General features: G+C 49.2%; 3 protein-coding genes across 3 annotated transcripts; all 3 read left to right on the plus strand.

Annotated features, from left to right (window-relative positions):
- The first annotated feature begins 10,694 nt into the window (after positions 1-10,694).
- LOC100284553 (peroxisomal biogenesis factor 11 family protein) lies at positions 10,695-11,789 on the plus strand. Its single transcript, NM_001157448.2, has one exon. The coding sequence runs from the start codon at positions 10,838-10,840 to the stop codon at positions 11,564-11,566; it is 729 nt and encodes a 242-aa protein (NP_001150920.1). The 5' UTR covers positions 10,695-10,837; the 3' UTR covers positions 11,567-11,789.
- A 7,844-nt stretch (positions 11,790-19,633) lies between these two features.
- Positions 19,634-25,255, plus strand: LOC118473574 (uncharacterized). Its single transcript, XM_035963455.1, has one exon. The coding sequence runs from the start codon at positions 19,766-19,768 to the stop codon at positions 20,699-20,701; it is 936 nt and encodes a 311-aa protein (XP_035819348.1). The 5' UTR covers positions 19,634-19,765; the 3' UTR covers positions 20,702-25,255.
- Positions 25,256-27,452: 2,197 nt separating this feature from the next.
- LOC100277630 (uncharacterized) lies at positions 27,453-28,668 on the plus strand. The gene is made up of 2 exons (NM_001151142.3): positions 27,453-27,944; positions 28,366-28,668. Coding segments are annotated over exons 1-2 (345 nt in total). The 5' UTR covers positions 27,453-27,600; the 3' UTR covers positions 28,367-28,668.
- Positions 28,669-71,587: the final 42,919 nt, after the last annotated feature.

Genomic DNA, 71,587 nt, shown 5'->3' on the forward strand with positions numbered 1-71,587 from the left:
TTGTAGGATTTGGACGAAATGGTGTTGCAAATTCCTCTGTCAGGATTGGTGTGTGCTGTTTCAGTAGCTGAAACTGGGTATTTCAGTTCTTTTGCTCTGTTTGGTGCACCATAACTTTTGATCAGTGTGTTTTCAATCTTATCGTGTTATACAAAAGTGATAGGTATATATTTAGAGAGTAACTTTTGCTAAGCAAGGTTGATCTGTTGCTGTGTAGAATTGGGAGAAAATGTTCTTCCAAGATGAGCTGTCAGGCAAATTGTGCACTAAACATTATTCAGTTAGTGCTGCTGAAATTCAGTGTTTCATCATATTTTGAAGCACTGTAATTCTTGATCTATGCACTTGTGGTCTTGGGCTGATGCAACAGTCTTGTAGAGCTATGTTTAGAGTGTAACTTTTGCTAAGTAAGTTTGGCTTCTTGCAATGGGGAATGGTGAGTTAACAGGGACTGAACTGGGGGGGTGCAATGAAGCAGTTGTGGCTGATTCAGTGATCCAGTGTTGAAATTGGCAATCTGAAGAAGAATCTTCAGACCCTGCTGAACTCTACATATGTGATTAAGTTGGCATATGAATAAGTGTTAGTAAGGATATATAAAGAGATGGGCTTGTTACTGGGAAGAAATTGGAGAAAATTTGTGCTCCATGTTGGGCTGGCAGGCAATTGGATGATGGGTGTATTTCAGCTAGCTAAATCTAGGATCAGCTTGGGACTGAAGACGAGATATCCTCTCTCTGTTGTACCCCATGTGTGTTCAGTTGGAGATAAGGATGGAGAACGTGATTGAGGGTCTAAAAGCCTCAGCTCCTGCTGTAAATATCCAAGTTTTGGACTGTTTTGTGGGCAGTGAGCAATGAAGCCTTAACTGCTAGCTCTTTGCTAGAGTGAACCGGACAAGGTGGATATTTGTGTTGAGTTTGTGAGCTGGCCTAGTGCTTGTGCTTGTTGGCCACGTGTGCTCACCCATGTGGTGCTGGCACCCTTGGGACCCTTCTTCATCAAGTTATGGCTGAGCTCGATGCCTCTGTCCTCTTATCCTGTGTGCTGCAGAGCTTGGTTCAGTGGAGCTTTCCCTTGCCCTAGAGTTCTAGCTAGTGTTTCTCACGAGATCGATGTAGTTCCTGTGTTCAAACCAGTGTTAGCTCCTCTTCTTAGTCACCAGGTTGATCTGCCTTGGTGCTGCGCACGCCAACCCTATTGTCTGGTGACCACACCCACTCAAACCCCCACCTCGCCGTGGCCAAAGCGTTCCAGGGAGTTGCATGTCCGTATGGTCTTCGTTCTGTGGTCTTCAAAAGTCAGTGAAGCTCTCAATACTCGCTGTTCGAACTCTACTGTTGTGTGTGGTAGTGAACGGGGACGCGCCGTCATGGATTAGCACTGGGGACAGCCTCTACGCTGACCGTCCAACCCGTGTCATCCCTGCTCGATTTCACGAGAGCACCGTAATCATGGTAGGTCTCTGATGCTCCCCGCGTCGTTTGTGTGAGCTCTACCGTGCAGTTGCCACGGGATCGAGCTCGCGGGTCCGTGCTTCCCATCGCCGCCGTCGGTAGCCTAGGTTCTCGGGTCCCCGTGGTCGATTAAGCCCATGTCTGAGTCGGGGTTCGTGATGGTGCCATCGCCGTCGTTTGCGTCAAGCCACCTTGGCCGATTCGGCGCTAGTTCGCTGGAGCACCGCGTGGCGGTGTTGTAGGCGAGTCTTTGTAAAAAACCGAAGCTGAGGGGTTTATGTGCGTTTGTCAGTGAGAGTGGCCAACAGTGGATAGGGCCTTTGCTTGAATGTTGTTGGCGGCAGGGTTCCTAGCACAAAAGCGTGCACACATAGCATGGGCTGCCCGTCATGGGCCAGCTTGCCCTGTTACGCAGGCTGTCTGGGCTAATTTGGGGGGCAGGACTATTCAGCCTTTTGCCTTTTCTTTTACCGAAAAAGTTGTAAATTAATTCAGAAATCAAAGAAAAATGGTAAAATCGTAGAACCACCTTTAGTAGGTGTCTAAAATCAAGGGCTCTCTGGTAGATACATTCTTGGAATTTTTCTAGCAAATAGATATTTTTAAAGGAATAAAAGGTGCCTTAAAATGCTTAACTGAAATTTTAGTAATAACAATAGAGCACTAAAAATTATGAGGAAAAATTATGTAAGCTTATGTTGAGCATGTGAACCCTTGGATAAAATTTGGAGCTGTTTGGACAAGATTTGCTTAGCAAATTAATTATTGCTCAATAAAGGAAAAGAGTTTTACCTCTCGGTAGTTAAAGCACCTGATGTCTTAGTAAAGGATGAAATTGTTTAGCAAGTTGTGAATGGTTAGATGAGTTCTAAGGATAAGTAGCTCCCTGGTAGTTATGGCTTTAGCTTGTATGTTACGTCTAGGAGTAATATGTGTTGTCTCCTTTGCAAGTTGCATATTCCTAGTTTAAGCAAACATCCATATTCATATCATTTCATGTAGAACACCAAGAACAAGAATTGGTCCTTGTGAAGATGGAACCTACTCCAGTGTTATTGATCCAGTGGTGGACTCCATCTAACTGCCTATCGTGATAGAAGATCTCAGATCTCCTCCTGTAATAAGGCAAGCCTCGGTGCATTTTGCCCCTTCCTTGTGTTTTAAATGCTTTATCACCTAAAATGATGCATTAGGTGATAGGAGTTGTGTGATGAACAATTGATGCATTACCATTCCTTGGAAGTTGAATACTATACCTTGATCCCTGATTTAAAAAAAGAACTGATAATGCTTAACCCTGCTTAGAAACTGAAAAATCCTTTGTTTTCAAAAAGAATGATGTGGAACATTGGTTATGGGCTTTTTGATTCAAAAATCAAAACAAACTAAGGTGATGAATCCTCTACGACCGGAGTGGACTCGTCACTCGAAAAGAGTATCCCTGTCGGGTACCAAAAATGGGGAAATGGTTAATAAATCTAGACCAGGCGCTGAGCAGACAGAGTCACACGTCTGTGTCGATTAAGGACCGTACCGTTGACTGGCCTGTTGTGTTTGAGACTTTGCAACTAGCCACATACCCTGGTATGGGACAGGGTAAGCTTGAACCCTGCTATTCCATACGTGAAGAGACAATCGCGCACTGGGAGTGAAGAGATGGCGGGAGTAGCATGTACCCTCCTGGCATAGTAGCACGCCTGGTAGGGTAATGTGCTCTCGGGTGGCGCGGACCTGTTCACGTAGTGGAGGACTCCGTGGGAACAGTTGACATATGCAAGGGTTAAGTGCTACATATGTCGTGTGGTTAGAGATCCCCAGCTGGGTATAATCGGTTCGAATCGTCATTGCTCCTCGGTTATGGAGACTCATCCCGGTGACCATCATCGTAGTTAGCAAGTGAAATATGAGAACGAATAAAAATGCAGCTAGTATAGGCCAAGTGCTTGAACTAGACTAGGCAAATATAGATTCAGGTAATAACCTAACTAGTGAAATAAAATTTGGCTTAAGGATCAACTGGTAGCAAGCTTTTCTGCAAAAGGAGTCTTTGATCATTGATAAACCTTACCTTGATTCCCAATCAACTAGCATACCCTTGAGAGTCTTTTCTTTAGTCGGGTAAGTCTTGCTGAGTAATTGCGTACTCAGGGTTTTATCCCCTGTTGTTTTTGCAGGAGAAGTTTTATTCCCTTATCTTTTGGTTAGTTACTTCATGTGAAGGCCTTGAAGCTTAGAATGTTTATGTGTATCTCTTATGGAAAGGCTTCACCCTTCCAATTATTATAATAAGTTATGCACTTTGGGTACTATCAGGACTTGTAATAATTATCATTCTTTTTATGTTGTAAAACTTGAGCTTTGGAAATGTAAAATATGTTTTGTAAAGTCTTCCGCTCTATCTCCGAAGTGTGTGTATCGAGTGTGATTACTGTTATATGCATGAATGTGGGAGATTCTTGGGATGATGAGTTCGAGTTGGTGAACTCGATAGCCTTGTTAAGTTACCCGATACACGTGCACAACCATCTGAGGCCGTTAATGACAAAGGTTGGTGCATGTAGGCCTGATAACTTGGGATGGCTGTCACAGAGCCCAAAAAACCCGTACAAATGAGGGAGTCTATAAACGAGGGAGTTTTAAGGGCTATTAAAAAAGTTGGGAGCGTTTTAGTGGAACTGTTGGAGACACGTTATTATATTTTTCCAAAAAAAATTAATTTAGAAGAGACCTCTGGAAGCTTTTGGAGATGCTCTTACAAGTGTTGTTAGAGGATACATACAAAAGATGAGAATGTAGCTGATGGTAAAAAAATAGGCTCTCTAGACTCTTAGCCCGGTGCTAATCCAGGAGCTCATCTCCTACCTGAGTTTCATTTTTGTGCTTATGACGGTTGTTTCCTTGTTTCTGAAGATTCGGCCACACCTTTCGTTCCAAATTTCCTAAGAGATCATAAGGGCTAGGGATCACATTGCTTTAACGACTTAACGTCATGCGTCGTGTTCGTGATGCATGCCCACCATTTTATAGGTGTCGAAGTTCGCAACTATCTCGTTAGATGTAGATTCTCCTGATTTGTTCAAGATGCGATTTGAGCCCGTATATACGCACTCTGCCAACATGATGAAAGTATATCCTATCACTTTTATAGCATAACCGGAACAATTTAAAAAACTAGACTAGGCATGATGCTGGATATAATCAAAATGGATCGGGTTTATTTTCTACAATATGTACTTGAAAAACCTGAACAAATTTGGAGATGCATAGGTCCTTGTTTTGAATCGACAAAGAGCTAACACCGTGTTTCATTAAGGACTGGCTTCATCCGGCGCGACTGGCGATGAAAATAGACGAAAAAAAATTCCTTTTCTATTTCTACTTTTAGGGCTAGTTTAGAAACCACATTTTCCCAAGAGTTTTTCGTTTCCTAAGAGAAATCAGTTTATTTTCCATTGAAAAATTAAAAATCTTATAAAAAAAATGCGGTTACCAAGCTAGCTCTTACATTTGACACCATACACTAAACGGGAGTGGGAACAAAAGTAGAATAAATGAGTGTACCAAAATGTGATGATATGGATGGAAGTTCAGCGGGAACGAAAAATTTAACATGGACCATCATGATTTAGTTTATATCTAAACACAATAAGAAAACCACATAAACAGCTAGCCACTTACATATATAATTATGCACACAATATTAATATTATAATAGCCAACAACACGCAAGAACAACCTATAGGGTTGCACACTGCCCACATCTGCATGCAAGTTCATGTGCTTGCTGCAATCCTGCAATAGTCAGGTCTGTACCTAAGATTTTTTTGTCGTGGAGCAAAACACAGACTGATATGTTTTTTTCTCGCGCTTTCCATAACAAGAACCCTTTTGAAAACGTGATGATAAAACCGATCTCTCTATTTTATGAGGAACAAGCATAGCCAAACTAATTAATTAAACTAGTACATATCTAGTAAAATGAATATACTATTTAATTAATGAAGTTTAGTTTACTGTAATCGCTAGTGACGACAGTAAAAATGCTAGTGCTTTGATTGGCTAATACATATATGATGTTGTTGGAATCATCAACTGATGATCAAGTCATCGCCTCCATATGTAAGATTTAAATTCTTACGTGCAGTATTTTCAGTTTGCTATTAGATATTGGTGCTACAGGCTCACTATAGAGGTGATTACTGAGACGTGCTGAATACATGATCTGTTTAGATCGGTGATATGTACCTTATACCTCGTAGTATATCATAAAGTGTAGCAGCGACGTGGTTGTTAGTGTGTATAATTATCCAACACAACAAGAGTTTGAGCCCCCAAATTTTTGGGGTCCTATACAGTCGGCCCACTTGCGCTTGTTGGCCATATACAGGCCTGGCAATAGTTGTAGATTTACATATTGTAGACATGCAAGTTTGTAGTTGAGGAGACCGGACCCCATGGCTTTGGCGCGATGGTGGCATTGTCACGGTGCAATGTCTTTATGACTCGTCTAGTTGTTGGATGGTTCGTGCTACCATTGATGATGACCATGGAGGCATGAGCGCGGACACGACAATGGTGTGACTTGGGGAGAGTGGGAGGCGGCGTCCGAGTTGACACTGTGCTCCTCTTCCTCCGGAACGGATTGATGACCATATTGGTGGTGCAACAACACACCTTTTAGGTTCGGCAAGGGATTAAGCGATGAACTCACCATGAGTTCAGGACCTCAACGGAGACTAGATGAACTATGGGTTCAGGAGGGCACAACGTGGGAGAGTGAGGTACACCAGATTTAGAGAGGTTCGGGTCTCGCCGGAGCGTAATACCTACGTCCTCTAGGTTGCTTGACTATCTCGTTCGAAAGCGGAAAAATGGCTGTGCTAAGTGCACAAGAAGTGAGCCCATGGAAAGTGTTGGGGACTTGTTCTCAAATGCTATAAATTGAGAATAAGGCAACACAAAAACAGGTTATTTGTTAATGCCCTTCATCCTTCGGAACATTATTTCCCTAAGGATATAATGATCTTCGGACGAAGGTCATGAAGAACATACCTTCATCATTTCAACATATATATAAACATATCAAGGGCGGATGAGGCATGTAAAACATAAGGGATAATGTGAACAAACATATAACTTCATCATACACATTTCTTATTATATAATCATAAATGAATGATGACAATACTGAATTACATTCGTACCTTCGGTTTGACAGAAAATGAAAGTACAAGCGTGACGCAAAAATGAGCACAAGTCAGCGTGAACAGTACGAGGGTACTGTTCATCTATTTATAGGCACAATTATGCCCTTTACATTTACTATTGGCTTATAGAAAAATTTATGAGGACTGAACTGTCTTTTCCCTTTTAAGTCGGTTCCCTTTTCTGCGATTTAGCCGAAGCTCCCTTTCGCACAGCTTTAGAGCGACGACAACCTTCATCACGATCAAGCTCCTTATCGTGTACGCTTTTATCATGAATCCGAAGATACCTGTCCATAAACCATACTTGGAAGACATTGTTAAATTATGTTTTTGAGAACCTTTGGAGGACGAAGCCCCCCAACAGAAAGTGTCCCCTTTAAAGGGGTCCCTCTCCCTTTTATAGCCCAAGGGAGAGGGGTTACAGGTTATGTGGGATAGGATTGGTAGCTAGACCCTGCCTACTGTTACAATAGGAGGTGTAAAAATCCATCCCTAGTCCTATGACATCATTGTCGGGCGGACGTCGTCATTGGTTGTGTCCATGCATGCACCCGCAATGGCGCACTATTGCCACACCTATGGTGTCCGGACCTAACAACCATCGTGGTGTAAAATGTGGGCACGGTCATGCCTGTCCTGTCGCACAAGCACAACCATTCTCTGTCTCTACCAAACCCTTGACCAGCTACATCATGGGCGTCTTGGACATGTCATGTGCCCAAAGTCCTTTAGGGGTGCCAAGGTCCTAGGAGCACGGGGTGTCACAGTGCCCTCATACTCAGCGAGGCTGGTGGACGAAGGAGGCCTTCCTAGTGGTCGCTGGCTCTGGTGGGAGCCCTAGGACATGTGTTGCTTTTGGACCTCGTCGGGGACGAAGGCCACCTGTGGGTTGTGGCACGTGTCGCAACTAGATCTCGTCAATAGATCGACTAGGGTTCCCGTAGGGTGGGAGCTTGGTTGAGTCGTACATGGCTGGGGGGCTACGGTCCACATGTAATGGGTCTCTAGGCACACATTTTTCTTCTTGTAGTTGAGTCTTCTTGATATGATCCACCATGACGGCAGGATTCTCAGCCCGTAGTCCGTGGTTTGTCGTTTATATTGTAGTGCGGGATACCTATATGCATGGGTGCTAACACTACTAGTCTTGATGATCTACTGGTCTGTTATGAGAGTGTTTATTTTTGTAAACCTTCAATTTTCTGGTTTTTGGTTGATTTTGGAGCCTGATCCCTATCCAACATTATAATAGTGCCATCTTAAATATGTTTTTTATTTGTAATGGTAAGTTTGATTTTTATTTTAAACAGGCCTATTCATCTCCTCTAGACCACATCAAGGTCCTTTCATAGGGCATGGGTCCCAATGATGGACATGACTGCAGGACGTGGGGCGATGATGACCCGCACGATCCATGACTTTAGGATTTTGATGTTGAGGAACTGGTGCATGCCTTTAGGACTTTAATTTTAAGGAACTCAATGATGTGTTGCGCTTCTACCTTAGAGATACCATGGTGTTGGACGCGGAGGTCAGAGGCTACGGAAGGTGGGTCTGAACAAGCTCATGTAGATAGCGTTAGTGGATCACTATATCAAGTACCATGTACAATAATTTGAGAGGGCCTTTAGAGAGAGGTTCCATGCTCGCACATTGGTTGCTAAGAGGCACAATGACTCCACCACTACCATCTTGCATGCGCAATGTATGGTATTCGAACGAGTTAGTTTGATTTGTGCTAACAGAAAGGTAGATTTATTTTGTACATAGCCTTTTTTCTAATTCATTTGTATTTTGCTGGTATTTATAAATTTCTCCAAGACTGCTAGAGAACTTGTAGACCGAATGCAGAAGAATGATAGTGATTATTATCTTGAGGTAATTACACATTTGAAGGAACATTATGTTGTTTGTACTTTTGCTTGGTGTTCGTACTCATGGGTAGCAAAGCATAGTAGTATTCATCTGAACTCATTCTCTTTAGTTATTTCCAATATTCGACAGTCAGCCTTTAAATCCTTGTATTTTCTCAGTTTGTTGCCAAAATTTCTTGGTGGTTCATGTACATGTAGTGACAAGGGTGTTTGTTTTGGATTGAATCGAAGGGCAAAAAAATGACATCTACATATTAAAGGTGTCATTTACTGTTTTGCATTTACCTAAGAATAGTTCAGCTAGATGTTGTCATTGTTTTTCTATTTACTAATAAATATATATTATTTGTAGCTGATCCACAATTTGGAAGCGATGCATGCGGGAAACCAAACCTGTTTCTGAGGCAGGAAGAAATAAGCAGCTCTTCTTTCCGGTTGGAACGGATGAAACTAAGATTTTGAAATTACAACCTTCATGTGTAATATTACAAGAAACTAATTGTTTTTCTGATGTTTATGATTTTGGTCCTTCATTTCTGTTCAGAAAGTTTATCCATTTGCCTTAGTTCTTATAGTTGGATCTGATTTTCCCTGTGCTATTAGTTTGTCTTATGAACTGCATTTGTCGAATTGTCTTGTTTGTGTCTATGGTTCCTTACAGTTTATTGCTTTTTATATTTATTTCTATCAAAGGTAAAGGGTATTGATTGTGCAACATACTTAAGTTGTGATGACCAAAGTCACCTGGATATGGCTCTTGGATCTTACCATGGAGTGCGACAAATTACTGAAATGGTGCAGAAACCAATGGCTGATTTCAGGCAATATCCTACCAACTGAAGGCCTCATGATTCAGATATCTTCTTTTCCTACCGTTTTGATCAAATGGATTTTAAACTATAGTTTGTTTGTAAACATTTATAGTAAAGTCATCGAAGATGGTGTATTGTTTTTCTCGTGTCATGTCACTTGTAGCTATGAAGTATCTGTTTGTGAAACTTTAATTGCTACTATTTAAAATGCTGTTAGTCGTGCATTCTTTGGTGCAACAGATACGAAACTAATAGAATAACTGCCTTAAGAATTTTAGTATGAAACGGACTATAACATTTTATAATGTGTTAAAGAAATGTTTGTCTTTTGTAGTTGTTTTATTTGTACTATAAGGTCTGATATTTATTTTTCAAAGAAGAAATCGCCCCCTCTTCTTTTATATGCTGAAAAGCTTAGGCAAGTAATGTCAGGTAAATATTTGAGCAAGTGATGCTATATTTTAACTTAATAGATACACGCACATTTATATGGTACAATGTTGTAAGTCTTATATAAAATCTTAATAAAATTATTTAATTGAATTATTTTTTTATAACATGAACCAAATCATCTTACATACATGCGTGTTTATCATTGTAACTCGAGGTCACTAAAGTAGTAGATTGTGAATTATAACATTCTCCGCGTTTGACACATGTCTTGTTCTGTTGAATCGAGTATTCGACCAATCGACCTTTTTGTCTGGCCTGTGGCTCCGCTGGGATCTTGTTAGGTTACATGAAGATCGAAGGAGAATTTTTTATTTAATTTTGACTAGCAAAATATCAATCCTTTCAATCTACTAAGGCCTTAGTTTATTTCGGATTATAATAATCCAATAGGTAAACAAATATATAGATTATAAGTTTAGATTATATAATCTAAAGCCCAGATTATGATAATATCATAATCTCGCGTATTTAAGATTATTTTGACAAAAGACTCACCACCTATGGTTATATAATTAGAAATTACAATATATACAATCCTTCTCTCCTCACCTCAAATAAATAAACAAGGGTATTATTATCTTTATGAATAATCTATATTTGTATAATTTAGACTACTAAACAACTACATATAAATTATAATATATCTAGATTATAATATATATTATATAATCTAGATATATCTAGATTATATAATATATAGGGAAATTTGGATTCATACCATTAAAAGATCACCACTTTGGATTCATACCATTACTATCTCACTTACATGTGGGTCCACATGAGTCAATGACATGTGGGGTCCATGGTATATATCTAAAGTTTAGATCTTTTAATGGTATACATCCAATTATTCCTAATATATAAGTTGAAATGATCGACGCCGTCCTCTCGACCCGAACCAGGACGAAATCCCCAATCCCCAGACGTTGATACGAGTATACGAGGCCGCATCAAGCACGCAATCGCCGTCAGCTCGGTCTACGGCCCCGTACCGGTATTCCACCGCTTGCACGCCAACGCGAACGCCGGCCGCCATGGCCTCCTCTGAGTCTCCCAATACCGCGCCTGCGGCCGCGGCCGTCGCTTCCCAACCGGCCCGCGATTTCCTCGCCCACCTCGAGGCCTATCTCGCCCGCCGCGACGGCGTCGACAAGCTCCTCAAGATTTCCCGCTACGCCACGCGCCTCGCGCTCGCCGCCGGGCCCCCGCTGCCCCCCGGCGCCTCCGCCCGCCTCAAGTCCTTCGAGTCCAGCGTCGGCCTCAGCCGCAAGGCTTTCCGTCTCGGCAAGTTCGTGCAGTCCCTCAACGCCCTCCTCGCCCACCCGCACCCTCCCCCGTCCCTCGCGCTACTCGCCTACGGCGGTGAGGGCGTCTACTACTTCGTCGAGCAGTTCGTCTGGATCGCCAAGGCCGGGCTCCTGCCTGCGCACCTTCTTCCGCGCCTCCAGCGTCTCAGCGCCTGGGCTGAGCTGCTGGGCTACGTCGGTTCCATTTTAATTAAGCTGGAGGAGGTGGCTAAGATCGAATCTTCGATAAAGAAGCGGCTCGTGAAGGACTGTGATAAGGAGAGCGAGGCGGTGAAGACTATGCAGGGTAAACTGCTGCTGAAGCGGATGTCAGTGGTGCAGGACGTGGCGGATGCCGTCATGGCTCTGGGAGACGTCACCGATGGCAAGGGTTTGCTCGGGAGCTCCACGCTGATGGCAGCAGCTGGACTGCTCTCGGCGTTGATCAGCACGCATAAGAATTGGAATTCTTGTTGAAGCCTGGAGGTACATGTTATAGATAGCACATCATATAATGAAATAAAGCTCTGATTATAGCGATAACTAAGAGTTTCCTCTGGAAATATGGATGCTCCTAAAACTGATACCAGGTCCTCTGGGGAATGAATGAAGTTTATTCTTATTCATTTGGTTGGACCAAGGAATCTTGTGTTTTTTCAGCCATCTTGATCATTCAATAATTTTTTTGTTCTTAAAAGTATATCTACTGCTGCGGTGTATGATTGAGTTCAGCTAAGATGATCTTGCTTTTCTCCAACCCACTTTTACAGTGTAGTGTTTTGCTTCATCTTCATAGTTCTCAAATCAAAAGCATTGTGGTTGAGTCTCACCTGCAACCTTGAGCTATCCATGTCAAATTAATTTTGAGCACCAAGATGCACGGTCTGTTCTCCATATATCAACTTAGCCATCATAATCTGCTTCTCATGAACAAAAAATAAGAAATACAGAGTACATTCAGATTCCTAAATAAGGAATAGTTTGCAAATTGGGTAACAAAACTATGGAACTTATGTAATCAAAGCCTGGCACATCATGAAATAAAATACCCAGTTCCCCAAGCGCAAGTAAGGTATAAAAATGATGAAGGATTGCTAACAACTAAATCAATGACATAAACTTGAGAATAGCAGGAGGTCTGAGCTTGAATATCGAAACATTATTGAGTTATTGACTCTTATTTTTTCAGGCCAAATACAAATTAGATTTTGTTTGTATGGCCGATTGCCATATATTAAGTTAGGCTAATTCAATGAACCTAGAAAGAATGGTGATCAGAGCAAAATAGAACTCCAAGAGCTATTTAATTGAAATAAATTAATGTAGGGCATGCTTTGTTCATTACCTCCAAAACCGTGGCTGGACTTGTCTTTTATACTGCTATAAGTGGAGAGCTGCAATGCAACTAATGGATGCAACTTAGCTCATTTCATTTATTTGTTAGCCATTGATTGATTCAAATATGCATGTCATAAAGTATGGCAATGTGCCAAATTTCATCTGATTATATGTTTCACTGTGGTTGTGTGACTGGCATTCTGGCAATATTATTACTGTGCAATATATAGTGGTATGCACTATGAAATTTGGTTAATTTTGACTATGCTGTTAAGATGATCTGCTGCTAAGGTTCTCGTGTTGCTGTGGTGGGTGATGGGCTGGTGGCAACTAGGGAGCTGTAAGTGCCTCAAGGTACTGCTGTGCAGTGCTCTTTTTTCCTATTATTGTAAACCACATTTGGCACTTAAATGTTGCAGGGATGATTTAGCATTTGTACCTTTTCTTTGGGATTCTCTTCACCATGTTTAGTGGGATAAAACTTCGATGTTTGATTGGGTGGCTAAGAAAATTTGTATCCTTGTTTGCACTTGTTTTTCATGTGAATATTGTGTTATGAGTATGGCCATTAATGTGTTTTGTTTCAATGGCTGAGTAAGTCAGCTTAATGCTGTTCTTGGAATGTCTCTATATCGGTGCGCATTAATGAAAAGGGTTAATTAGCAAGTAATGTATTACTGTTTTTGTTGAATTCAATACTTTGTATTTACTGTATGCTAAGCAGCCAACATTCATCTTATTGCTTATGCATATATTGAGGAGATAGGAGAATTAATTTCTCTCATGATAGATTTGCTTTACCACCTATTAAAACATATCCAGTGATCCAGCTGCCTATAATGAATTCGATACTCTGTATTTACTGTTTGCAAAGTAACACATGTTTTTTATGTCTGTTTATATTGATCAGACTATAGGAGAATTAGTTACTTAATCATCTGCCTTCCCTGTGATTTCTGTTGATGCATGTCAAATTTGACAAATGGATTATGGTTGTGACTAGAAAACCATGGGCGTCAGGGACGGAGCCAGAAAAAAGTTTAGAAGGGACTGAACTAAACTGTTGTAGTGTAGAAGCCTTTTCTACGTTATATTATTTACATTTTAAATTTTAGGGGAGGCTCTAGTGGGGCTCCATGAGATCGAAAGCAGTAGGGAGGCTCGAGCCCCACCCGCTGGATCCGTCCCTGATGGGCGTGGTGTTGACGCCCCGGCTTGATGACTCGGTTTGTGTATTGGTCAGTACTGTTACAGTATAAGATTTTGGTCCATAACTTTGTTGTCGGAAGAAAATGTAAGGAAAAGGTTCAAATTATTTCAAAATTTGTAACCTATGTTAAGAATTATTCACTGGTGCGTTAAGGGTTATTTTTCGCCCATGCTACAATGTGATGAGCTTATGGCATCTCACTGCAATTTGAGAATCTTTGTAGATACTGCATATGATCTTGTCAAGCGCCTCGACGCCCAACGTCGCTGGACCGCGGCTACGCAGTTCGTAGTCGCGCTCCAGACCTTCACCGTGAGGGATTCTTCACCGGTGGCTTGAGAGAGGCAGAGGAGAAGAGCAGTTTTGGATAATTGATCTTTCTTGCTTATTTCCCAGTCTATTACACGGCATATATAGCCTCTGGTTCAACCAATCTCTCCTATGATTAAGGCATATGAAAAGGAAACTAATCTTAACAAATCTCTCCTATGATTAAGGCATATGAAAAGGAAACTAATCTTAACCAATCCCTCCTATGATTAAGGCATGCAAAAGGGAAACTAATCCTTATCTTTCTAAACTTAGCCACTGATTGTGGCGCCTGCCTTGGCTGCGCGATCTGCAGCTCTCCTGGTGTCACGACGGCGCCTGTAAGTGTGGCCGTACATGACATCTCTCCCCCCTCGATGATCAGCTCGTCCTCGAGCTGAAAGTGGGGAAATTTGTCGCGGAAGTCGGCGACATCTTCCCATGTAGCATCAGTAGTGGCCTGCCCTTTCCAGCGGATGAGCACCTGCTGAATACCCTTGGCCAACCTGTACCGAACAGCCTGCTCCGGTTCTGGGATCACCGCCCCATTGTGAGTGGGTGGAAGAGGAGGTGGTGTAGCTGGTGGGGCGCCGACGAACTTCTTGAGAAGGCCGACGTGGAAGACATCGTGCAACTTGGCACGCGGAGGTAGCGCTAGGCGAACTGCCACCGGATTGATGAGCTCTGTGACTTGATACGGCCCGACGAAGCGCGGCTTCAGCTTGCCCTTGGGCGCGTGGGGAAGGGAGGGGGCTGCCCGATGACGCAGGCGCAGCAGCACCCAGTCGCCCACGGTATAGGAGACCAGTCGGTGCAGGCGGTCGTAGAACTTCTTCTGGACGGCCTGGGCTTGTTCTAGGCGGTCGTAGAACTTCTTCTGGACGGCCTGGGCTTGTTCCAGGCGGTAGTGAACATCCGCTAGGAGCTCCTCGCGTTCAACCATTGTCTTGGCCACCGCCGCCACCCGGGTATCGCCAGGCTCATAAGAGCGGATGGAGGGAGGATCCCTGCCGTAAACCACCTTGAAAGGAGTGTCCCTGAGTGATGATTGGTACGCCGTGTTGTAGACGTACTCCGCCCACGGTAGCCAACGTAGCCACTGTCGGGGCCGGTCCCCAGTGAAGCACCGGAGGTACATGACGATGACTTTGTTGGCCGCCTCCGTCTGGCCATCGGACTGCGGGTGGAAGGCGGACGTCATGTGCAGCTTGGTGCCTGTGAGGTGCATTAACTCCTTCCAGAACACCGAGGTGAACACGGAGTCCCGGTCCGACACCATGGACTGAGGAATCCAATGGAGGCGAACGATCTCGCCGAAGAACGCCTGGGCCACAGACTCAACACTGTAGGGGTGAGCCAGAGGAATAAAATGACAATATTTGCTGAACCTGTCGACCACGGTGAGGATCACTGATTTGCCCCCAACGCGGGGCAGCGCCTCGATGAAATCCAAGCCGATGGCGGACCACACGGCCTGGGGAACGGGCAGGGGCAGCAGCAGGCCCGCCGGGTGTAGGTGCTCAGACTTGTTGCGCTGGCACGTAGCACAGGCGCGGACGAAGTCTTGGACCACACGACGCATGGCGGGGAAGAAGAAATCGTGGCGGAGGCGATGTAGAGTGCGCTGCACCCCTTCATGACCGACGTCGTGCGTAGCGGCCACCACCTCTAGCAGCAGCGGGGAGTCCGGCGGGATGTACAGCCGGTCTGCGTATGCCACCATGCCGTCGAACAGCGACCATGGTGCGCCCCTCGTGCCGGCCGCGAGTTCATCCCGGATGGCGACCAAGGCCGGATCCTGAAGTTGAGCCTGACGGAGATGATCGACGAAGTCGAAGCGGGGCGCGGATAGCACTAAGACCGAGCCGTCCGCGTCAGTGTCGCGCCGAGACAGCGCGTTGGCTACGGTGTTCGTGGCGCCCGGCTTGTACTCTACCGAGAAGTCGAAGCCGAGGAGCTTGCCCACCCAGTGGTGCTGCGGGATTGTCGAAAGGCGCTGGTCGAGGAGGAACTTGAGGTTGTAGTGGTCAGTGCGGACGAGGAACGCGCGCCCCCATAGGTACGACCGCCAGTGTTGCACGACGTGCACCAGCCCGATGAGCTCCCGCTCATAAGCTGCCAGCGCGCGGTGACGGTGGGCGACTGGCTTGCTGAAGTAGGCGATCAGATGATGTTCTTGCAGTAAGACCGCCCCGAAGCCGTGTGTGGATGCGTCACACTCGACGATGAAGACCTTGGTGAAGTCTGGCAGCGCCAAAACCGGAGCCGAGGTCACGACCATCTTGAGGTCCTAGAAGGCTGCGTGGGCCTCGTCGCTCCAGGAGAAGCCCTCCTTCATCAGCGTGGTGAGGGGTGCTGCAATCTTGCCGTAGTCGTGTACGAACTTGCGGTAGTACCCGGCGAGGCCCAAAAACCCACGCACCGCGTGCGCCGACCGAGGTGTCGGCCAGTCGTGAATGGCCTGCACCTTGGCCGGGTCCATGGCCACACCGTGGGCAGAGATGACGTGGCCTAGGTACGCCACCGATGGGGACCCAAAAATGCACTTGGATCGCTTGACGAAGAGGACATGGCAGAGAAGTTCGTCGAGGACGGCGCGGATGTGGCGCAAGTGATCTGCCCAGGTCTTGCTATAAATCAAAATGTCATAAAAAAGACAAGAACGAACCGACGGAGGAATGGCCGGAGCACGTCGTTCATGAGCGCCTGGAAGGTTGCCGGTGCGTTGCATAATCCGAACGGCATCACCAGGAACTCGTAGAAGCCGTCGTGGGTGCGGAACGCCGTCTTGTGCACGTCAACCGGCCGCATCCGGACTTGGTGATAACCGGAGCGAAGGTCCAGCTTCGTGAAGAACTGCGCACCATGCAGCTCGTCAAGGAGCTCGTCGACGATGGGGATGGGGAAGGCATCTTTGACGATGAGGGCATTAAGGGCGCGGTAGTCCACGCAAAACCGCCAAGCCCCGTCCTGCTTCTTGACCAGCAGAACCGGTGAAGAGAACGCCGAGTCGCTGCGGCGTACGATGCCTTGGGCCAACATGACGGCGCATTGCCACTCCAACTCATCCTTGTGCGCCACCGGCTAGCGGTACGGCCGGACCGCCACAGGTGTAGAGCCTGGCTTGAGGACGATGGCGTGGTTCGGAGCTCGCTGCGGGGGCAGACCCGCCGGCTCAGCAAACACCCCGTCGAAGGAGTGCAAGAGCTCCTCAAGGATTGCGCTCGGTGTCGTGGTAGCGGCGAGCATGGGTGGCTGGCGGTCGGCGACGTCCGACCAGGAGACCTGGCGGCCTTGGTGCAGGAAGGAGACAGAGCGGTCGATGAAGTCCCACACCATGCGACCAAGGGTGACCATCCATTGAGTCCCCAGGACGAGGTCGTACCCTGCGAGCGGCATGGCGAAGAGGTTGATGAAGAATGGCTCACCCTCGATGATGACCTGGGCGCGACGAATGACTCCTGGGCAGGTGACGCATTCACCGTTGGCCACAGTGGCCGTGAGGTGCGTCCGCGGCTGGATCGGCAGACCGGTGCGGCTGGCGGCATCCTCCCCGATGAAGTTATGCGTGGAGCCGGTGTCCAGGAGCGCGAGGAGGGTGGTGGCGCCTAGGGTGGCCCGCACCTGCATGGAATTGCAGATGGGCATGCCAGTGACTGCCCTAAGGGAGAAGACAGGGGCGCCGTCCTGCGGGTCGTCCCTTGCGGGTTCCTCGGCGGCGGCCGTGAGCTCGATGCCATGGAGGAAGAAGATGTGGCGGCATACACGGTTGTGGCCGCGGGTGTACGGCTCATTGCAGTTGAAGCAGAGGCCGAGGCGGCGCCGTTCCGCCTGTTTCTCCGGTGACAGCCGCTTCAAGGGCGGACCCTCTGGTCGTGGCTGGGGCGCGCCCGCTGGTGGTGCAGGGAGGGCGAGCAGCGGCTGCTTGGGCGCCGACGCTGGAGGAAGAGTGCGAGGGGCTCCCCTGGCGGCCGGTGGCGGTCCCCGTGCCAACTCCAGCTGCTCGGCCTGACGGGCGAGACTCATGGCCCCATCAAGTGTTTCCGGGTTGTGGATGCGAACGACATGGCTCAACGGGGGAAGAAGACCGCCTGTGTAGAGTTGGACGCGCTGGCCCTCCGTGAGGCGACCCGCGCGCGGCAGCAGGGCCTAGAACCGGTTGGAGTATTCCTCCACGGTCCCGGTGCGGCGACACTCCGCGAACTCGAACAGGGGCGCTGAGCAGAGTGGTGGCCCGAAGCGAAGATTGAGGAGGTCCTTGAACCGCCCCCAGGATGGTGTGCCCTCGTCGTCCTGCAGCTGGATGAACCACAGCTGCGCGACGTCCTCCAGATTATAAGAGGCCATCCACACGCGTTCCTCCGCCATGGTGCGCTGTTGGCGAAAATAGTATTCGCATTTGTTGATGAAGAGCATCGGGTCGGTGGTGCCATCGAACTAGGGAAAGTCGAGCTTCTGGAACCTGGGGGGGCCGATCCACACGAGGGGGATCCTCGCGCTGGCCGTCGGTGGACGACGAGGATGACTTGTCCTTCATGGTTCTTTCACGGCAGCCAACTCGGTCTGGAAAGACTGCATCAGCTCCATGAGGTCCTTGATGGTGGGCTCAGCTATGGTGATGGAGTGGTCGGTGGAGGCGGTGGGCGTGGCAGGGGATGGTGGAGGGCAAGAGCGGGTGGGTGAGGATCGACGTGACACTGATACCAGGTCATGTACGACCACACTTACAGGCGCCGTCGTGACGCCAGGAGAGCTGCAGATCGCGCAGCCAAGGTAGGCGCCACAATCAGTGGCTAAGTTTAGAAAGATAAGGATTAGTTTCTCTTTTGCATGCCTTAATCATAGGAGGGATTGGTTAAGATTAGTTTCCTTTTCATATGCCTTAATCATAGGAGAGATTGGTTAATATTAGTTTCCTTTTCATATGCCTTAATCATAGGAGAGATTGGTTGAACCAGAGGCTATATATGCCGTGTAATAGACTGGGAAATAAGCAAGAAAGATCAATTATTCAAGACTGCTCTTCTCCTCTGCCTCTCTCAAGCCACCGGTGAGGAACCCCTCACGGTGAAGGTCTGGAGCGCGACTACGAACTGCGTAGCCGCTGTCCAGCGACGTTGGGCGTCGAGGCGCTTGACAACCTGGTATCAGCGTCACGTCGATCCTCACCCACCCGCTCTTGCCCTCCACCATCCCCTGCCACGCCCACCGACCACTCCATCACCATGGCTGAGCCCACCATCAAGGACCTCATGGAGTTGATGCAGTCTTTCCAGACCGAGTTGGCTGCCGTGAAAGCCACCATGAAGGACAAGTCGTCCTCGTCGTCCACCGACGGCGGCGGCGAGCGCGAGGATCCCCCTCGTGTGGATCGACCCCCCAGGTTCCAGAAGCTCGACTTTCCCCGGTTCGATGGCACCACCGACCCGATGCTCTTCATCAACAAATGCGAATCCTATTTTCGCCAACAGCGCACCATGGCGGAGGAACGCGTGTGGATGGCCTCTTATAATCTGGAGGACGTCGCGCAACTGTTGTTCATCCAGCTGCAGGACGACGAGGGCACACCATCCTGGGGGCGGTTCAAGGACCTCCTCAATCTTCGCTTCGGGCCACCACTCTGCTGAGCGCCCCTGTTCGAGTTGGCGGAGTGTCGCCGCACCGGGACCGTGGAGGAATACTCCAACCTGTTCCAGGCCCTGCTGCCGCGCGCGGGTCGCCTCACGGAGGGCCAGCGCGTCCAACTCTACACAGGCGGTCTTCTTCCCCCGTTGAGCCACGTCGTTCGCATCCACAACCCGGAAACACTTGATGGGGCCATGAGTCTCGCCCGTCAGGCCGAGCAGCTGGAGTTGGCACGGGGACCGCCACCGGCCGCCAGGGGAGCCCCTCGCGCTCTTCCTCCGGCGCCCAAGCAGCCGCTGCTCGCCCTCCCTGCACCACCAGCGGGCGCGCCCCTGTCGCGACCAGAGGGTCCGCCCTTGAAGCGGCTGTCACCGGAGGAACAGGCGGAACGGCGCCGCCTCGGCCTCTGCTTCAACTGCAATGAGCCGTACACCCGCGGCCACAACCGTGTCTGCCGCCGCATCTTCTTCCTCCATGGCGTCGAGCTCACGGCCGCCGCCGAGGAACCCGCAAGGGACGACCCGCAGGACGACGCCCCTGTCTTCTCCCTCAGGGCAGTCACTGGCATGCCCATCTGCAATTCCATGCAGGTGCGGGCCACCCTAGGCGCCACCACCCTCCTCGCGCTCCTGGACACCGGCTCGACGCATAACTTCATCGGGGAGGATGCCGCCCGCCGCACCGGCCTGCCGATCCAGCCGCGGCCGCACCTCATGGCCACTGTGGCCAACGGTGAACGCGTCACCTGCCCAGGAGTCATTTGCCGCGCCCAGGTCATCATCGAGGGCGAGCCATTCTTCATCGACCTCTTCGTCATGCCGCTCGCAGGGTACGACCTCGTCCTGGGGACTCAGTGGATGGTCACCCTTGGTCGCATGGTGTGGGACTTCGTCGACCGCTCCGTCTCCTTCCTGCACCAAGGCCGCCAGGTCTCCTGGTCGGACGTCGCCGATCGCCAGCCACCCATGCTCGCCGCTACCACGACACCGAGCGCCCTCCTTGAGGAGCTCTTGCACTCCTTCGACGAGGTGTTTGCTGAGCCGGCGGGTCTGCCCCCGCAGCGAGCTCGGGACCACGCCATCGTCCTCAAGCCAGGCTCTACACCTGTGGCGGTCCGGCCGTACCGCTAGCCGGTGGCGCACAAGGATGAGCTGGAGCGGCAATGCGCCGTCATGTTGGCCCAAGGCATCGTACGCCGCAGCGACTTGGCGTTCTCTTCACCGGTTCTGCTGGTCAAGAAGCAGGACGGGGCTTGGCGGTTTTGCGTGGACTACCGCGCCCTTAATGCCCTCACCGTCAAAGATGCCTTCCCCATCCCCATCGTCGACGAGCTCCTTGACGAGCTGCATGGTGCACAGTTCTTCACGAAGCTGGACCTTCGCTCCGGTTATCACAAAGTCCGGATGCGGCCGGCTGACGTGCACAAGACGGCGTTCCGCACCCACGACGGCTTCTACGAGTTCCTGGTGATGCCGTTCGGATTATGCAACGCACGGGCAACCTTCCAAGCGCTCATGAACGACGTGCTCCGGCCATTCCTCCGTCGGTTCGTTATTGTCTTTTTTGATGACATTTTGATTTATAGCAAGACCTGGGCAGATCACTTGCGCCACATCCGCGCCGTCCTCGACGAACTTCTCCGCCATGTCCTCTTCGTCAAGCGATCCAAGTGCATTTTGGGTCCCCATCGGTGGCGTACCTAGGCCACGTCATCTCCGCCCACGGTGTGGCCATGGACCCGGCCAAGGTGCAGGCCATTCACGACTGGCCGACACCTCGGTCGGCGGGCGCGGTGCGTGGGGTTTTGGGCCTCGCCGGGTACTACCGCAAGTTCGTACACGACTACTGCAAGATTGCATCACCCCTCACCGCGCTGATGAAGGAGGGTTTCTCCTGGAGCGACGAGGCCCAGGCAGCCTTCCAGGACCTCAAGATGGCCGTGACCTCGGCTCCGGTTTTGGCGCTGCCGGAATTCACCAAGGTCTTCATCGTCGAGTGTGACGCATCCACACACGGCTTCGGGGCGGTCTTACTACAAGAACATCATCCGATCGCCTACTTCAGCAAGCCAGTCGCCCCCCGTCACCGCGCGCTGGCAGCTTATGAGCGGGAGCTCATCGGGCTGGTGCACGCCGTGCGACACTGGCGGCCGGATCTATGGGGGCGCGCGTTCCTCGTTCGCACCGACCACTACAGCCTCAAGTTCCTCCTCGACCAGCGCCTTTCGACAATCCCGCAGCACCACTGGGTGGGCAAGCTCCTCGGCTTCGACTTCTCGGTAGAGTACAAGCCGGGCGCCACGAACACCGTAGCCGACGCGCTGTCTCGGCGCGACACCGACGCGGACGGCTCGGTCTTTCAGGATCCGGCCCTGGTCGCCATCCGGGATGAACTCGCGACCGGCACGAGGGGCGTACCATGGTCGCTGTTCGACGGCATGGTGGCATACGCAGACCGGCTGTACATCCCGCCGGACTCCCCGCTGCTGCTAGAGGTGGTGGCCGCTACTCACGACGACGGTCATGAAGGGGTGCAGCGCACTCTACATCGCCTCCGCCGCGATTTCTTCTTCCCCGCCATGCGCCGTGTGGTCCAAGACTTCGTTCGCACCTGCGCTACGTGCCAGCGCAACAAGTCTGAGCACCTACACCCGACAGGCCTGCTGCTGCCCCTGCCCGTTCCCCAGGCCGTGTGGTCCGACATCGGCTTGGATTTCATTGAGGCGCTGCCCCGCGTTGGGGGCAAATCAGTGATCCTCACCGTGGTCGACAGGTTCAGCAAATATTGTCATTTTATTCCTCTGTCTCACCCCTACAGTGATGAGTCTGTGGCCCAGGCGTTCTTCGGTGAGATCGTTCGCCTCCATGGGATTCCTCAGTCCATGGTGTCGGACCGGGACTCAGTGTTCACCTCGGCGTTCTGGAAGGAGTTAATGCGCCTCATAGGCACCAAGCTGCACATGACGTCCGCCTTCCACCCGCAGTCCGATGGCCAGACGGAGGCGGCCAACAAAGTCATCGACATGTACCTCCGGTGCTTCACTGGGGACCGGCCCGTCAGTGGCTACGTTGGCTATCGTGGGCGGAGTACGTCTACAACACGGCGTACCAATCATCACTCAGGGACACTCCTTTCAAGGTGGTTTACGGCAGGGATCCTCCCTCCATCCGCTCTTGTGAGCCTGGCGATACCCGGGTGGCGGCGGTGGCCAAGACAATGGCTGAACGCGAGGAGCTCCTAGCGGATGTTCACTACCGCCTGGAACAAGCCCAGGCCGTCCAGAAGAAGTTCTACGACCGCCTGCACCGACCGGTCTCCTATACCGTGGGCGACATGGTGCTGCTGCGCCTGCGTCATCGGGCAGCCTCCTCCCTTCCCCACGCGCCCAAGGGCAAGCTGAAGCCGCGCTTCGTCGGGCCGTATCAAGTCACAGAGCTCATCAATCCGGTGGCAGTTCGCGTAGCGCTACCTCCGCGTGCCAAGTTGCACGATGTCTTCCACGTCGGCCTTCTCAAGAAGTTCGTCGGCGCCCCACCAGCTACACCACCTCCTCTTCCACCCACTCACAATGGGACGGTGATCCCAGAACCGGAGCAGGCTGTTCGGTACAGGTTGGCCAGGGGTATTCAACAGGTGCTCATCCGCTGGAAAGGGCAGGCCACTACTGATGCTACATGGGAAGATGCCGCCGACTTCCGCGACAAATTTCCCCACTTTCAGCTCGAGGACGAGTTGATCGTCGAGGGGGGGAGAGATGTCATGTACGGCCACACTTACAGGCGCCGTCGTGACGCCAGGAGAGCTGCTGATCGCGCAGCCAAGGCAGGCGACACAATCAGTGGCTAAGTTTAGAAAGATAAGGATTAGTTTCCCTTTTGCATGCCTTAATCATAGGAGGGATTGGTTAAGATTAGTTTCCTTTTCATATGCCTTAATCATAGGAGAGATTGGTTAAGATTAGTTTCCTTTTCATATGCCTTAATCATAGGAGAGATTGGTTGAACCAGAGGCTATATATGCCGTGTAATAGACTGGGAAATAAGCAAAAAAGATCAATTATCCAAAACTGCTCTTCTCCTCTGCCTCTCTCAAGCCACCGGTGAGGAACCCCTCACGGTGAAGGTCTGGAGCGCGACTACGAACTGCGTAGCCGCGGTCCAGCGACATTGGGCGTCGAGGCGCTTGACAGTGCCAACTCCAGCTGCTCGGCCTGACGGGCGAGACTCATGGCCCCATCAAGTGTTTCCGGGTTGTGGATGCGAACGACGTGGCTCAACGGGGGAAGAAGACCGTCTGTGTAGAGTTGGACGCGCTGGCCCTCCGTGAGGCGACCCGCGCGCGGCAGCAGGGCCTGGAACCGGTTGGAGTATTCCTCCACGGTCCCGGTGCGGCGACACTCCGCCAACTCGAACAGGGGCGCTGAGCGGAGGCCCAACGTCGCTGGACCGCGGCTACGCAGTTCGTAGTCGCGCTCCAGACCTTCACCGTGAGGGGTTCCTCACTGGTGGCTTGAGAGAGGCAGAGGAGAAGAGCAGTTTTGGATAATTGATCTTGTTTGCTTATTTCCCAGTCTATTACACGGCATATATAGCCTCTGGTTCAACCAATCTCTCCTATGATTAAGGCATATGAAAAGAAAACTAATCTTAACAAATCTCTTCTATGATTAAGGCATATGAAAAGGAAACTAATCTTAACCAATCCCTCCTATGATTAAGGCATGCAAAAGGGAAACTAATCCTTATCTTTCTAAACTTAGCCACTGATTGTGGCGCCTGCCTTGGCTGCGCGATCTGCAGCTCTCCTGGCGTCACGACGGCGCCTGTAAGTGTGGCCGTACATGGCAGATCTTCACTTGTCATTTTCACAAACAATAAACTGTCAGGTTTTGATGGAATTTGAGCTAAATTGTGGCCCAGCATACTCTGCGATTCGCGAGACTGGCATTCTTCCTTGAGTAACAAAGCTAATGTTTTAGAAACTTGCTTGTAAACCTTGAATGTTTTGTCATTCTCCTTATACATAAATGTTTTAGTTTTAAAGCATTCTCTTAGTTTCTAGACTGTTCACGACCTGTAGTGATAAAAAATGTTGATAGAGCTTGTTTGAATCTAATTCTGTGCCAAACAAAGCACCATAGGAATATATATTGTAATATAACCATGCTCACGCTAAGCGAAGGATCAATACAGGCATGTCATATATATAACTTATATACGCCAAAACACCCTTGTGACATGGACATATAACTGCAACTATGATTTAGTCTTAAATATGAGTGCATGAAAAACAACCATTTATGTGTCTGAATTTTAGCTTGTGACTTCTGTTGAGTTTTAACTCTAGACTATCTCAACTTACTTGGGTCTAAAAGACTTTATTGTTGTTATATCAAAACAGCTTGTCTGGCTCCTTGTTTCTTGTTTTCTGTCCTAATTTGTTTGGACAAACTTGAATATTGGCTTTTGGCTTTCTATGAAATTCAACGGCTCTTGGACCGTACTATGGTAAGTTGACAATGTTTTATCTTAAAAAGATCTATAAATAAGAGACAACATTACTACATTGGATATATTATTGTTATTGGAAGTAATGTTAAGCACAGCTAAAAAAACTATGAATTACCATGGTCTATGTTTAGGGACGGAGTTTTATATAAACTGTTGCTCTCCATATTGTATCCCTAATCCCTATAGTTTTAGCTAAATGTGAAGATCAGCTATCCACATATAGTTTATATATGTTTAAAAGTTATTCTTTTTTCATCAGCTATATGATGTATTGGTTGCATTTATCTCTTGTAACAAAAGATACCTTCATACCTATTCCAAGCAGTCATAATAAAGTAAAACTGAAATAAATACAGAAGACTTGGGCTACAAAATAACCTACAAATTATTATGCATGTTATTAGGGGCTAAAACACAAATTTAGTGAGGATATCATAGTTACATATCTACAAAGCAGCATTGATGCAAATGATTTTTGAATAAATGATTTCCATCCAAATTGTAGTGTCTTGCCCATATCTTTGCATTTATTTACTGTTGCACATAGCAGCAACCATTCGTAGAGGTTGCATGATGTGTATATTGGAGAAGCAAAATATGGCGTAGCACTAGCGAAGCAAATCTGCAGATTTTCTTGGTAGCAGTGCAGTGGAGAATTGATGCAGATGCCAGAATTTACAGGTTTGCAAAGCATGGCAAAAACACGATTCAGAGTTCAATTTTGTCCAATACTTTTTGCCAAAAAAGGAGGATTATTTTGTCAAGAATCTATGCTGCTGCTTCTTTCCAACAATGCCATTGGCAATTCAGAAGTACTAGCAAGATATAAATGTAATGTACAGTTTGTAGGAAAGCAGGAAAGATACGTAACAAGTACCCTTAGGCCCATTTGTTCCGTTGGATTTGAATTTCATTCTAATAATTATAATTTAAACAAAATTAACTAAGTTAATATATTTAAATATTATCTTAAACTATAAGCGAGAGATAGTTATACACTACATTTATGCTATAGAGAATCAAGTATAAAAGTATGCTATAAGTTGTACATTAGAATAGTAGCATGTAAATCTATAGAATCAATTTTCATCTCTCACCCCATGAATTTGAGATAGATTTATATATAAACTTTGAAAAGTTACGTAATATAACATTCTAAAAAATAGCCAACTCCATTAGTTAGATTCCAATTCCTCAAAATAAAGGGAAACAAACGGGGCTTTAGAGACACTATTGAAAATATTTAGTGTTTGTTTAGAAGAAGGGGGTCGAGGGACAAAAATCCTTGATATTTAAATATTAAGAGATCATAGGGCATGTTTTGAAGCACACCATTTTTTTTATAAAACCAGTTTCTATCATCGGTTTCTAAAACTCGTTTATGAGGAAAAAAATTGAGCGGGGTGTTTGGAACTCAGTTTCTAAGAAACCAATTTCTAGTTTTTATATACACAATTAATAGCATACTCGTCATCTATTTTTTTAAAAATGTTAGCAATAGATGTAAATTCCATGAAACCAACGAAACAAATAAAAACTGATTTTAGCTAGGGAAGAGCAGATTCTTGGTTTTAAAAAACTGGAAATCTGATTTCTATAAAATGAGACATAAATCGGTATATTTGGAACCATTCTAATTTTATAAATTAGTTTCTTAAAAATTGGGTGCTTCCAAACCAACCCTTAGACCCTGTTTGGAAGTGTAGTGTTTTTATAGTTTTGAATAAATACTATGGTATTGGAAGCCAACAGGTGTTTGGTTGATATAGACAAAACACAATTTTGAATACCATGGTTTACCTAAACCCGTGTTATTTTTTTGGAAACTCCACTCAGGACCTCAGTTTTCTTCTCTCTACACATACTTTAGTTTTCCAATGGAACCAAACATATCTCAGTTTTGAGAAATATTGTGGTTTTACCCCGGTAAAAATAATATTGTAGTATTTGTATCATGTACAATTATAAATTATGTTATTTTAAAACTACAGTATTTCAGAACTACACTACCAAACATGCTCTTAGCTGCCAGAGCCTGTTTGGAAGCACACAGTTTTTAAAAAACTGGTTTATAAAAAACTTGAGTAGTTCCAAACATAATAATTTATGTTCCAGTTTATATAAATTGGATTCCTAGTTTCAAACCAAGAAGTAATATTCTCTAACTAAAATTAGCTTTTATTTATTCAATTAAATCATGCCCTTGTTGGTTCAATAGAATTTACATTTATTGTCATCGATTTTTGAAATAGAGAAAGTGTATGCTAACAATTGTGTATAAAAAATAGAAACTAGTTTATTGGAAACTGAGTTTTAAATGCCTCCCCTCATTTTCTATATAAAAACAAAACCTGCTCGCTAGTCGCTAGTCGAGTCGACAGCGCTACATCGACAGCGGCGAAGTAGAAAAATAAAAATAAAACGGGGACATCGGCGTTTCTCCCTCGGACCTCGGTCCCTCCACGAACGCCACGCCGGGAGTCTCCCACGCAGTCCACCCCGCGTCGTCTGGCCTCGCGATGGCCGCCGCCGACTACGGCCGCGCGTACCTCCCCTACGCGGCCGCCGCCCCCGCCGGCGAGTACGATCGCCCCTGCCGCAACGAGGTCGTGCCCTACGGCGATCGCCGCCTCGACACCGTCGTCAAGCCGCCAGCCGGGTCGCCGGCGCCGCCGCTGCCGGTATCCACCAGGAGCGGCGGGAGAGGGGTGGGGTCAGCGTGGTGTTTCAGCGACCCGGAGATGAGGAGGCGGCGGCGGGTGGCGAGCTACAAGGCCTACTCGGTGGAGGGCAAGGTCAAGGCATCGTTCCGCAGGGGGTTCCGCTGGATCAAGGCCAAGTGCTCCGAGCTCATCCATGGCTGGTACGGATCACGCCTTCTTCTTTACCCCTTGCCCTGCCTTTTTATCGGGCCATCCGTTCTTCTCCTCAAATATTCTCGGACATCTAACGGCGACGGCTGCTTTGGTATCGGTCCTGTCCTTACCCCTGGGGTTCTGCTTCTGCACAGCAAGTTCAGAAGCTTTCATTTTCATTTTAGTGTCGGTATGGACTATTAGTACGATTGATTGCCAGTCTTTGCGCCTCTCATCGTACACGATTGCTCCCTGAAATGGTTAGGGAAGTCACAGGTACATGGGGGCATATCTCTAGCAAATTTACAAGCTCACCAGCACAAGTTGTCATCCCCTTGGCTCCCCTCTTAAGCAGCAATATAGCACTAGCTAGTTTATCTGATGAAGCTGTGCGCCTCTAATTTGCTTCTTTTTCCTCTACTTCTCCAGAACCTGGGATATCGGTGAAATTCTGTTCCGTTGTCATGGTGGAAATTGCAGCTACAATGCGTGAGGGGTGGTCGCTGGGTGTATTTCGCTCCCAAAATGTGGAAGAGAAATTGTATGATTGTTGGCCCCTGGTTATAGGAAAAGAACTCGATGGAGCTCTGCTCAGGTCACTTGTCGCTGCCTGCTAAGTGCTAACTACCCCTAATTTTGTTCGAAAACATTTGAAGAATTGAATCTCGGAAAAGGAAATTTCTTCGCATGATATTGCTCTTCTAACAATTCTCCCCCCTGTGCTCATATACAGATCCGCATTACTGCATTTGCTTCGTTTTTGGGTCATTAGCAAATCCTAGAGATGGAATGGAGAGACCGTATCTGATCTTGCCCACTACGTATCCGGTATTTCATGCATTTATTTCGATGAGGAAAGGTCTATGTTTGGTTCATGGCTAGATGTACTATACTTTTAACTTACACTTTAGTTAAGAATAATAGTCCGAATTGAAAAACTAAATAAAAGTTAGGTAAAATGTGACAAGTTCCGTGAACCAAACATGTCACTAGACTTTTATTTTAGTGCTCAAAGTTATTGGAGTCAGTTCCACTAATCATCATCTAAATACATAGCATAACAGTATATTTTGTATAGTATTTTCTAAATTTTATAGGAGTCAGCTGACCCAACAAAACCCCTAGCTCCGTCCCTGTGGGACATGATCTAATTTATTAGCTAATCCATGCGTGGCCTTATCGATAACACTTCGTCTAAGGTTTTAGTGGAGTACACACGCAGAAATCCACCTGCTGCACCCACATGGTTTCCAAGCAGGTGATGCGGACGCGCGGCGCGGGTCGGTGCATGATGAGCAAGCGCGAATTCTGCGCACGTCGGGGATGAGTTGTGCGTGCCTGTGGGCGCGCGCGCGCGAAAGTATAGTACACCAAAAATGTGTTGACGCTACAAATATCTAGATCACACGCCAACTAGGGTTAGCATGTCCATAATCAACACATTATCTTGAATGCAGCAAGGAACTTAGCGAATCAGTGAAACTGGTCTAGAGACCGGTTAAGCCAATGTTGAACCAATTCTTGGTCGGATAGACTCCCGAACACCTCCTACAAAGATCCATCGGAGAGGAGCACATGTAGGTTGTATAGATCAACAAGACTACCTAAAACACCGTTAAGTCTCATCCAGAGGCATGACAAACAACAATATAGAGACAGAAAATAGATAAATGGATAACAAATGTATTTTTGGTCTATTGGTTTAGATACCTCAATCGAATGTGATTCTCTTATATATATATATATATATATATATATATATATATATATATATATATATATATATATATATATATATATATATATATATATATATATATATATATATATATATATATATATATATATATATATATATATATATATATATATACTCGTGTGTTGCGACAGTATCTAACTATATATATATATATATATATATATATATATATATATATATACTCGTGTGTTGCGACAGTATCTAACTATATTTAAAGATATTGATTGGATGACTAAGCGACACTTGAGAGTCTTAATAGACCCTCCACATAAAAATATAATAAATAAATTTAATATCAAAGTAAACATATTGTTCATATACTAGATATTGAGCTGATAAAACAAATATTACACTTGATCTTAGCCCAAAAGACTAAAAAAATGAGTTAAAAAGGAGCCCCTGTGCTCGAATTAAATTATAGCCAATGTTTTGTCTTAGGACTTGGGAGCAAGAAGATGGTGTAGATCTGAGGCCCTAACCAAAATCATCATTGAGATTCCATAGGTAACACATGCAAATTCATTTACGATGATGGCTTAACAATTTTCTCCAAATTTAGCAAGACATAGAAAAGCACAAGTACGTCAACGAGATCATTCCTAAAATACCAAATACAACAAGTTTATCCTCTAATACTTAACTTGCTTATTGAAATGTATACTTGCTCTTGCCTTTAGATTATCATATCAAACAATAAAAATGTAACTACCCCTGCATGGATCAGAAACATACGTCAAACCCAAGTAGCTCAGTGACCCGCTTGGCAATCCAGGGCTTCATCACATCCAACTTGACCTTTGACCTTGATGTATCCACCTACCATGCACAAAATTGCTGGATCAGAGAAAGCCCTTGCAGACAATATCTATATATCCCTAAAGTATTATGCGCTCATTACAACCAAATTAAGAAACAAAGGGTATGCGTGAAAGAACGAATTGGTCAGATGATCAAGCTCGGAGACGAACTTCAGCATCTTGAGTAGCTTGGCCTACTTATTTAAGAAGCTTGTGTCCTGGTCAGTGGACGTCTCCTGCGAAAACACGATAATTAAAGCGATCTATACCAATAATAGATCCGACAAGAACAATTGTGACCAGACGAAGCGCACGCTAGGTAGATCTACCGTTGATGCCACGTCCCCCATGGGATGGAAGGAGCGGAGCTCGCGTCGGAGCGGAAGACGAGTGAGCTAGGAGACGGGCTCCCGGTCCCTTTTGGCGACGAGGAGGTTCAGAGTTGGCTGGACTCGATGCAACTTTTATCACCTAGTGAGCATCCTTATCCGGAGGCGAGCGCCCTAATCCTTCTTGCTAGTGGCGGTGCAACGACGGAAGAAGCGGGCGGAGGTTGTTGCGAAATAGACGGGGTTTTTTGCTAGAGCGACAGTTGCGAGAACGCTGTTGTGCGAACAAATAGGACAGGGATGGGATATGATCTTGTACTGCGAGTTGATTTTAAAGAAATACAAGGGATTCTTTGTAAAAAGATGACGCGGGACGACCGTTGAAACTGGTGCTTTAATATAGTATATATATATAAAGAGAGAGATGATTTTCTTATCTATACTACTATATAATCCACCAATTTAAACTTTGTAAAAATCACCTAACCAAATCACACCACACTCATCACCCCCACTAAATCCACCAAACAAATTGCACAAAAACTTAACACACCATCAAAACCTACGGTTCAGATCGTTGGATAACCTCGTCTCACTTACTCAAATCCAGTGGACAATATTATTTGGATCATCACTCATCCCTCATCCATCCCCCTCTCCCTAACCCCACGACCCTGCCACCCTCAGCCTCCCCCTCACACCCCCGCTCCCTCCCCCACTCGTGCCTCTATCAACCCCTCCCCTCACGTCGCCGCTGCCACCGTTGGTCCTTCACATCTCTGGGATCGTAGCATTAGCACGAGCTATACGCTAGTTTTAGTACAAAGCAACACTAAAACCATTCTCCAAGTTTTCCACATAAAAACATATTTAAAAACAATCCAGGACAAAATCTAAGCAAATTCGACCTAATTGACCTCCAAACACGACCCATCGTCTTTGAAGAGTCATGGCGCTATGGTTGGGCTGACAACTGGTAACCCAGTCAAGTCAACTTCACCCCATTCAAGACAGTTTTATGTAACTAGGTTTGGATAGCTTTACACACCTGACTTGGGCGGCTCTGGATGAAAGTTGGGCAGACATTGATAGGATTTATGCTATGACACAATTGCTTATCAACACCAGCACTATCATAGCCCTAAGATCACCAAAATTTTCATCCATCTAGACCTACAACATTTTTCGGACCACACCAAACCAAATAAAATCAGGCTATTTTGGAAAAAGAAGTCCATCCATAACATTTTCATCGGACGATTTGAGTATGATTTTCCGGGCCACATGTAGATAGACAATAAATATGTTTTAGAGTAAATAGATAAAATATGTATTTTTGTTTCAGATTTTTTTCTAACGATACTTTGTAGGTAGCCCTTATCGACCGCCACGTCAGCTATCGGCCACACTATCGATCACACTATCAACCATTATCTTCCATAGCGCTCCAATGCACAACCTTTACCGTTATATAGCCACCTTGTGTCGGGCACCCAAGATTTGGGTGCCCAAAGAAAGCCCAAGAAACTCCTTAAAAACAGCACACCGACCAAGACGTTGTTGAGCAACCTCGCGAGGCGGATGACCAAATCCTGACCGAGCAACCTCGCGATGTGAAGCGGACGACCAAGTCCAGGCTAAGCAAACTCACGAGGCGGAACGGACGACCAAGTCCCTGACCAAGCAAACTCGTGAGGCGAAGCAGACGACCAAGTCCCTGTCGAGCAACCTCGTGAGGCGAAGCGGACGACCAAGTCCCTATTGAGCAACCTTGCGAGGCGAGGCGAACGACCGAGACCTTTCTGGGCAACCCTGCGAGGTGAAGCAGACGACTAAGTCCCTGCTGAGCAACCTCGCGAGGCGAGACGGACGACCAAGTCCTTACTGGGCAACCCCGCGAGGCGGAGTGAACGACCAACTTTATGACAAGCAACCCCACGAGGCAAGGCAAGCGACCAGGACCCACGTAGATCTAACCGGCATATAGAAGGGTCGACCCAATTCTATGGGCTTACGTCAGCGTGACAAGACACGCCATCACCAAACCATGTCCGAGTCTCAAGTACGACATCGAAGGGTCCCCATCAAACGTCAAATGGTACGTCGTCATGTACTATCCCAGGCAAAAACCCCACTGACGAATGGGGTCAGTCAACCTCGGTTGCAGGGACCTTAGTGTCGGGGTCTCTACAGTGACCCGCATACCAGGAAGGATGCGATAGATACACCATATCAGTGTATGTCTACGCACGACGGTAAGTGACGCAGGTCCATGATGATGAGCAAGGTTGCGCTACACACGACAACAACATGGGGGCTAACCCACGGGCCGGCCACGCACTACCACAAAAATGTCAGTGTAGGACTCGATATAGGGGCCATATGACGAATGAACGAGACGATACACCATATCAGGAATATGGCTACGCACGACCCTACGGACTACGCCAGCAGCACTAAGCCAAACCAGGGCAACAGATCACCCTCATACCTGTAGAGAACAAGTCGGCTCTGTAAGGTCCTGCCCTTGAGCTATAAAAGGACAGGCTCTCATTTTTCTTACACACAAGCACACAAGCTATAACACATTTCATTGCAATACTACGATCAGCATTACAATGGATTAGGGCTCCGGTCTGAACCAGTATAACCCCAATGTCCCAAGTTCATCGTTCGAGTCCTAGAGATTCACCATTCGGAGTGAGTCTGCGGTAGCATCCCCCACCAAACACAAATCTATTGCCCCCCGGTTTCTGAAACCACAACACCTTAGTACCACATCAGTTTTTTACAAAGTTTTATTTGAAATAAAAATGATGTTTTATTGAAATAAAAATGCATTCAATCACATAATGAAGCAAAAATACAGAATTCAAACATAACAATAAAATGTAAAATCTTTTACAAAATAAAAGTTATATAGTTCATTAAAAATCGATACAATACTACTACTCATCATAATGAACCTCTTCCATATCTTTCACATTTTATTTCTCATCTAATTTTAATTACTTGGTCAACTTTTTTAAGGTGTTTCGGTGGTAGGAGCGTTGATGGTAAAAGCTTTTGTGGTAGGAGGAAGAGTATCAGTGGATGGTGGGTATGGATACGAATGAGGAGGATATGAATATAGAAATAGAGGTTGCAGACTCAGGGAACGAGGACGAGCTGGAATACTATCACACCGATGATGGACATAAGAAAGATCATCAAAGAAGACATGCTCCCACATAGATGGAGGTCTCAGGACATTGTTGATATTGCTCGTTAAGCAAGTTAGTGAACGTATCTGAAAGTTGCCTAGAGGGGGGTGAATAGGGCGAATCTGAAATTTATAAACTTAAGCACAACTACAAGCCGGGTTAGCGTTAGAAATACAAACGAGTCCGAGAGAGAGGATGGAAAACAAATCGCAAGCAAACAAAGAGTGAGACACAAGGATTTGTTTTATCGAGGTTTGGTTATTGCAAACCTACTCCCCGTTGAGGTGGTCACAAAGACCGGGTCTCTTTCAACCCTTTCCCTCTCTCAAACGGTCACTTAGACCGAGTGAGCTTCTCTTCTCAATCAAACGGAACACAAAGTTCCCGCAAGGACCACCACACAATTGGTGTCTCTTGCCTCAGTTACAATTGAGTTTGATCACAAGAAAGAATGAGAAAAAGAAGCAATCCAAGCGCAAGAGCTCAAATGAACACAAGTCACTCTCTCACTAGTCACTATTTGATTTGGAATGAACTATGGACTTGGGAGAGGATTTGATCTCTTTGGTGTGTCTTGTATTGAATGTTATAGCTCTTGTAAGGTGTGGGAAGTTGGAAAACTTGGATGCAATGAATGGTGGGTGGTTGGGGGTATTTATAGCCCTAACCACCAAACTAGCCGTTTGGTGAAGGTTGCTGTCGCATGGCGCACCGGACAGTCCGGTGCGCCACCGAACACTGTCCGGTGCGCCTGCCATGTCACCAAACCGTTGGATTCCGACCGTTGGAGCTTCTGTCTTCTGGGCCACCGGACAGTTCGGTGGCGCACCGGACGGGCACTATTCAGTGTCTGGTGCACCATCGGGCTCTGCTCTAACTCTGGCGCGCACTGTAGCACATTTAATGCCTTCTGCAGACGACCGTTGGCACGAAGTAGCCGTTGCTCCGTTGGCACACCGGACAGTCCGGTGCGCCACCGGACAGTCTGATGAATTATAGCGGAGCGACCTCCAGAATTCCCGAAGGTGAGCAGTTCGGAGTTGGAGTCCCTGGTGCACCGGACAGTCTGGTGCGCCAGACCAGGGCACACTTCGGCTGACTTTATCTCTCTATATTTGAATCCTTTTTTGGTCTTTTTATTGATTTGTTGTGAACCTTTGGCACCTGTAGAACTCATAATCTAGAGCAAACTAGTTAGTCCAATTATTTGTGTTGGGCAATTCAACCACCAAAATCAATTAGGAAAAGGTGTAAGCCTATTTCCCTTTAAATCTCCCCCTTTTTGGTGATTGATGCCAACACAAACAAAAGCAAATATATAAGTGCATAATTGAACTAGTTTGCATAATTTAAGTGCAAAGGTTACTAAAAATTGAACCAATATATTTTCATATGATATGCATGGATTGATTTCTTTTTCTTTAACATTTTGGACCACGCTTGCACCACATGTTTTGTTTTTGCAAATTCTTTTGTAAATTCTTTTAAAGGTCTTTTTGCAAATAGTCAAAGGTAAATGAATAAGATTTTGAGAAGTATTTTCAAGATTTGAAATTTTCTCCCCCTGTTTCAAATGCTTTTCCTTTGACTAAACAAAACTCCCTCTCAATAAAATCCTCCTCTTAGTGTTCAAGAGGGTTTTAGATATTAGTTTTGAAAGGGTTGTACCAATTTGAAATTCTATCAAAAGTAAGATACTGATTGAAGAATCATCAATTGAAAAATCTTTTCTTAACTCACAATTGGTGGTGGTGCGGTCCTTTTGCTTTGGGCTAATACTTTCTCCCCCTTTGGCATGAATCGCCAAAAATGGATACTTGAGTGAAATATAAGCCCTTATAACTAATTTCTCCCCCTTTGGCAAACACAATATGAGTGAAGATTATACCAAAGACGGAGAGTGACGCGGAGCGACGGCGAAGGATGAGTGATTCAATGGAGTGGAGTGGAAGCCTTTGTCTTCGCCGAAGACTCCAATTCCCTTTCAATCTATGACTTAGCATGAAATGCACTTGAAAACACATTAGTCATAGCATATGAAAGAGATATGATCAAAGGTATATTAATGAGCTATGTGTGCAAAACATCAAAAGAAATTCCTAGAGTTAAGAATATTTAGCTCATGCCTAAGTTTGGTAAATGATTGTTCATCTAGTGGCTTGGTAAAGATATCGGCTAATTGTTCTTTGGTGTTAATATATGTAATCTCGATATCCCCCTTTTGTTGGTGATCCCTTAGAAAATGATACCGAATGGCTATGTGTTTAGTGCGGCTATGTTCAACGGGATTATCCGCCATGCGGATTGCACTCTCATTATCACATAGAAGAGGAACTTTGGTTAATTTGTAACCATAGTCCCTAAGGGTTTGCCTCATCCAAAGCAATTGCGCGCAACAATGGCCTGCGGCAATGTACTCGGCTTCGGCGGTAGAAAGAGCTACAAAATTTTGCTTCTTTGAAGTCCAAGACACCAGAGACCTTCCTAAGAACTGGCAAGTCCCCGATGTGCTCTTTCTATTAATTTTACACCCCACCCAATCGGCATCCGAATAACCAATTAAATCAAATGTGGATCCCCTAGGGTACTAAAGCCCAAACTTAGGAGTATAAACTAAATATCTCAAGATTCGTTTTACGGCCCTAAGGTGAGCTTCCTTAGGATCGGCTTGGAATCTTGCACACATGCATACGGAAAGCATAATGTCCGGTCGAGATGCACATAAGTAAAGCAAAGAACCTATCATCGACCGGTATACCTTTTGATCTACGGATTTACCTCCCGTGTCGAGGTCGAGATGCCCATTAGTTCCCATGGGTGTCTTGATGGGCTTGGCATCCTTCATCCCAAACTTGTTTAGAATGTGTTTGAAAGTCGCCTAGAGGGGGGGTGAATAGGGCGAAACTGAAATTCTCAAAAATAATCACAACTACAAGCCAGGTTAGCGTTAGAAATATAATCGAGTCCGTGAGAGAGGGTGCAAAACAAATTGCAAGCAAATGAAGAGTGTGACACGCGGATTTGTTTTACCGAGGTTCGGTTCTCGCAAACCTACTCCCCGTTGAGGTGGTCACAAAGACCGAGTCTCTTTCAACCCTTTCCCTCTCTCAAACGGTCCCTCGGACCGAGTGAGCTTTCTCTTCTCAATCACTTGGAACACAAAGTTCCCACAAGGACCACCACAAGATTGGTGTCTCTTGCCTCAATTACAAGTGAGTTTGATCGCAATGAACAATCAAAGAAAGAAGAAAGCAATCCAAGCGCAAGAGCTTGAAAGAACACAAGCAAATCTCTCTCACTAGTCACTAAAGCTTTGTGTGGAATTTGGGAGAGGATTTGATCTCTTGAGTGTGTCTAGAATTGAATGCCTAGCTCTTGTAAGTGGTTGGAAGTGTGAAAACTTGGATGCAATGAATGGTGGGTGGTTGGGGGTATTTATAGCCCCAACCACCAAACTAGCCGTTTGGTGGGGCTGTCTGTCGCATGGTGCACCGGACAGTCCGGTGCACACCGGACATGTCCGGTGCGCCAGCCACGTCACCAAAGCCGTTGGGTTCCGACCGTTGGAGCTCTGTCTTCTAGGCTCGCCTGGATGTCCGGTGGTGCACCGGACATATACTGTAGAGTGTCCGGTGCGCCAGCATGGGCGTGCCTGACTTCTGCGCGCGCTGGTGCGCATTTAATGCGCTGCAGGTAGCCGTTGGCGCCGAAGTATCCGTTGCTTCGATGTCACACCGGACAGTCCGGTGTACACCGGACATGTTCGGTGAATTATAGCGGACTAGTCGTTGCGAATTCCCGAAGCTGGCGAGTTCCAGAGTCGCTCTTCCTTGGGGCACCGGCCACTGTCCGGTGTACACCGGACAGGCCGGTGAATTATAGCGGATTGCCTCTAGATTTTCCCGAAGGTGACGAGTTCGACTTGGAGTCCTCTAGTGCACCGGACACTGTCCGGTGGCACACCGGACAGTCCGGTGCGCCAGACCAGAGGTGCCTTCGGTTGACCCTTTGCTCTTTTGTTGAACCCAACACTTGGTCTTTTTATTGGCTAAGTGTGAACCTTTGGCACCTGTATAACTTATACACTAGAGCAAACTAGTTAGTCCAATTTATTTGTGTTGGGCAATTCAACCACCAAAATCATTTAGGAAATAGGTGTAAGCCTAATTCCCTTTCAATCTCCCCCTTTTTGGTGATTGATGCCAACACAAACCAGAGCAAGTATAGAAGTGCATAATTGAACTAGTCTGCATAATGTAAGTGCAAAGGTTGCTTGGAATTGAGCCAATATGAATACTTATAAGATATGCATGGATTGTTTCTTCATAATTAACATTTTGGACCATGCTTGCACCACACGTTTTGTTTTTGCAAATTCTTTTGTAAGTCCTTTTCAAAGTTCTTTTGCAAATAGTCAAAGGTAAATGAATAAGATTTTGCAAAGCATCTTCAAGATTTGAAATTTTCTCCCCCTGTTTCAAATGCCTTTCTTTTGACTACACAAAACTCCCCCTAGATAAGATTCTCCTCTTAGTGTTCAAGAGGGTTTTGATATATCAATTTTGAAATACTACTTTCTCCCCCTTTTGAACACAATAAGATACCAATTAAAATTTAACAATTGAGAATCATACCAATTGAAAAACTCTTTTTAAAATTAGGTGGTGGTGCGGTCCTTTTGCTTTGGGCTAATACTTTCTCCCCCTTTGGCATGAATCGCCAAAAACGAAGTCATTAGAGTCCTTAAATTACTTTCTTCCCCTTTGGTCATAAATAAATGAGTGAGGATTGTACCAAAGACGAAGTCCTTTTGCCTTGAATTCTCCCCCAAAAGATGGAGAGATGCGCGGAGTGTCGGTAAAGGATGAGTTACGGAGTGGAAGCCTTTGTCTTCGCTAAAGACTCTAATTCCCTTTCAATATACCTATTACTTGGTTTGAAATAGACTTGAAAACACATTAGTCATAGTACATAAAAGAGACATGATCAAAGGTATATAAAGGAGCTATGTGTGCAAATTAACAAAAGAAGTTCCTAGAATCAAGAATATTTAGCTCATGCCTAAGTTTGTTAAAAGTTTGTTCATCAAGTGGCTTGGTAAAAATATCGGCTAATTGATCTTTAGTATTAATGTAAGAAATCTCGATATCTCCCTTTTGTTGGTGATCCCTTAAAAAGTGATACCGAATGGCTATGTGTTTAGTGCGGCAATGCTCAACGGGATTATCCGCCATGCGGATTGCACTCTCATTATCACATAGAAGAGGAACTTTGGTTAATTTGTAACCATAGTCCCTAAGGGTTTGCCTCATCCAAAGTAGTTGCGCGCAACAATGTCCTGCGGCAATGTACTCGGCCTCGGCGGTAGAAAGAGCGACCGAATTTTGCTTCTTTGAAGCCCAAGACACCAAGGATCTTCCCAAGAACTGGCAAGTCCCCGATGTGCTCTTTCTATTAATTTTACACCCCGCCCAATCGGCATCCGAATAACCAATCAAATCAAATGTGGATCCCCTAGGATACCAAAGCCCAAACTTAGGAGTATAAACCAAATATCTCAAGATTCGTTTTACGGCCGTAAGGTGAGCTTCCTTAGGGTCGGCTTGGAATCTTGCACACATGCACACGGAAAGCATAATATCCGGTCGAGATGCACATAAATATAGTAAAGAACCTATCATCGACCGGTATACCTTTTGATCGACGGATTTACCTCCTTCGTCGAGGTCGAGATGTCCATTGGTTCCCATGGGTGTCTTGATGGGTTTGGCATCCTTCATCCCAAACTTGCTTAGAATATCTTGAGTATACTTCGTTTGGCTTATGAAGGTGCCCTCTTGGAGTTGCTTGACTTGGAATCCTAAGAAGTACTTCAACTCCCCCATCATAGACATCTCGAATTTTTGTGTCATGATCCTACTAAATTCTTCACATGTAGACTCGTTAGTAGACCCAAATATAATATCATCAACATAAATTTGGCATACAAACAAGTCATTCTCAAGAGTTTTAGTAAATAAAGTAGGTTCAGCCTTTCTGACTTTGAATCCATTAGTGATAAGGAAATCTCTAAGGCATTCATACCATGCTCTTGGGGCTTGCTTGAGCCCATAAAGCGCCTTAGAGAGTTTATACACATGGTTAGGGTACTCACTATCTTCAAAGCCGGGAGGTTGCTCAACATGGACCTCTTCCTTGATTGGTCCATTGAGGAAGGCACTCTTCACGTCCATTTGATAAAGCTTGAAGCCATGGTAAGTAGCACATGAAACCCTAGAGGGTTTGGACTCGCCTCTACGAGAGCGTCCGCCAAAGCGAAGCCGCTTGGCGGGTCGAGGCTGAATCTGAAAGGCGTGAGATGGGAATCGGTCGGTACCTCGACGGGCGGTGGTGAAGTCACGTCGGGGACTGACTGCACCGTCGTCTCAGGTACGAGGGTGACGTCCAGCAAGCCTTTCGCGAGCGTGCTGGCGTCGTCCGTTTGCTCGGAGTTGGCGTGTTGCGGGGAGATGGCGCTCGTCTTCGTTTCAAACGCGAGGTCGATGCCCGACGCGCCCCCCGTTGGGGCGCTGGCACCGTCGACTCGCTCGACAGCCGACGAGGCGCTGCCTCCTGCTTGGCCTTGGTTGCCCCGCCTCCTCCTCCGTCGGCGGGGGAGAGGACGGGGTGAGCTCGAATGTTGTTCTTCCACCGCGCGGGGAAGACGTCGTCGATTCCGCCGCCTGCGGGCGGGCTGTCGGCCGCCATTGTCGCTGTCGCACGGCGGTGGAAGGAGTATCATGTCGTAGCTGCCGTCGAGGGACATGAACTCAAGACTCCCGAAACGGAGCACCGTCCCGGGCTGGAAAGGTTGCTGGAGACTGCCCATCTGGAGCTTAATGGGAAGCTGTTCGTCAACACGCAGCAGCCCCTACCTGGCGCGCCAACTGTCGGCGTTTCGAGATCGGGGGGTCCCTAGGCCGATGAGTGAAATGTCGCTGCGTACCCCAGCCCAGATGGGTCGGCGCGAGGCCGAGCGCGAAGGGGGGAGAAAGGTGGCCGGAGACGGGCGTGAGAGAGGTGGAATCCCGCGGCCTTCGTGTTCGTCCCGCGCCCAGGTCGGGTGCGCTTGCAGTAGGGGATTACAAGCGTCCACACGGGTGAGGGAGCGAGCGGCCTTACGCGAGCGCCTGTCTCGTCCTCGTCCCCGCGTGGCCAACCCTCTGTAAGAGGGCCCTGGTCCTTCCTTTTATAGGCGTAAGGAGAGGATCCAGGTGTACAATGGGGGGTGTAGCAGAGTGCTACGTGTCTAGCGGAGGAGAGCTAGCGCCCTAAGTACATGCCGTTGTGGCAGCCGGAGAGGTTTTGGCACCCGGTTCGTGTGGTGTCGTGGCCGTCGGAGGAGCGCTGGAGCTTGGCGGAAGGACAGCTGTCGGGGCTGTCGAGTCCTTGCTGACGTCTTCTTGCTTCCGTAAGGGGGCCGAGAGCCGCCGTCGTCAGGGATCGTGCGGGGCGCCATCATTGCCTATCTGGCGGAGCGAGCCAGATGGGACGCCGGTCTTGTTCCTCGTAGCCTGAGTCAGCTTGGGGTAGGGTAATGATGGCGCCTCCCGTTGACGTGGCCGGCCCGCTCCCTAGGTTGGGCGATGTGGAGGCTCCTCCGAGGTCGAGGTCGAGTCCGTCTTCCGTGGCCGAGGTCGAGTCTGAGCCCCTGGGTCGGGCGAGGCGGAAACCGTCGGCTGAGGCCAGGGCGGAGTCCGAGCCCTGGGGTCGGACGAAGCGGAGTTCGTCGCCTTCTGGGGCTGAACCCAAGTCCGAGCCCTGGGTCGGGCGGAGCGGAGTTCACCGTCTTCCGGGGCTTAGCCCGAGTCCGAGCCCTGGGTCGGGCGGAGCGGAGTTCGCCGTCTTCCGGGGCTTAGCCCGAGTCCGAGCCCTGGGTCGGGCGGAGCGGAGTTCGCCGTCTTCCAGGGCTTAGCCCGAGTCCGAGCCCTGGGTCGGGCGAAGCGGAGTTCGCCGTCTTCCGGGGCTTAGCCCGAGTCCGAGCCCTAGGTCGGGCGGAGCGGAGTTCGCTATGGTGCCTGCGGCCGGGCCTGACTGCCTGTCAGCCTCACTCTGTCAAGTGGCACCGCAGTCGGAGCGGTGCAGGCGGCGCTGTCTTTCTGTCAGGCCGGTCAGTGGAGCGGCGAAGTGACGGCGGTCACTTCAGCTCTGTCGACTGAAGGGCGCGCGTCAGGATAAAGGTGTCAGGCCACCTTTGCATTAAATGCTCCTGCGATTTGGTCGGTCGGCGCGGCGATTTGGTCAGGGTTGCTTCTTGGCGAAGACAGGGCCTCGGGCGAGCCGGAAATATGTTCGCCGCTGGAGGGGGGGCCTCGGGCGAGGCGGAGATCCTCTAAGGTCGGCTGCCCTTGTCCGAGGCTAGGCTCGGGCGAGGCGTGATCGAGTCCCTCGAATGGACCGATCCCTGACTTAATCGCACCCATCAGGCCTTTGCAGCTTTATGCTGATGGGGGTTACTAGCTGAGAATTAGGAGCCTTGAGGGTACCCCTAATTATGGTCCCCGACAGTAGCCCCCGAGCCTCGAAGGGAGTGTTAGCACTCGCTTGGAGGCTTTCGTCGCACTTTTTTGCAAGGGGACCAGCCTCTCTCGGTTGCGTTTTGTTCCGGTGGGTGCGCGCGAGCGCACCCGCCGGGTGTAGCCCCCGAGGCCTCGGAGGAGTGGTTTGACTCCTCCGAGGTCTTAATGCCTCGCGTAATGCTTCGGCTGGTCTGGTTGTTCCCTCATGCGAGCTGGCCGTAGCCCGGGTGTACGGTCGGGTCCCACGTTCTTGGGCTGGTATGTTGACGCTGTCAACGGTTTGGCCGGAGCCGGGTTTGCGAGAGCAGCCCCCGAGCCTCTGCACAGGTCGAGAGGGCGATCAGGGACAGACTCGACTTTTTTACATACGCCCCTGCGTCGCCTTTCCGCAAGGAGGAGGGGGGAAGCGCCATGTTGCCCTCGGTGGGCGCCGAACATGGTGTCTCCGGTGAGCTGCAGGCGGGTAATCCGAGCGGACGTCCGTGCCCCATTCGCTAGGGGTCGGCTAGAGGCCCAGAGGCGCACCCAAAAGTACCTGCAGGTGATCTGCCGGACCCGGTCCCCTGTCGACGGGGTCCGAGGGCTCGATGCCTCCCTGTGATGGGATTCCGTTACAAGATCGTTCCCGCTGATCTCGGAAATGTCCTAGGGTACCTTGGGAGCGCAGCCCGAGCCTTGGTTATGTATCGAACGTACCCATGGTCATCCCTCGCTCTGTGTCTGAGGCGGCTATGAACCCTTCGGGGGCCAGCCTTCGAACCCCTGATCAGTAGTGGGCGCGGAGCCCGAGTAGCCTGAGGCGGCCGTTGAACCCTTCCGAGGGACCGGCCTTCGAACCTCTGACCAGTAGTGGGTGTGGAGCCCACGCGCTCTGAGGCGGCTGTTGAACCCTTCCGAGGGGCCAGCCTTCGAACCTCTGATCAGTAGGGAGGCTCGGAGCCTGGTTCCTTCACGGAGAAGGATCCTTTTCGGGGTATCCCCCTTTCCTGGTCCCTGTTGTAAGAGAGAGAAAGGGGAAAAAAGGAAAAGGATTTGAAATCGAATGACGTGGCGTACCTTTTTTTTGACGCGGTCATTATGGCGAAGGCGAAGCGCCGCTCGCTTCCCCTGCCAGAGGCGCCGCTTTTCCCGCCGCGGAGTTGATGCGACGGGGCGTGCAGTTCGCGGGGCGGCCGTTGCGCGCGCACGAGCCGTTCGAGGAACGGAACACGGGCGCGTCGTCTTCACGCCGTGAGAGAGGGTTCTCTCACTGCCCGCGGATGGGACGTAAGCCTGGCTGACGACGTGACCGCTGCTCCTGCCCGCCTGCCACCGCCATTACTGCCAGCCCATTTTTGGTCGCATTGATCGTCGCGCCAAGCTGGCGCCGCTGGGTCGTGCGTAGGGTTGCCTCGAGCCGCGGTACTGGTTCCGTAGTCAAGGAGGCGCGACAGTGGCGCGGGTGGCGGTGCAGTTGCTCGCACGCAGCATCCGGCGCGCCTGTTGCACGACACGTGGGCTTGGGCCTCCATGCTGGGCGTGTTGGAAGTCGGAGAAGTGCGCCCACTTGGCGCGGTTGCATGCCGCCTGCATGGCTACCCGCCCTTTCGCCCGCTGGTCTGGGCAAAAGTGGAGGGCCACTTGTAACCGCTGGGCGGTTGCATGCACCGCGCGCGGCGGTTTGGCTTCTTCTGCTCTAGGCCGGCTTGCATGACGCGTGGGACCCAGCCCCCGCGCCTGTTGGGGACTTGTTCTCAAATGCTATAAGAACAAGGCAACATAGAAAATGTTAATCGGTTAAATCCTTCGTCCTACGAAGCATTATTCCCCTTAGGATATAATGGTTTTCGGACGAAGGTTATGAAGGGCGTACCTTCATAAATACATTATATAGCGATGAAGAATGAATTGTAAGGAATATAAAGGATAACATAGATAATTATATATTATTATTATATATAAACAGAAATAACATTGAATTACAGATGTACCTTCAACTTGAAGGAAATGAAAGTACAAGCGTGACGCAAAAGTGAATGCCAAGTCAGCGTGAACAGTACGGGGGTACTGTTCACCTATTTATAGGCACGGGGCACAACCCATACAAAATTACATTCATGCCCTTTACACTTGATAATGATTCTATAGTAATCTATCGAGGTCTAAATAGCCTTTTCATCTTTAAGTCGGTTTCGCTTTTTGTTGCCACGCCGAAGCTTTCTTGCTCACACCTTCGGCGCTGTATCAACCTTCGTATTATTCTGGTCTACTGTGATGCCGACTTGTGTCCGAAGATACCTGTTCACACATTATACTCCAGAAATACTGTTAAATCCTGTTTTTGAGGACCTTCGGAAGCCGAAGGCCCCCAACAGTAGCCCCTCGCAATATTAATTTGTTTAAAATAATAAATTTAGATTGCGACATGGACGAAGGCTTTACGCCGAAGGTCCGAAAAAACACCTTCCCTTTGCTAGAATAGCAACATTCACTGACAAGCGGGGTCTGTCAATTTTCAACGCATTTGGCGTATAAATACGGTCATACCGCAAACTCATTTGACACGCTCTCTGGCCATCTGCTCCCGCTCACTCAATTTTTAGCTCTTGTGCACTAAGATTTGCTAAGCTTTTAGTTTTGAAGCTTCAGCTTTGAAAATAGTTTTTTAGTGTCTCCGAAGATGTCTGAAGATAAGAAGGCTGCTGCTGAGATGAAGCTGAGCCTCAACGAAGAGAAAAACTTGGGGTTTCTTATAGCGATGTCAAAGACCAATACAGAAAAAATCACCAAGGAGATTCTGGAAGGTTTGTCTGAAGATACTGGTGACAGTGACAGTTATGATGTGGACAGTGGTGGTGAAGACTTCGAAGATCGTCCCTGGCGACCAAGCCATTCAGTTTATGGTAAATCAACTATCAAAGAGAATCATCTGGCCAACATGAGAGGAAGGTATTTCCGGGATTTGTCCATTGTGAGGGCCGACGAAGGGGAAAAAACTTGTCCACACCCTGAAGAGAATGAAGTCGTAGTGTACCGAAGCTTTTTGAAAGCTGGACTGCGATTTCCCTTGAGCAGCTTCGTCGTGGAGGTGCTGAAAATCTTCGAAGTCTATCTTCATCAACTTACCCCCGAGGCAATCATGAGGCTGAATATCTTCGTGTGGGCCGTGAGAAGCCAAGGTCTGAAGCCTGATGCAAAAAGCTTCTGCAATATACACGAATTATCATACGAAACAAAACCTTGGGGTAAGGAACAGTATCACAATAATTTTGGCTGCTACAGTTTCGTTTCTCGGTCCGGGTCAAGCTGTCCCGTGCCAACTTTTCGGAAGAGATGGCCCGGAGACTGGATGACAGAATGGTTTTATGTGAAGAATGACCTGTCAGCACGAGAAGATATCAAGGGTGTAATTATGCGCCCTATTTGGCAAAGCTTCGGCCTTCGGAGGCCGAAGGTTGAAATGAATGAAGCTGCCGAAAAATGCCAAAGAGCCTTCGGCGTTATCTGTTCTTTTATTGGAACTAGAGATTTAGTACAAGAGCACATTGCCTTCAGGGTATGGCCGCTCGCGGAGAAATGGGAAATGCCGCAGGAAACCATAAAGGAGGCCGACGAAGGTGGACTTATCAGGCTGAAGTACACTTTTAAGTTCGGAGATAAATTCGTTGAGCCAGATGATGGCTGGTTAAAGAGTATTGAAAATTTAAGTGATGAACTGCTTGGGGCTTATTCGAAGGCCGAAGATACTGCAATGTCAGCAGCCTTCGGAGGCCGAAAAAAGAAGAGGCTGAATCGGGTATTTGATGCAATCGGGTTTTTCTACCCTAACTATTGCTATCCCATTCGAAGGCAGAAGAGAAAAAACACAACCTCTGCAAAAGAAAAAGCTGCAACTGCTCCTAGCGAGCCAGAACCGAAAAGAAAGAAGATAAAGGTCCTCACACATCGGCCGCGCTATATTGAACCAGCTTCGGTGCCTGAGTTTACCGGAGAAACTTCTTCGGCCACCGAGGCTAAAAAGCCAACCAAACCAACCTTGCTGCCAGAAGTTGCAGAAATGGCCGAAGCGCCAACGAGGATAGAATTGGAAGAACCGAAGATTTTGCTACCAAAAACCGAAGAAATGGCCGAAGCGCTATCCACAGAAAAAATGGAAAAAGTGAAAAAACCAACTGAAGAAAAAACATCTGAAGTTGCGAGTCCTGCAGCAAATGTTGAGACAGTAAAAAATCAAAAAGTGCCAGCAGTGACTCCGAAAAGAAAGAGAATGGCTAATGTGCTAGATGTACTGGAAACAATCAAATCTTCAAGCACACCTCCGAAGAAGGCTGCTGCCATTCCTGAAACAACAACTGAAATTTCTGATACTAAAGCTCCAGAGCAAGAAACTGAAGCCGAAGCTGGGTCCTCAGAGCCCGCGAAGATAAAATCCTTGGAAACTGAGGAAGAAAAAATAACAAAGCCAACTTTTGCTGAAGAAATCAGCGTCATTGCCCCTGAAGCATCCTCCAAAGTTCGTGATTATATTATTCGTCATGCTTCGGGGAAAAAACTATCAGAAAAAGAAGAGCAAGAGGCTCAGCGCTACGCCCAAAAACTGAAGTATCCAAAGGGGGCGTTAATATTCAATGGCAGTGGAGAAGAAGACTTTTTGTATTGTCTCCCTGACAGCAAGGAGATTTCTGTCTGTCGGGAGATGAGCAAGAGCTTCGGATTCCCAACTTTAGAAGACGGGCTCTCGGTGCTGTCGAAGAACGATCTGGCCGACAGCCTGGCCTATAATAGCTTAAAGGTACGACAAATGAGATCCTTGTATTTTTGTTGAGACCACAATTTTTCGTTTGTTTAAATCTATTGACACACACATATTTCTCTTTGCAGGGCCTGATACTTAGCAATGCCCTCAGGGCACAGAAGGATGCTGAAGACGAAGGGTGTGCTATAGCCCTGAGCAACCTTCGTTCCGAAGTAATCGAACTGAGGAACGAAGGTCTCGAAAAAGATAAAATATTACACTCATTGATAAATAAAATAAAGGAAGACGAAGCTGCTTTTAAAGGTCAAGCTGAAGCTCAGAGGCGCGAAATTGAAGATCTTCGGAAACAACTGGCCAGAGCCAAGGAAGAACGCATACTTGAGGAAACAAAGCGAGAACTCAGCGACCAATGGGCAGATCACTTAGAAGGAACTGTTGAAGAGCTTCGTTCGTCCAAGAAGAGATGCTATAACAAATCTATAGAGTGTGTTAAGAAGTTAAAAGCTAGCTTCGCCAAAGTCGGCGCATTCTCAAGCGAAGAGAACTTTACAAGAGGCAATCCCGAGGGTCCCATCGAATGGATCGACCACGAAGCTGAGGCCTTCGAGGAAATTTTAAATAGCCGTGGAGATATATGTGCTTTCTCGGGTGCCAGAGGGATTGCCACAATTTTAGAGAAAAAGGGCTGCGAACACGTAAAGATTCTAGCGCAATCCGAAGATGCTCTGCCCTTCGAAGATGCAAGGGATCCTTCGGCCGAAGCTAGCATGGCTGGTGGAAAATTTTTCACCGATATCTGGGATAATGGTGGCCGAGAGATGGCCCGAGAAATCATTCGAAAAAGTGAAAAGGGCATCCACGACGCTAGAGAAGTAGCTGAGACTGCTGAGAAGAGCGCAGAGCCCGAAGGGCAATTAGGTATTAACTAATAGTTTTTATTGTGTTGTAATTTTTGGTTTTAAGCTTCGTTTGCCATTTGTAATAGCAATGTAGCCGTATCCTGTCCTACTTCAGATCCCGCCAAAGCGTCTCCGGGCCCTCAGCCGAAAGGAGACGACGAAATTAAAAAGATGGCTGAAGCCATTATGGACGAAGTCGTCAATCGGCTCCTGAATGAGGCTGCAGAAGTTGTTCTGAGAGAAGATTAAATACTATTGTAAATTAAACTTCTGAAATGTAATATGTGTGACATCTTGTAGCCCTGAATGTAATATACCTACTTTTATCATTTAATTCTTTACGATGCATGAAATTTTACATACGTACCGTTTTTGAGTCTTTGACGAAAAAACACCTTCCCTTCTTTTCATGCTTCGTGAAGAATAATTTCCATTTGTCACAACAATATTCGTGGTGCTCTGATGAATAATATCCAAGCTTCGTGAAAATGTTCTCCGAAGCTACTTAGCATGATTTTCCCCTTTCAAAACATTCTTCCGAAGATCGATGTCATGTCCCCTTCTTGTGCCATATGCAACATGATGTATGATGCTTATGCTATGTGAAATGATGCGATGATGTTATGCTGTGTAAGATGGTGTTTATTCCGAAGATGCACACATTCCTGCGACAAAACACATAATTTTTTGAATCAACATTGTCTTTTTACTATAAGCCTCCCTTAGGAGCTTCTTCGCCTTTTACTTCAGCGGAATCAGCGTTTATTTTTCGCTGTAAGCCTCCCTTAGGAGCTTCTTCGCCTTTTACTTTCAGCGGTATTCGCGTTGACTTTTCGCGCTTCGCCTTTTACTTAGGCGGTATCAGCGTTGACTTTTCGCTGTATGCTCTGCATTCCCTTTGGAACGACTTTGGAGCAGAAAACTTACACTGCGCTCCCTTTGGAACGACTTTTTTGTGACTTTGGCAAACTTACTCTGCGTTCCTTAGAACGACTTTTTGTTGCTTCGAAGAATTTTCGATAGTTCGAAGATCCTCTTTGTTATCACAAGTCTTTAAACTTCAACAATTTAAGCCTGTGAAGAAAATATATTTTCCTTGTGGGAATCAACGAAACTATTTACATGAAACCTAAACAATGTCCTTTATTACAGAAAATAAAACTGAATGAAAAAGATTGCTATTAAGGTAGGATATTTGTCAATAGATGTGCTTTGACTCTGGCACAGTGCTGTTAACTGTACGAGCTTCGGACTGCTCTCTGAAGTCCCTTTGGTGTGGAGCATACTGGCTCCCTTCTGGCTGCTGGCCTTGTTGCAGCGGAGGTGGAGGCGGAGGCTGTTGCCAGGAAGCTTGAGGTTGACTCGCCGAAGCAACAGAAACTGCAGGGTGGTTGCCCACATATTCTGGGATGTAGGGCGAATGATACGAAGCTGTATGCATGACCTGCTTCGGCTGAGCTTGTTGTGCTGCGGCTTCGGCTATTTCCTTTTGCTTCTGGATTGTAACATGGCACATCCTGGTGGTATGGCCTTTGTTCTCACCGCAAAACAAGCAAAAGATTCTTCTTGGTTGATCTCCAAATCTTCCGCCGAAGCCCCTGGCGCCTCTGCCTCTTGGAGCTGGTGGTCGGAAGGAGCCTTGCTGTTGCCCCGAAGCCTGTGAGGAATACTGTGGCCTTTGCTGTTGGCTCCCTCGATCATCATTTTGGGTAGAGTTATGAATTGATCTAACGTGCCTCAGATAGAACCTTCCTCCGAAGCCCCTGGTCATTTCAGAAAACCTGAAAGCCTCCTCCCTTCTTTGGCGAAAATCATTATCGGCCCGAATGTACTCGTCCATCTTCTGGAGCAGCTTCTCCAAAGTTTGAGGAGGCTTCCTAGCGAAGTACTGAGCTGACGGTCCTGGCCAAAGCCCCTTGATCATGGCCTCAATGACAATTTCATTGGGTACCGTTGGTGCCTGTGCCCTCAAACGCAAGAACCTCCGGACATACGTCTGAAGGTATTCTTCGTGATCTTGGGTGCACTGGAACAGAGCTTGAGCAGTAACCGGCTTCGTCTGAAACCCTTGGAAGCTAGTTAACAACAAGTCCTTCAGCTTCTGCCATGAAGTGATCGTTCCTGGTCGAAGGGAGGAATACCAGGTTTGAGCAACACTCCTGACAGCCATAACAAAAGATTTGGCCATGACTGCAGCATTGCCACCATACGAAGATACTGTTGCTTCGTAGCTCATCAAAAACTGCTTCGGGTCTGAATGGCCATCGAATACGGGAAGCTGAGGCGGCTTGTAGGACGGAGGCCAAGGTGTAGCCTGCAGCTCAGCAGACAGAGGAGAGGCATCATTAAAAACAAAATTCCCGTGATGGAAATTGTCATACCAGTCATCTTCGTTGGGAAAACCCTCCTGATGAAGGTCTTGGTGGTGAGGCCTTCGGTGTTGCTCATCCTGGGCAAGATGACGAACTTCTTCAGAGGCTTCGTCTATCTGCCTCTGCAGTTCAGCTAGCCTGGCCATCTTTTCTTTCTTCCTCTGCACTTGTTGATGAAGCATCTCCATATCTCTGATTTCTTGATCTATCTCGTCCTCTGGTGGTGTCGGGCTAACAGCCTTTCTTTTCTGGCTTCGGGCCTCCCGAAGGGAGACTGTTTCCTGATTGTGGTCCAGCGGTTGCAGAGCTGCAGCCCCAGTCGCTGAAGCTTTCTTCGGCGCCATAACGAAGGTTTATGATTGCCGAAGGTGTTCAAAAAACTCAAAGAGTGGAAGTGAGTTCACCGGAGGTGGGCGCCAATGTTGGGGACTTGTTCTCAAATGCTATAAGAACAAGGCAACATAGAAAATGTTAATCGGTTAAATCCTTCGTCCTACGAAGCATTATTCCCCTTAGGATATAATGGTTTTCGGACGAAGGTTATGAAGGGCGTACCTTCATAAATACATTATATAGCGACGAAGAATGAATTGTAAGGAATATAAAGGATAACATAGATAATTATATATTATTATTATATATAAACAGAAATAACATTGAATTACAGATGTACCTTCAACTTGAAGGAAATGAAAGTACAAGCGTGACGCAAAAGTGAATGCCAAGTCAGCGTGAACAGTACGGGGGTACTGTTCACCTATTTATAGGCACGGGGCACAACCCATACAAAATTACATTCATGCCCTTTACACTTGATAATGATTCTATAGTAATCTATCGAGGTCTAAATAGCCTTTTCATCTTTAAGTCAGTTTCGCTTTTTGTTGCCACGCCGAAGCTTTCCTGCTCACACCTTCGGCGCTGTATCAACCTTCATATTATTCTGGTCTACTGTGATGCCGACTTGTGTCCGAAGATACCTGTTCACACATTATACTCCAGAAATACTGTTAAATCCTGTTTTTGAGGACCTTCGGAAGCCGAAGGCCGCCAACAGCGCCGTAGGGGGAGGACCTTGGAGCGTGTTGGAGAAGACTCAGCCCACGACGGCTGGGGACGCAAGTAGGGAGAGTCGCCTTTAAAAGGAGGGTGACCCCCTTGGAAGGCGACCATGTCTTCGCGCTCCCTTATGCATCGTGTCTTTCCACCTTCCAAGCCCCCAGATGGGGGATGCCCGCCGTCTTTCCGCCTTGTCGTTGGAGGAACGCAACTCCGTGGGAGTTGGTACCTTTCAGCCATCGTTCGGCTTCAAGGATTTTCATCATGCAGCCCGGTTGCACCCCTCCGCCGGCGGTCACCCAAGATGGTGACCTCCAGTTCGATGGCGGGGGAAAGCAAACCGGGTCGCGGCCTCTGCCCCTCCCTCAGCCTCAAGGATTTTCATCACCAGGGCTGGGGAGGGGAGTGTGCCGAGTTGGGGTCGGCCCCTGCGTGGGCGGTGGCCCGCTCCTTCCCTCAGTGATCGGGGGGAAGGGCGGTTGTCGTCCGTGGCGCTGGCAGCCACCGCGTGCCTGGCTCTCGGACCCGAGTGGCTTCGGAGCCGCTCTCGGCGCCGGCTTCCGCCACGGCAGCTGGAAGAGGTTCTTCCGCCGACGAGATAGCCAGGGCCGCCCACGGACCGATCTCCAACTCTACGGCCTTCTGCCCGTCCTTACCTCATGAGTTTGGGCATGGGCGGGGGCCTCCTGGCAGCAGCATCCGCCCTGAGGTCATCGCTGCCGCTGTTCGGCCCCCCAGAGCAGAAGTCATCGTCGTCGCTGCTGCCGGAGCGAGCGACGGCGCACCGTTCGTCGGTCTTCTGTTGCTCCGCAGGCCCCCCCATCGAGTGGGGTTGTTCGTACCTGTGGAGGTGGAACCGGAGTTCCGTTTGTAATGGCACTTCGAATGCTAGTGTTTTTGTTCATCGTGGCTGTCGAGGCCTGAACATGTATGCATTTTTGGCACGGAGCCGTGTTTTTTCCTCATTTTCGAGCACTAAGACTCGCCTGTTGGTTGTCTGAACCGCTTCACCAAGCGTGAGTCGCCCCGTGTAAAGGTGACGAGTGAGGTATCCGTATCCCGGAGGCGTAGGAGTCCCTCGGCTCGGTTAGCCTTGTTGTCCGAGGCTTCTCTTGCTTAGTTAAAGGAACCTCTCGACCACTCTTCGATGAACCGAAGCCAGGGGTAGCGGTGTCAGCGCGAACAGAGGCAGAGTTGGCTCGAAAAGAAAACCAGGTCGGCCGGAGCCTGGCCGGGTCGTCCGTTAGCGGGACCGACGCCGGAGTTGATCTGCCGAGGCCTCGGGCCGGGCTGATGTCTTCGGGGGACAGCTGGCCGAGGCCTCGGGGTGACCAGCCGAGCCGCCTGCTCGAGCCGGATTCTTGGAGAAAACCCCGGCGGCGATGGCCCGGGCTTGGTGATGATGTCGTCCTTCGGAGTGGAGACCCTCAGACCGCGTCGCCGTCCGAGGCTAGGTCGGACCCCGCCGAAGGTGTAGCCGACGCCGAGGGTGCTGCTGCTCCCTTCAACCGTCAAGATCCGAGCCTGCAGGATCAGATTATCTTGTAGTGTGTGTTTTCTGCGGCCGCCGAGGCCCAAACACACCCTCGTCGTGTTGTAAAGTTGCGTCTCTTTTCCTCTTGTTTCGAGTATCTGGACTTCTTCGCCGGTAACAGAATTGTCTGTGCGAGCAAGAGTTGCTTCTTACGGAAGGTGATGAGTGAGGTATCGATATCCCGGAGGCGTAGGAGTCCCTCGGCTCGGTCGGCCTTGCCGCTTACACGCACCCTTACCTGTCCATAGGGTTCTGTCACTGACGCAGTCGAGAAGGTTCGAAGAATCGCTTCGGCAGAGGAGCTTTCAAACGTGAAGACTTGTTCGGTCCGCGGAATCACTTATCCGAACGTGAGTTACTTATCGCAGAAGGTGATGAGTGAGGTATCCGTATCCCGGAGGCGTAGGAGTCCCTCGGCTCGGTCAGCCTTGGCTGCTTACGTGTACTCCGTCGTTTTCAGGATCCACTTTCGAAGTAGTCGAAAAGCACGAAAGACACTCTGGCAGAAAAAATCTTTTTTCGAGGAAAAATTTCGACGCAGAGGGGGTTCCCCCCTTTTAGCCCCCGAGGGAGGGTCGGGCTTTGCCGAGGCAAGGCTGACCCTTCCTTGATGACTAAAATTTGCGTGGGAGCGAGGTATATGAACAACTTGAAAACATCTTAAGGGTAGAAGCGACGTAACTGTTGGATGTTCCAAGCGTTGTTGTAGACCTCGCCTTGACTGTTGGCCAGCTTGTACGTTCCGGGTTTCAGAACTTTGGCGATGACGAACGGCCTTTCCCAAGGAGGCGTGAGCTTGTGCCGCCCTCGGGCGTCCTGTCGTAGCCGAAGCACCAGGTCGCCCACCTGGAGGTCTCGGGACCGGACCCCTCGGGCGTGGTAGCGTCGCATGGACTGCTGGTACCGCGCCGAGTGTAGTAAGGCCTTGTCCCGAGCCTCTTCCAGCTGGTCCAGCGAGTCTTCTCGATTAGCTTGGTTGCTTTGGTCAGCATAGGCCCTCGTCCTCGGGGAACCGTATTCCAGGTCTATGGGCAAGATGGCCTCGGCCCCATAGACTAGAAAGAACGGCGTGAAGCCTGTGGCTCGGCTCGGCGTTGTCCTCAGGCTCCAGACCACCGAGGGGAGTTCCCTCATCCATCGCTTGCCGAACTTGTTGAGGTCGTTGTAGATCCGGGGCTTGAGTCCTTGTAGAATCATGTCGTTGGCACGCTCTACTTGCCCATTTGACGTGGGGTGAGCCACGGCGGCCCAGTCCACCCGGATGTGGTGATCCTCGCAGAAGTCCAGGAACTTCCTGCCGGTGAACTGGGTGCCGTTGTCGGTGATGATGGAGTTCGGGACCCCGAAGCGATGGATGATGTTGGTGAAGAACGCCACCGCCTGCTCGGACCTGATGCTGTTTAGGGGTCGGACCTCGATCCACTTGGAGAATTTGTCGATGGCGACCAACAGGTGCGTGTAGCCCCCGGGTGCCTTCTGCAAGGGGCCGACGAGGTCCAGACACCACACAACAAAAGGCCAGGTGATGGGTATCGTCTGCAGATCCTGAGCGGGCAGGTGGGTCTGCTTTGTGTAGAACTGACACGCTTCGCAGGCGCGGACAATTCTAGTGGCGTCGGCCACCGCCGTTGGCCAGTAGAAACCTTGCCGGAAAGCATTCCCGACAAGGGCTCGAGGCGCTGCGTGATGGCCGCAAGCCCCCCGAGTGTATCTCTCGCAGGAGTTCCTGAGCTTCAGCGATGGAGATGCATCGCTGGAGGATGCCTGAGGGCTGCGGTGGTAGAGCTCCTTCCCATCTCCCAGCAAGACGAACGACTTGGCGCGCCGCGCCAACCGCCGAGCTTCGGCTCGGTCGAGGGGTAGCTCTCCTCGGTGGAGATATTGCAGGTACGGGGTCTGCCAGTTTTGATCAGGCGTGACCCCGCTTCGCTCCCCCTCGACGTGCAGCGTCTCACCCTCGGGTGCCGAGGGTGCCTCGAGCCGAACTGAGGGTGCCTCGAGCCGTGCCGAGGATGCCTCGGACTGAGCCGAGGGTACCTCGGACTGGGCCAAGGGTACCTCGGGCTGAGCCGAGGGCGCCTCGGGCTCGGGCGTGTCGTCGATCTTGACGGAGGGTTGATGCAGGTCTCGGGAGAAGACGTCCGGGGGAACCGTTGTTCACCCCGAGGCGGTACAGAGGCAGGCCTCTTTCATCGAGGGGCGAGATGAAAAGGCTCAGGGCCGTAAGACATCCCATGACTCTCTGTACGCCTTTCAAGTCCTTGATGGGCCCCATGCTGGTGATGGTTGCGATCTTCTCCAGGTTGGCTTCGATGCCCCGCTTGGAGACGATGAACCCCAAAAGCATGCCTCGAGGTACCCCGAAGACACACTTTTCGGGATTGAGCTTCACGCCTTTCGCCTTGAGACATCGGAATGTCACTTCAAGGTCGGAGGCTTTCCTCGTCTTGACTACGATGTCATCGACGTAGGCCTCGACCGTCCGGCCAATGTGTTCGCCGAACACATGGTTCGTGCACCGCTGGTACGTCGCACCCGCATTCCTCAAGCCGAACGACATGGTGACATAGCAGTACATGCCGAAGGGTGTGATGAAAGAAGTCGCGAGCTGGTCGGACTCTTTCATCCTGATTTGGTGACACCCGGAGTAGGCATCGAGGAAAGACAGGGTTTCGCACCCAGCAGTGGAATCCACGATCTGATCGATGCGAGGCAGAGGGTAGGGAACCTTCGGACATGCTTTGTTTAGACCAGTGTAGTCTACACACATCCGCCATTTCCCTCCTTTCTTTCTCACAAGCACAGGGTTGGCAAGCCATTCGGGATGGAATACCTCTTTGATGAACGCTGCCGCCATTAGCTTGTGGGTCTACTCACCTATGGCTCTGCGCTTTTCCTCATCAAATCGGCGCAGAGGCTGCTTGACGGGTCGGGCTCCGGCCCGGATATCCAGTGAGTGCTCGGCGACATCCCTCGGTATGCCGGGCATGTCCGAGGGACTCCACGCGAAAACGTCGGCGTTTGCGCGGAGAAAGTCGACGAGCACTGCTTCCTATTTGGGATCGAGCTCGGAGCCGATCCGGATCTGCTTGGAGGCGTCGCCACTGGGGCCGAGGGGGACGGACTTAACCGTCTCTGCTGGCTCAAAGTTGCCGGTATGACGCTTCACGTCTGGCACCTCCTTAGAGAGGCTCTCCAGGTCGGCGATGAGGGCCTCGGACTCGGCGAGGGCCTCAGCGTACTCCATGCACTCCACGTCGCATTCGAACGCGTGTTTGTACGTGGGGCTGACGGTGATGACCCCGTTGGGGCCCGGCATCTTGAGCTTGAGGTAGGTGTAGTTGGGGACGACCATGAACTTCGCGTAGCATGGCCTGCCCAGTACCGCGTGGTAGGTTCCTCGGAACCCGACCACCTCGAACGTTAGGGTCTCCCTTCGGAAGTTGGAGGGTGTTCCGAAGCAGACGGGAAGGTCGAGTCGTCCGAGGGGCTGGACGCGCTTCCCAGGAATGATCCCGTGGAAAGGCGTAGCGCCTGCCCGGACCGAGGACAGATCGACACGCAGGAGCCCGAGGGTCTCGGCGTAGATGATGTTGAGGCTGCTGCCTCCGTCCATGAGGACCTTGGTGAGCCTGACGTTGCCGATGACGGGGTCGACAACGAGCGGGTATTTCCCCGGGCTCGGCACGTGGTCGGGGTGGTCGGTTTGGTCGAAGGTGATGGGCTTGTCGGACCAGTCTAGGTAGACTGGCGTCGCCACCTTCATTGAACAGACCTCCCGATGCTCTTGCTTGCGGTGCCGAGCCGAGGCGTTCGCCGCTTGCCCACCGTAGATCATGAAGCAGTTGCGGACCTCGGGGAACTCTCCTGCCTGGTGATCTTCCTTCTTGTCGTCGTCGCGGGCCCCGCCACCCTCCGCGGGTGGCCCAGCCCTGTGGAAGTGGCGCCAAAGCATGACGCACTCCTCAAGGGTGTGCTTGACGGGCCCCTGGTGGTAGGGGCACGGCTCCTTGAGCATCTTGTCGAAGAGGTTGGCACCTCCGGGGGGTTTCCGAGGGTTCTTGTACTCGGCGGCGGCGACAAGGTCCGCATCGGCGGCGGCGCGTTTCACTTGCGACTTCTTCTTACCCTTCTTCTTGGCACTGCGCTGAGTTGACGCCTCGGGGGCATCTTCCAGTGGGCGGCCCTGGGGCTGCTTGTCCTTCCGGAAGATAGCCTCGACCGCCTCCTAGCCAGAGGCGAACTTGGTGGCGATGTCCATCAGCTCGCTCGCCCTGGTGGGGGTCTTGCGACCCAGCTTGCTCACCAGGTCGCGACAGGTAGTGCCGGCGAGGAACGCGCCGATGACATCCGAGTCGGTGATGTTGGGCAGCTCGGTGCGCTGCTTCGAGAATCGCCGGATGTAGTCCCGGAGAGACTCTCCCGGCTGTTGCCGGCAGCTCCGAAGGTCCCAGGAGTTTCCAGGGCGCACGTACGTGCCCTGGAAATTGCCGGCGAAAGCTTGGACCAGGTCGTCCCAGTTGGAGATCTGCCCCGGAGGCAGGTGCTCCAACCAGGCGCGAGCGGTGTCGGAGAGGAACAGGGGGAGGTTGCGGATGATGAGGTTGTCATCGTCCGTTCCACCCAGTTGGCAGGCCAGCTGGTAGTCCGCGAGCCACAGTTCCGGTCTCGTCTCCCCCGAGTACTTTGTGATAGTAGTCAGGGGTCGGAACCGGGTCGGGAACGGCGCCCGTCGTATGGCCCGGCTGAAGGCCTGCGGACCGGGTGGTTCGGGCGAGGGACTCCGATCCTCCCCGCTGTCGTAGCGTCCTCCACGCCTGGGGTGGTAGCCTCGGCGCACCCTCTCGTCGAGGTGGTCCCGACGGTCGCGGTGATGGTGCTCGTTGCCGAGGCGACCCGGGGCCGCAGGCGCTGTGTTGTGCGTGCGCCCGGTGTGGACCGAGGCTTCCCGCATAAATCGGGAAGTCACGGCATGATGTTCCGAGGGGTACCCCTGCCTTTGCGAGGCGGAGCTCTCGGCCCGTCGGACCGCGGCGCCTTCCAGGAGATTCTTGAGCTCTCCCTGGATTCGCCGTCCCTCGGTGGTTGATGGCTCTGGCATCGCACGGAGAAGCATTGCTGCTGCAGCCAGGTTCTGGCCGACCCCACTGGATGCGGGTGGCGGCCTGACCCTGACATCATCGGCGATGCGATGCTGGAAGCCCTAGGGTAGATGACGCATTTCCCCGGCCGGAGGTTGGCCCGCCCATGCCTGCCCGACGTCCCGGCGGATTGGCTCAAGCGCTCCTGCTCCCTCGTCGAGCCTGGCCTGCACCCCGCGGATTTGCTCGAGCTGTGGGTCATGGCCCCCCTCCTGAACGGGGACCACAGCTAGCTCCCGTGGGATATCAACGCGAGGCGGCGGCATAGGGAGATCACCGTCCTCCGGCATGCCGAGATGGTTGCCTTCGGAGGGACCCCCTAGATCGACATGGAAACATTCGCGGCTTGGGCCACAGTCCTCGTCGCCGAGGCGGCAGCTACCGTCGGAACAGTCGGAAAGGCAGTAGTCGCATGCGGTCATGAAGTCCCGCATGGCGCTGGGGTCACCAAGTCCAGAGAAATCCCAACAGAAGTCGGGCACGTCATCTTCCTTGGACGCCGAGGGCTCGTAGGTCGAGGCGTCCGTCGGCCGGTCCCAGGGTGACCGCACACGAAACCCCAGAGGGTTTGGACTCGCCTCTACGAGAGCGTCCGCCAAAGCGAAGCCGCTTGGCGGGTCGAGGCTGAATCTGAAAGGCGTGAGATGGGAATCGGTCGGTACCTCGACGGGCGGTAGTGAAGTCACGTCGGGGACTGACTGCACCGTCGTCTCAGATACGAGGGTGACGTCCAGCAAGCCTTTCGCGAGCGTGCTGGCGTCGTCCATTTGCTCGGAGTTGGCGTGTTGCAGGGAGATGGCGCTCGTCTTCGTTTCAAACGCGAGGTCGATGCCCGACGCGCCCCCCGTTGGGGCGCTGGCGCCGTCGACTCGCTCGACAGCCGACGAGGCGCTGCCTCCTGCTTGGCCTTGGTTGCCCCGCCTCCTCTGTCGGCGGGGGAGAGGACGGGGTGAGCTCGAATGTTGTTCTTCCACCGCGCGGGGAAGACGTCGTCGATTCCGCCGCCTGCGGGCGGGCTGTCGGCCGCCATTGTCGCTGTCGCATGGCGGTGGAAGGAGTATCATGTCGTAGCTGCCGTCGAGGGACATGAACTCAAGACTCCCGAAACGGAGCACCATCCCGGGCTGGAAAGGTTGCTGGAGACTGCCCATCTGGAGCTTGACGGGAAGCTGTTCGTCAACACGCAGCAGCCCCTACCTGGCGCGCCAAATGTCGGCGTTTCGACACCGGGGGGGTCCCTGGGCCGACGAGTGAAATGTCGCTGCGTGCCCCAGCCCAGATGGGTCGGCGCGAGGCCGAGCGCGAAGGGGGAGAAAGGTTGCTGGAGACGGGCGTGAGAGAGGTGGAAATCCCGCGGCCTTCGTGTTCGTCCCGCGCCCAGGTCGGGTGCGCTTGCAGTAGGGGATTACAAGCGTCCACGCGGGTGAGGGAGCGAGCGGCCTTACGCGAGCGCCTGTCTCGTCCTCGTCCCCGCGCGGCCAACCCTCTGTAAGAGGGCCCTGGTCCTTCCTTTTATAGGCGTAAGGAGAGGATCCAGGTGTACAATGGGGGGTGTAGCAGAGTGCTACGTGTCTAGCGGAGGAGAGCTAGCGCCCTAAGTACATGCCGTTGTGGCAGCCGGAGAGGTTTTGGCACCCGGTTCGTGTGGTGTCGTGGCCGTCGGAGGAGCGCTGGAGCTTGGCGGAAGGACAACTATCGGGGCTGTCGAGTCCTTGCTGACGTCTTCTTGCTTCCGTAAGGGGCCGAGAGCCACCGTCGTCAGGGAGCGTGCGGGGCGCCATCATTGCCTATCTGGCGGAGCGAGCCAGATGGGACGCCGGTCTTGTTCCCCGTAGCCTGAGTCAGCTTGGGGTAGGGTAATGATGGCGCCTCCCGTTGACGTGGCCGGCCCGCGCCCTAGGTTGGGCGATGTGGAGGCTCCTCCGAGGTCGAGGTCGAGTTCGTCTTCCGTGGCCGAGGTCGAGTCTGAGCCCCTGGGTCGGGCGAGGCGGAGACCGTCGGCTGAGGCCAGGGCGGAGTCCGAGCCCTGGGGTCGGGCGAAGCGGAGTTCGTCGCCTTCTGGGGCTGAACCCAAGTCCGAGCCCTGGGTCGGGCGGAGCGAAGTTCGCCGTCTTCCGGGGCTTAGCCCGAGTCCGAGCCCTGGGTCGGGCGGAGCGGAGTTCGCCGTCTTCCGGGGCTTAGCCCGAGTCCGAGCCCTGGGTCGGGCGGAGCGGAGTTCGCCGTCTTCCGGGGCTTAGCCCGAGTCTGAGCCCTGGGTCGGGCGGAGCGGAGTTCGCCGTCTTTCAGGGCTTAGCCCGAGTCCGAGCCCTGGGTCGGGCGGAGCGGAGTTCGCTATGGTGCCTGCGGCCGGGCCTGACTGCCTGTCAGCCTCACTCTGTCAAGTGGCACCGCAGTCGGAGCGGCGCAGGCGGCGCTGTCTTTCTGTCAGGCCGGTCAGTGGAGCGGCGAAGTGACGGCGGTCACTTCGGCTCTGTCGACTGAAGGGCGCGCGTCAGGATAAAGGTGTCAGGCCACCTTTGCATTAAATGCTCCTGCGATTTGGTCGGTCAGCGCGGCGATTTGGTCAGGGTTGCTTCTTGGCGAAGACAGGGCCTCGGGCGAGCCGGAAATATGTTCGCCGCTGGAGGGGGGCCTCGGGCGAGGCGGAGATCCTCTGGGGTCGGCTGCCCTTGTCCGAGGCTAGGCTCGGGCGAGGCGTGATTGAGTCCCTCGAATGGACCGATCCCTGACTTAATCGCACCCATTAGGCCTTTGCAGCTTTATGCTGATGGGGGTTACCAGCTGAGAGTTAGGAGCCTTGAGGGTACCCCTAATTATGGTCCCCGACACCTATCTCATCAAGATCAACTTGCTCTACTTGAGAGCCGTTAGTCTCATCAAACACAACGTCACAAGAAACTTCAACTTGTCCAGTGGACTTGTTAAAGACTCTATATGCCCTTGTGTTTGAATCATATCCTAGTAAAAAGCCTTCTACAGTCTTAGGAGCAAATTTAGATTTTCTACCTCTTTTAATAAGAATGAAGCATTTGCTACCAAAGACTCTAAAATAAGAAATGTTGGGCTTTTTACCGGTTAGGAGTTCGTATGATGTCTTCTTGAGGATTCGGTGTAGATATAATCGGTTGATGGCGTAGCAGGTGGTGTTGACCGCCTCGGCCCAAAATCGATCTGATGTCTTGTACTCGTCAAGCATGGTTCTAGCCATGTCCAGTAGGGTTCGATTCTTCCTCTCTACTACACCATTTTGTTGTGGCGTGTAGGGAGAAGAGAACTCATGCTTGATGCCCTCCTCCTCAAGGAAGCCTTCAATTTGAGAGTTCTTGAACTCCGTACCGTTGTCGCTTCTAATTTTCTTGATCCTTAAGCCAAACTCGTTTTGAGCCTGTCTCAAGAATCCCTTTAAGGTCTCTTGGGTATGAGATTTTTCCTGCAAGAAGAACACCCAAGTGAAGCGAGAATAATCATCCACAATTACTAGACAGTACTTACTCCCGCCGATGCTTATTGAGAGCACCTAGAGGGGGGGGGGGGTGAATAGGTGATCCTATAAAACTTTAAACTTAAGCCACAAAACTTGGTTAGACGTTAGCACAGTAATCGCCAAGTGGCTAGAGAGAAGCCTTAGCAAAACACAATAACCACAAGAGATCAATCACAGAGATGACACAGTGGTTTATCCCGTGGTTCGGCCAAGACCAACGCTTGCCTACTCCACGTTGTGGCGTCCCAACGGACGAGGGTTGCAATCAACCCCTCTCAAGCGGTCCAAAGACCCACTTGAATACCACGGTGTTTTGCTTTGCTTTTCTTAATCCCGTTCGCGAGGAATCTCCACAACTTGGAGTCTCTCGCCCTTACAAAGATGTTCACAAAGAAGCACGGAGTAAGGGAGGGATTAGCAACTCACACAAGTCACAAAGATCACAGCAAATACGCACACACAAGACTCAGACTTAAGCTCAAAAGACTAGCACACTAGAACAGAGCTCAAATCACTAGAATGTCGAACAAGTGCGCAAGAATGGAGTGTGAGTGATCAAGAGTGCTCAAGGAATGCTTGGTATTCTCCTCCATGCACCTAGGGGTCCCTTTTATAGCCCCAAGGCAGCTAGGAGCCATTGAGAGCAATCTGGGAAGGCAATTCTTGCCTTCTGTCGTCTGGTGCACCGGACATTCCGGTGCACACCGGACACTGTCCGGTGCGGATTTCTTTCCTTCTGTGTCGGAGCCAACCGTTGGCGCCTGAGAACCGTTGGCGCACCGGACACTGTCCGGTGTACACCGGACAGTCCGGTGCCCCCTCCCGACCGTTGGCTCGGCCACGTGTCTTGCGCAGATCGCGCAGCCGACCGTTGGCCCGGCCGACCGTTGGCTCACCGGACAGTCCGGTGCACACCGGACAGTCTGGTGCACACCGGACAGTCCGGTGAATTATAGTCGTACGCCGTCGATGAAATTCCGAGAGTAGCGAGTTCGCACGAGCCAGCCTGGCGCACCGGACACTGTCCGGTGCACCACCGGACAGTCCGGTGCTCCCAGACTGAGCAGAGTCTTGGCTGCTCGAGCCAAGACATTTCCAATTGGTCTTTTCCTGTTTCCAGCACTTAGACACAATACATTAGTCCATAAAACAATGTACTAAGTCTGAGAAACATACCTTTATACTTGATTTGTACTTTGTCCACCACATTGCATAGATCAACACAAAAGCACTTGCGTTGGCACTCAATCACCAAAATACTTAGAAATGACCCAAGGCCACATTTCCCTTTCAATCTCCCCCTTTTTGGTGATTTATGCCAACACAACATAAAGCAAATAGAACAAGTACAAAATCAATTCAAATAAGGACTCAAATTTGTTTTGAATTAGATTTGACATATATGGATCATTCTTTTGCCACCACTTGGTTTGTTTTTGCAAATCAACCTCAAATTCCTATCTCTAAGTCAAACACATTTGTAGAGACATAAAGAGAGGTATTCCAAACAAAATTGATCAAGGATTTCAAAAACTCCCCCTTTTTCCCATAATCAACACTTCTCCCCACAAGAAGCCAGCTTTTGACAAAAGAGACAATCAAAGAGTTTTGACAAACCAAAAGCTCTATTCTACTATTTTCAAAATTACTCAAGTGGTAGCTGATCCATTTATTGCTTTGGCCTTTATTTTCTCCCCCTTTGGCATCAAGCACCAAAACGGGATCAATCTTGGCCCTTTAACCCCATTGCCTCACCAAAATCTTCAACTAAGAGTAAAAAGGCAATAGGAGTACTAAGATGAACTTGGAAGAAGTTACTCTTTCATCGGAGTGCAGTGGAAGTCTTTCATGGTCCAAGTCCACCTTTTCCCTTTCAATCGTTCTTCGAGACTAAATCAGCAAACTCAAGCACATGGTTAGTCTCAAAGGGTCATGTTGTAACACATCTTCCCCTAAATATGTGCATCACTTTGCAACGGACTTGTGAGGTCCAGGGAGTGTTTGTACAACTTGAGCACCATAACTAAGCAACAAAATGCATAAGGAGCATGATCAAAGGCATAAACACATGTATGCTATAAATCAATCCAAGTTCCGCGAATCTAAGACATTTAGCTCACTACGCAATCTGCAAAAAGTCTTCTCATCTAGAGGCTTGGTAAAGATATCGGCTAGCTGGTTCTCGGTGCTAACATGAAACACTTCGATATCTCCCTTTTGCTGGTGGTCTCTCAAAAAGTGATGCCGGATGTCTATGTGCTTTGTGCGGCTGTGTTCAACAGGATTTTCCGCCATGCGGATGGCACTCTCATTATCACATAGGAGTGGGACTTTGCTCAGATTGTAGCCAAAGTCCCGGAGGGTTTGCCTCATCCAAAGTAGTTGTGTGCAACACTTTCCTGCAGCAACATACTCGGCCTCATCGGTGGATAGGGCAACGGAGGTTTGTTTCTTAGAATTCCATGACACCAGGGACCTTCCTAAGAATTGGCACGTCCCTGATGTACTCTTCCTATCAACCTTACATCCAGCATAGTTGGAATCTGAATATCCAATTAGGTCAAAGGTAGACCCCTTTGGATACCAGAGCCCGAAGCAAGGCATAGCAACTAAATATCTAAGGATTCGCTTCACTGCCACTAAGTGACACTCCTTAGGATCGGATTGAAATCTAGCACACATGCATACGCTAAGCATAATATCCGGTCTACTAGCACATAAGTAAAGTAACGACCCTATCATTGACCAGTATGCCTTTTGATCAACGGACTTACCTCCTTTGTTGAGGTCGGTGTGTCCGTCGGTCCCCATCCGAGTCTTTGCGGGCTTGGCGTCCTTCATCCCAAACCGCTTCAGCAAGTCTTGTGTGTACTTCGTTTGAGAGATGAAGGTGCCATCCTTGAGTTGCTTCACTTGGAACCCAAGGAAGTAGTTCAACTCGCCCATCATCGACATCTCGAATTTCTACGTCATTACCCTGCTAAACTCTTCACAAGACTTTTTATTAGTAGAACCAAATATTATGTCATCGACATAAATTTGGCACACAAAAAGATCACCGTCACAAGTCTTAGTGAACAGAGTTGGATCAGCTTTCCCAACCTTGAAGGCATTAGCAATTAGAAAGTCTCTAAGGCATTCATACCATGCTCTTGGGGCTTGCTTAAGTCCATAGAGCGCCTTAGAGAGCTTACACACGTGGTCGGGGTACCGTTCATCCTCGAAGCCAGGGGGTTGCTCTACGTACACCTCCTCCTTGATTGGCCCATTGAGGAAAGCGCTCTTCACATCCATTTGGAACAACCTGAAAGAATGGTGAGTGGCATATGCTAGCAAAATACGAATGGACTCTAGCCTAGCCACCGGAGCAAAAGTCTCCTCAAAGTCCAAACCTGCGACTTGGGCATAACCTTTTGCCACAAGTCGAGCCTTGTTCCTCGTCACCACTCCGTGCTCGTCTTGTTTTTTGCAGAATACCCACTTGGTTCCCACAATATTTTGCTTAGGACGAGGCACCAGTGTCCAAACTTCATTCCTCTTGAAGTTGTTGAGCTCCTCTTGCATGGCCAACACCCAGTCCGGATCTAGCAAGGCCTCCTCTACCCTGAAAGGCTCAATGGAAGAGACAAAGGAGTAATGCTCACAAAAATTAACTAATCGAGACCGAGTAGTTACTCCCTTGCTTATGTCACCCAAAATCTGGTCGACGGGATGATCCCTTTGAATCATCGCTCGGACTTGAGTTGGAGGTGCCGGTTGGGCTTCTTCCTCCATTACTTGATCATCTTGTGCTCCCCCTTGATCATACGCCTCCTTTTGATAAACCTATTCATCTTCTTGAGTTGGGGGATGCACCATTGTTGAGGAAGAAGGTTGATCTTGCTCCTTTTGTTCCTGTGGTCGTACATCACCAATCGCCATGGTTCGTATAGCGGCCGTCGGAACATCTTCTTCATCTACATCATCAAGATCAACAACTTGCTCTCTTGGAGAGCCATTAGTCTCATCAAATACAACGTCGCTAGAGACTTCAATCAAACCCGATGATTTGTTGAAGACCCTATACGCCTTTGTATTTGAATCATAACCTAACAAAAACCCTTCTACAGCTTTGGGAGCAAACTTAGAATTTCTACCCTTCTTCACTAGAATGTAGCATTTGCTCCCAAATACACGAAAGTAAGATACATTGGGTTTGTTACAGGTTAGAAGCTCATACGGAGTCTTCTTGAGGAGGCGGTGAAGGTAGACCCGGTTGATGGCGTGGCAAGCCGTGTTCACGGCTTCCGACCAAAAGTGCTCGGGGGTCTTGAACTCTCCAAGCATTGTTCTCGCCATATCGATTAGCGTCCTATTCTTCCTCTCTACCACACCATTTTGCTGTGGTGTGTAGGGAGCGGAGAACTCGTGCTTGATCCCTTCCTCCTCAAGGTACTCCTCCACTTGAAGGTTCTTGAACTCGGACCCATTATCACTCCTTATCTTCTTCACCTTGAGCTCAAACTCATTTTGAGCTCTCCTTAGAAAGCGCTTGAGGGTCCCTTGGGTTTCAGATTTATCCTGCAAAAAGAATACCCAAGTGAAGCGGGAAAAGTCATCAACAATAACTAAACCATACTTACTTCCTCCAATGCTTAGATAGGTGACAGGTCCGAAGAGGTCCATATGTAGCAGCTCCAAGGGTCTTGATGTGGTCATCACATTCTTGCTGTGATGCGCTCCTCCCACTTGTTTACCTGCTTGACAAGCTGCACAAGGTCTATCTTTTTCGAAATGCACGTTAGTTAAACTTATCACGTGTTCTCCCTTTAAAAGCTTGTGAAGGTTCTTCATCCCCACATGTGCTAAACGACAATGCCACAGCCAGCCCATGCAAGTCTTAGCAATTAAGCATGCATCTAGACAGGCCTCCTCTTTTGCAAAATCAACTAAATAAAGTTTGCCGTCTAGTACACCCTTAAAAGCTAGTGAACCATCACACCTTCTAAAGACAGACACATCTATGTTTGTGAATAAACAGTTATATCCCATATTGCATAATTGACTAACAGATAGTAAATTATATCCCAGAGACTCAACTAAAAACACATTAGAAATAGAGTGCTCATTTGAGATTGCAATTTTACCTAACCCTTTTACCTTGCCTTGGTTCCCATCACCGAATATTATTGAATCTTGGGAATCCTTGTTTTTGACGTAGGAGGTGAACATCTTCTTCTCCCCCGTCATATGGTTTGTGCATCCGCTGTCGATAATCCAGCTTGAACCCCCGGATGCATAAACCTGCAAGGCAATTTTAGGCTTGGGTCTTAGGTACCCAACTCATGTTGGGTCCTACAAGGTTAGCACAAATATCCTTAGGGACCCAAAAGCAAGTTTTGTCTCCCTTGCATTTTGCCCCTAATTTTCTAGCAACTATCTTCTTGTCTTTTCTACAAATAGCAATGGAAGCATTTAAAGCATGATATATTGTAGAAGGTCCATTAACTTTCCTAGGAACATTAACAACATTTCTCCTACGCATGTGAACAACATTTCTCCTAGACATATCTCTATCATGCTTATAGGAAGAACTAGAAGCAAACATGGCATGAGAATCATAAACATATGAATCAAAAGCATCATAACTTCTATTTGCATTTCTAGCATGTCTCCTATCATATACATAAAAGCATGGTTCTTTTTAGCACTACTAGCCATAGGGGCCTTCCCTTTCTCCTTGGCGGGAATGGGAGCCTTATGGCTTGTTAAGTTCTTGGCTTCCCTCTTGAAACCAAGCCCATCCTTAATTGAGGGGTGTCTACCAACCGTGTAGGCATCCCTAGCAAATTTTAGTTTATTAAAATCACTCTTGCTAGTCTTAAGTTGGGCATTAAGACTAGCTACCTCGTCATTTAATTTAGAAATGCGAGCTAGGTGTTCACTACAAGCATCAATGTTAATATCTTTACACCTAGTGCAAGTTACAACATTTTCTACACAAGAGTTAGATTTACTAGCGATCTCTAACTTAGCATTCAAATCATCATTAACACTTCTTAAATTAGAGATGGATTCATGACAAGTAGATAATTCACAAGAGAGCATTTCATTCCTTTTAATTTCTAGAGCAAGAGAATTTTGTGCACTAACAAATTTATCTCGCTCCTCATATAAAAGATCCTCTTGTTTTTCTAGTAATCTATTCTTGTCATTCAAGGCATCAATCAACTCATTAATCTTATCAATTTTAGATCTATCTAATCCCTTGAATAAGCATGAATAGTCTATTTCATCATCATCACTAGACTCATCCTCACTAGAAGAAGCATAAGTAGAGTTTCGAGTACTTACTTTCTTCTCCTTAGCCATGAGGCATGTGTGATGCTCGTTTGGAAAAAGGGATGACTTGTTGAAGGCGGTGGCGGCGAGTCCTTCGTTGTCGGAGTCGGACGTGGAGCAATCCGAATCCCACTCCTTTCCAATATGTGCCTCGCCCTTTGCCTTCTTGTAATTCTTCTTCTTTTCCCATTTTCCACTCTTCTTTTCCAGGTCACTATCATTATCGGGACAATTAGCGATAAAGTGACCAATCTTACCACATTTGAAGCATGAGCGCTTCCCCTTTGTCTTGGTCTTGTTGGGATGCTCCTTGCGACCCCTTAGCGCCGTCTTGAAACGCTTGATGATGAGGGCCATTTCTTCATCATTAAGCTCGGCCGCCTCAATTTGTGCCACCTTGCTAGGTAGCGCCTCCTTGCTCCTCGTTGCTTTGAGAGCAATAGTTTGAGGCTCTTGAATTGGGCCATTTAATGCATCATCCACGTATCTCGCCTCCTTGATCATCATTCGCCCGCTTACAAACTTTCCAAGTATCTCCTAGGGCGTCATCTTGGTGTACCTAGGATTCTCACGAATATTGTTCACAAGATGAGGATCAAGAACAGTAAAGGACCTTAGCATTAGGCGGACGACGTCGTGGTCCGTCCATCGCGTGCTTCCATAGCTCCTTATCTTGTTGACAAGGGTCTTGAGCCGATTGTATGTTTGGGTTGGCTCCTCCCCCCTTATCATAGCGAATCTCCCAAGTTCGCCCTCTACCAACTGCATCTTGGTGAGCATGGTGACGTCGTTGCCCTCATGTGAGATCTTGAGGGTGTCCCAGATCTGCTTGGCATTGTCCAAGCCGCTCACTTTGTGGTATTCATCCCTGCACAATGAAGCTAGAAGAACATTAGTAGCTTGTGCATTTTTATGAATTTGTTCATTGATAAACAAAGGGCTATTCGAGCTATCAAATTTCATTCCACTCTCTACTATCTCCCATATGCTAGGATGGAGAGAGAACAAGTGACTACGCATCTTGTGACTCCAAAATCCGTAGTCCTCTCCATCAAAATGAGGAGGTTTACCAAGTGGAATGGATAGTAAATGAGCATATGCACATTGAGGAATACGAGAGTAATCAAAAGAAAAGTTCGAATTGACCGTTTTCTTTTTCTCGTAGTCGTCGTCGTACTTTTGGGAAGAGGAAGATTCGTCGCTGTCGTAGTAGACTATCTCCTTGATGCGCCTTGTCTTCTTTTTCCCGTCTCTTCTTTTGTGGCTCGAGCCCGAGTCCGTAGGCTTGTCATCTTTCGGCTCATTGAAGATAGACTCCTTCTCGTTGTTGTTGACCACCGTCCCCTTTCCCTTAGGATCCATCTCTTCGGGCGATTAGTCCCTTCTTGAAGAGAACTGCTCTGATACCAATTGAGAGCACCTAGAGGGGGGGGTGAATAGGTGATCCTATAAAACTTTAAACTTAAGCCACAAAACTTGGTTAGACGTTAGCATAGTAATCGCCAAGTGGCTAGAGAGAAGTCTTAGCAAAACACAATAACCACAAGAGATCAATCACAGAGATGGCACAGTGGTTTATCTCGTGGTTCGGCCAAGACCAACGCTTGCCTACTCCACGTTGTGGCGTGCCAACGGGCGAGGGTTGCAATCAACCCCTCTCAAGCGGTCCAAAGACCCACTTGAATACCACAGTGTTTTGCTTTGCTTTTCTTAATCCCGTTCGCGAGGAATCTCCACAACTTGGAGTCTCTCGCCCTTACAAAGATGTTCACAAAGAAGCACGGAGTAAGGGAGGGATTAGCAACTCACACAAGTCACAAAGATCACAGCAAATACGCACACACAAGACCCAGACTTAAGCTCAAAAGACTAGCACACTAGAACGGAGCTCAAATCACTAGAATGTCGAACAAGTGCGCAAGAATGGAGTGTGAGTGATCAAGAGTGCTCAAGGAATGCTTGGTATTCTCCTCCATGCGCCTAGGGGTCCTTTTTATAGCCCCAAGGCAGCTAGGAGCCGTTGAGAGCAATCTGGGAAGGCAATTCTTGCCTTCTGTCGTCTGGTGCACCGGACAGTCCGGTGCACACCGGACACTGTCCGGTGCGGATTTCTTTCCTTCTGTGTCGGAGCCGACCATTGGCGCCTGAGAGCCGTTGGCGCACCGGACACTGTCCGGTGTACACCGGACAGTCCGGTGCCCCTCCTGACCGTTGGCTCGGCCACATGTCTTGCGCAGATCGCGCAGCCGACCGTTGGCCCGGCCGACCGTTGGCTCACCGGACAGTCCGGTGCACACCGGACAGTTCGGTGAATTATAGCCGTACGCCGCCGATGAAATCCCGAGAGCAGCGAGTTCGCACGAGCCAGCCTGGCGCACCGGACACTGTCCGGTGCACTACCGGACAGTCCGGTGCTCCCAGACTGAGCAGAGTCTTGGCTGCTCGAGCCAAGACATTTCCAATTGGTCTATTCCTGTTTCCAGCACATAGACACAATACATTAGTCCATAAAACAATGTACTAAGTTTGAGAAACATACCTTTATACTTGATTTGTACTTTGTCCACCACATTGCATAGATCAACACAAAAGCACTTGCGTTGGCACTCAATCACCAAAATACTTAGAAATGACCCAAGGGCACATTTCCCTTTCACTTATGTAAGCAATCGGGCCGAATAGATCCATGTGTAGGAGCTCCAGTGGCCTGTCAGTCGTCATGATGTTCTTGTGTGGATGATGGACACCAACTTGCTTTCCTGCTTGGCATGCGCTACAAATCCTATCTTTCTCAAAATGAACATTTGTTAATCCTAAAATGTGCTCTCCCTTTAGAAGCTTATGAAGATTCTTCATCCCAACATGTGCTAGTCGGCGGTGCCAGAGCCAGCCCATGTTAGTCTTAGCAATTAAGCAAGTGTCGAGTTCAGCTCTATCAAAATCTACCAAGTATAGCTGACCCTCTAACACTCCCTTAAATGCTATTGAATCATCACTTCTTCTAAAGACAGTGACACCTACATCAGTAAAAAGACAGTTGTAGCCCATTTGACATAATTGAGATACAGAAAGCAAATTGTAATCTAAAGAATCTACAAGAAAAACATTGGAAATAGAATGGTCATGAGATATAGCAATTTTACCCAATCCTTTGACCAAACCTTGATTTCCATCCCCGAATGTAATGGCTCGTGGGGATCTTGGTTTTTCTCATAGGAGGAGAACATCTTCTTCTCCCCTGTCATGTGGTTTGTGCACCCGCTGTCGATAATCCAACTTGAGCCCCCGGATGCATAAACCTACAAAACAAGTTTAGTTCTTGACTTTAGGTACCCAAATGGTTTTGGGTCCTTTGGCATTAGACACAAGAACTTTGGGTACCCAAACACAAGTCTTTGACCCCTTGTGCTTGCCCCCAACATATTTGGCAACTACTTTGCTGGATTTGTTAGTTAAAACA

Source organism: Zea mays, chromosome 1, assembly GCF_902167145.1.
Source record: "Zea mays cultivar B73 chromosome 1, Zm-B73-REFERENCE-NAM-5.0, whole genome shotgun sequence".
Classification (NCBI taxonomy): Eukaryota; Viridiplantae; Streptophyta; class Magnoliopsida; order Poales; family Poaceae; genus Zea; species Zea mays.

Excerpts from the sequence above, each read along its gene's own strand:
- LOC100284553 (NM_001157448.2), top strand. The coding sequence starts at position 10,838 with ATGGCCTCCTCTGAGTCTCCCAATACCGCGCCTGCGGCCGCGGCCGTC.
- LOC118473574 (XM_035963455.1), top strand. The coding sequence starts at position 19,766 with ATGAGTCTCGCCCGTCAGGCCGAGCAGCTGGAGTTGGCACGGGGACCG.
- LOC100277630 (NM_001151142.3), top strand. The coding sequence starts at position 27,601 with ATGGCCGCCGCCGACTACGGCCGCGCGTACCTCCCCTACGCGGCCGCC.